Source organism: Mya arenaria, chromosome 1, assembly GCF_026914265.1.
Source record: "Mya arenaria isolate MELC-2E11 chromosome 1, ASM2691426v1".
Classification (NCBI taxonomy): domain Eukaryota; kingdom Metazoa; phylum Mollusca; class Bivalvia; order Myida; family Myidae; genus Mya; species Mya arenaria.
Genome location: NC_069122.1, coordinates 28980075 through 29052163, shown reverse-complemented (window position 1 = coordinate 29052163; position 72089 = coordinate 28980075). Strand labels below are relative to the sequence as shown.

The following is a 72089-nucleotide window of genomic DNA, read 5'->3' as shown; positions in this document are numbered from 1 at the left end:
CTTGTATCTGTAACTGTTGAAGGTGAAATCATCGCCTTTTCATCACCATTTCTACTTTCCTCAAGCCGTATGCTTGTTTCCACTTGTTTATTACCATTCGCATCACTATTTGCACCAGTCTTCTTTATAACATCAGTGTCGGGTTTAGACATCTTTTTTGCGTCAACATCAGTTGGTCTCACATCCAGAATCTTCGTCTGTGTATTTGGTTTCGAGTCTGAACTTTTCTTGAACAAAGGCCGCTTTTCAAGAGGCCGTTTCAAGTCACTAGGTTTCTTAGAAGGTGATTTTGAATCTAATGTAGATGAAGTTGACTTACTATTTATCGATTCAAAGGGCACTTTGTCGCCAATTTTGGAAACACTTATCTCCTTTTTACTATCACTTGAACTTTTATCTACACTATTGGAATCCTTTATAGACTGCTTTGAAAGGGACGCTCTTTGAACATTAGTCTTAAGTTTTTCGGTTAAAAAACTCAAAGCGTTTAAGGCGCTAGCTGAAGTTTTTGATATACTGCTAGTTACCTTTGAAGAATCAGTTTTAGTCGTAGATACTTTGGATAATTTAGTGTTGGATTTAGACATGTCAACTTTTTGCACTAATTCAGAATCCTTGTTTGAACTACTTTTATGCTTCAATGTATCCGGTGTAATCGCAGGTTCAACGTTTTTGCTAGGAGCTTTATTATCAGTGGTAGGCCTTTCACTCTTCCCTACTTTGGAATGTTGGTTCGATTTATTCTGAGATTCCAAGCGCGGTTTCTTTGGTCTTGGGTCACATTGTGATGCTGTGTCAGTCTTCATTGGTTTTTCGTGTTCGCTCTTTTGAACTGTAGGCTGATTTGACGCAGCAGGTGAAACTTTTGTAACAGGGCTATTTGAAGCACGTGAACATGGATTTAACGTTGAAGAATTTGAGCCAAAAGAATCGGACGAAACATTTTTCGTGTTATTGGAATCAGTTCGGAATGATAAGGATGAATTTGAAGTGGAAGTCGAATCATTAGCACCGCTAGAGTTATTATTAGAACACAAGTCTATAGCACGCTCAACTGTTCTCTTAATTTGAGTCTCTGTTGAACTATTGTCGTCATCATTTTCGTACAATTGCGCAGCTTCCGTTTTCCGTTTTAAACCCCGACTCTCCTGGAAACTTGAAATGTCATTAGCAACCGTTGCTATGAGTTCGAGGGGTGAAAGGTCATGCGCTAAGTTTCTGTCCATAGTGTTGTTACCTAGCAACGCCGCTTTGGAAAATAGCGAAGACGGTCGTGTGTCGTCTGCTTTGCAGACTTTGTCGTCTGCGTCGTTTGTTGTTAGCTCGTCTTTCACTTCTGTAATGATGATTTCCGGTACAGGGTCTGGCAGGCGGTAGATTGTGTAGTACAGCTTTATAACACCCTCCTGTAATGGGCATGTACAATTTTTGATAAGAAGTAAGAAGTTATATTTTGCAACCGGTTAGCGCACTCGCTTCTCACCAGTGCGTCCCGGGTTCGACTTCCGGCCTAAGCGCACATGGGTTTGGTTTTTGGTCATTAAAGGAACTAGTAAATGTTTTGTAAAATGCACTTTGTTGATTACGAAATAAAGTGTGGCAAATCATAAGGAGTGTTTAAACAAAGATATTGACGTAAGGAAGCCTTCGACAATTGTTGACATATGTTTAAATATTGTCTTTGAAGTCCATGATGTTGAAATACGTTAATAACACCATTCAACACAAGGCTGTTGTAGCGTAAATGGTATATTGACGTTATCATGTCAATTACTACCAATACATGTTCAATAAAAGTTTAAATATGTATCAGCTTATGATATGAATCCCTGTGGGCGAGTGGATTAAGTGTCGGTTTACTATTTTGCTCCCAACTACCATCAGTTTGTTATATCTTTTTTTTGCAATTTCGGTATGACAGAGTATACTTATCATAATGGAAGTGTTTTCAGGTGCAGTACCGGAAATAATATAAAAGTGCCAAAACATGAGCAAGCCCCTTAAATTTATAGAAAGTGGTTTAGAAGACCAAAAAGCTGGAATCCCTCAGCAAAAGTTGATATTTGCCACCGTCGTTGAAGACCACAATTTTTATGAACGTTCGTAATGGCTATGAGCGATTCGTTGTTGCGTGGTGGGTTGATTGGTATTATCACGTGATGTTTACAATGTAATGTTAAAAGGTCAAAATATCCATCACTCTTGGTTAAGGTAGACCAACTTATTATTTCAACAGATAAGTGTGCATTGTTGACTTAAATAAATTTACGAGAGTAATCGAACATGTTTGGTCTAACGGAAAGCATACACTTTTGTTTCTAAGTACAACTCGTTTTTGCATTAACTCAAGAGGACGAATTTCCTGCTTACAATTTCGAACAATGGAAAAATGTACTACACGATCATACATTATGTCACTGGGTAACATTTATACCAAGTTTCATCCACATATTTCGAATGGTGTTGAGTAATGGCTTATGCTCAATATGCAATCGCCGAAGACGACCATGAGGCCATGCCATCACAAGATTGGTTTGTTTATTTGCGTTTTATGAAGGGCTGCTCGCGGGGTTACTCGCGGGGCTGCTCGTTAGGCTGCTCGTAGGCCGCTCGCAAACATTGGTTACACTATGGCTTGACACAAACGAGCGATTCCGTAATAATTAAGATTTTATTTCAGAGCACCTGACTGACTTAGAATGCAACCTCATTAACTCAAATGCAAGCCAATGGACTAACTGATACCATATTTTAACATATTTCGGTATGACGCGGTCGGGGATTACCCCAGGACCACACACACCCAAAGCCAACGCTCAACGACTGTGCTATAGGGGAGATGTAATTCTACTTTAACGAGCTTTTAAATGGATGTCTTACCCTTTTCCAAGAGTAGATGTAGGCGAGGTCCATTAAGGAATAGTGATCTTGTACCAGCCCACCAACGTGAACGAGATCCACCTTAAACAAATAACATAAACCGTACATTTCAATATCATGATTTCTGTCATGAAGTCCGTACATGACACCATAATAACATCGATAGTACATTGGATTTTGATGAAAAAATATATTTGTCAATTAATTTTCACATTTTTGGCATCATCATTTTTAGTTTGGAATTATTCGATTTTTTTCTGATGTTTAAAAAAAATCATATGAGTTTGAAAATCCGTTGTCAGTGGTTCATGGCTTCACTGACTGATAAGTTATTAGGTCCGTTATGGAATCGTTTTACTTGCCAAGGAATTGTGACTCGTCCCGTGTGCAAACTAAGACACTAAATTAATTCAAGTAATACAACGAAGCTTTTTAAACACTGAAAGTAGATCGCGGAGTAATTTTAATTTAGCAGGTAAGCCTAAGGAGTTTACCCTTATGAATATAAATTATTTATGCAATTATATAATTTACTTGGAATCAATTTGAATTTAGTATTAAAACCTGTATGTTAAAACACTTCACTTAATTAATTTAGTACTTGTAATTTTACGAACTACTTTTACTAATGCACCCGCATTTATTATCCAATGCTCGTTTTTTTCGCGGCGATGGCCGAGGTGCTCTGATTGACAAAGTCTGCTACCAAAATAGAGAGCAGCCGAGACCTCTTGGACAAGAGGCGAGAACCTGTACCTGGACCACAACAATCTTCGCCTTAGTCACACTGTAATACAATCACCGGACATTACATTTACTTGGACATATTTTTTTTCAGAGATTGTCAAATCCTTACCTGAAAGTTGCTATCGAGGGCAAACTTTAACCGAAGGAACTTCCGTAGCAGGGCGATGGTGGTGCCCGCTGGACAGAGCAGGTATCGTCTCTCCGGTACCTGTAATACAAATGGACATAATTTATTATTACATATTCGTTAACCTAGACGCATTTGTCTCAGGTGTAATGTGCAAATCAAACGAGTTAGTATATCAGCTTTAATTCAAAATAACGAACTTAATGAAAATGTGACAGAACGAATTCACCCTTTAAATTTTGTAACACTAATTGTGTCAAACAGGCCAACGGAGTGAGTCAAAATGACCAACAATGCTACACCTACTGTGTCGAACAAACCAACGATGCTACACGTACTGTGTCGAACTAACCAACAATGCTACACGTACTGTGTCGAACATACCAACAATGCTACACGTACTGTGTCGAACAAACCAACGATGCTACACGTACTGTGTCGAACAAACCAACAATGCTACACGTACTGTGTCGAACATACCAACAATTCTACACGTAATGTGTCGAACATACCAACGATGCTACACGTACTGTGTCGAACAAACCAACGATGCTACACCTATTGTGTCGAACAGACCAACGGTGCTACCCGTACTGTGTCGACCAAATCAACGATGCTACACCTACTGTGTCGAACAGACCAACGATGCTACCAATACTGTGTCGAACAAACCAACAATTTTACACGTACTGTGTCGAACAGACCAACAATGCTACACCTACTGTGTCGAACAAACCAACGATGCTACACCTACTGTGTCGAACAGACCAACGATGCTACCCGTACTGTGTCGAACAGTCCAACGATGCTACACGTACTGTGTCGAACAAACCAACGATGTTACACGTACTGTGTCGAACATACCAACAATGCTTCACGTACTGTGTCGAACAAACCAACGATGCTACACCTACTGTGTCGAACATACCAACGATGCTACCAGTACTGTGTCGAACATACCAACGATGCTACACCTACTGTGTCGAACAGACCAACGATGCTACCCGTACTGTGTCGAACATACCAACGATGCTACACGTACTGTCGAACAAACCAACGATGCTACACGTACTGTGTCGAACATACCAACGATGCTACACGTACTGTGTCGAACATACCAACGATGCTACACGTACTGTGTCGAACAAACCAACGATGCTACACGTACTGTGTCGAACAGACCAACAATGCTACACGTAATGTGTCGAACAAACCAACGATGCTACACGTACTGTGTCGAACATACCAACAATGCTACACGTACTGTGTCGAACATACCAACAATGCTACACGTACTGTGTCGAACAAACCAACAGTGATACACCTACTCTGTCGAACATACCAACAATGTTAACGATGCTACACGTACTGTGTCGAACAGACCAACAATGCTACACGTACTGTGTCAAACAAACCAACGATAATACACGTACTGTGTCGAACAGACCAACAATGCTACACGTACTGTGTCAAACAAACCAACGATGCTACACGTACTGTGTCTAACAAACCAACAATACTACACGTACTATGTCGAACATACCAACAATGCTACACGTACTGTGTCGAACATACCAACGATGCTACACGTACTGTGTCGAACAAACCAACAGTGATACACCTACTGTGTCGAACATACCAACATTGTTACACGTACTGTGTCGAACAGACCAACAATGCTACACGTACTGTGTCGAACAGACCAACAATGCTTCCGAACTGTGTCAAACAAACCAACGATGCTACACCTACTGTGTCGAACAGACCAACAATGCTACAGGTACTGTGCCGAACAGACCAACAATGCTACACGTACTGTGTCGAACAAACCAACGATGCTACACGTACTGTGTCGAAAGACCAAAAATGCTACACGTACTGTGTCGAACAGACCAACAATGCTACACGTGCTATGTCGAACAGACCAACAATGCTACACGTACTGTGTCGAACAGAGCAACAATGCTACACATACCGTGCCGAAAAGACCAACAATGCTACACGTACTGTGTCGAACAGACCAACGATGCTACACGTACTGTGTCGAACAGACCAACAATGCTACACGTACTGTGTCAAACCAATGATGCTACACGTACTGTGTCGAACAGACCAACAATGCTACACGTACTGTGTCGAACAGACCAACGATGCTACACGTAATGTGTCAAACAAACCAACGATGCTACACGTACTGTGTCGAACAAACCAACGATGCTACACGTACTGTGTCAAACAGACAACGGTGATACACATTCTGGGTCGAACAGACCAACGGTGATACACGTACTGTGTCGAACAGACCAACGGTGACACACGTACTGTGTCGAACAGACCAACGGTGATACACGTACTGTGTCGAACAGACAAAAGGTAATACACGTACTGTGTCGAACAGACCAACGGTGATACACGTACTGTGTCAACAGACATACGGTGCCACACTAACTAAGACGAACAGTCAAACGGTGCTACACGTACTGTGTCGAATTGACCAACTGTGCCACACTTACTGTGCCGCATTGACCAACAGTGCCACACTTACTGTGTCGAATTGACCAACTGTGCCACACTTATTATGTCGCATTGACCAACTGTGCCACACTAACTATGTCGCATTGACCAACTCTGCCACATATACTGTGTCGCATTGACCATATGTGCCACACTTTCTGTGTCGCATTAACCAACTGTGCCACACGTAGTGTGTCGCATTGACCAATTGTGCATACTTACTGTGTCGCATTGACCAACTGTGCCACACTTACTGTTGCGAATTGACCAACTGTGCCACACTTACTGCGTCACATTGACCAACTGTGCCACACTAACTGTGGTGCATTGACCAAATGTGCCACACTTACTGTGTCGAATTGACCAAATGTGCCACACTAACTGTGTCGAATTGAAAACCTGTGTCGAATTGACCAATGGTGCTACACTTACTGTTTCGAACTGACCAACGCCACTACACCTACTATGTCGAACAGACCAACGGGTTACACTTACTGTGTCGAATTGACCAGTGGTGCTACACTTACTGTGCCGAACTGACATAAAAGGTGCAAGACTTACTTTGTCGAACCGATCAAACAAGATACAGCGTATTTCCTTGTCGAATTGATTCATATTTTAACACTACAAGTGCGGCCTCTGCTTCGACGCCTTTGCCTGTGCGGAACAATGTAGAACTACACATATATTTTATGTATATTTGAGCGAAACTAACCGAGCTGCACTGATCGTTACTCCGTGATCTTCGCCGTGACGGTCGACACACACGGCCCCTGAAAATAATTATTAAACTTATTAGAGCAATGCAATGATTTAAAACCATCAATATACATACATTATGAGAACACCAAACTCAAATTGGAATCAGTATCAGAAATAGTTTCCGTATTTTGCCTTTGTTAGGCATTTAAAGCGAGAATCACTTCCTGTAGGTTTTTGGTTTTAGTTCTAATAATGGATTTGGGTTTAGCCATTTTAAGGAAGACCATCTTCCAGTAGGCATTTGGGTTAAGCCATTTTAAGGAAGACCATCTTCCAGTAGGCATTTGGGTTAAGCCATTTTAAGGAAGACCATCTTCCAGTAGGCATTTGGGTTAAGCCATTTTAAGGAAGACCATCTTCCAGTAGGCATTTGGGTTAAGCCATTTTAAGGAAGACCATCTTCCAGTAGGCATTTGGGTTAAGCCATTTTAAGGGAGAAAATCTTCATGCAGTCATTTGGGTTAAGCCATTTTAAGGGAGAAAATCTTCATGCAGTCATTTGGGTTAAGCCATTTTAAGGGAGAAAATCTTCATGCAGTCATTTGGGTTAAGCCATTTTAAGGGAGAAAATCTTCATGCAGTCATTTGGGTTTAGCCATTTTAAGAGAGAAAATATTCCTGAAGTCATTTGGGTTAAGCAAATTTCAGGGAGAGAATCGTCATATAGTCATTTGGGTTAAGCCATTTTAAGGGAGAAAATCTTCATGCAGTCATTTGGGCTTAGACATTTTAAGGGAGAAAATTTTCCTGTAGGCTAAGGGTTTATCCATTTTTAGGGCGAAAATCTTCCTGAAGGCGTTTGGGCTCAGACATTTTAAGGGAGAAAATCTTCCTGTAGGCATTTGGGTTTAGCCATTTTAAGGGCGAAAATCTCCCTGTAGACGTTTTAGGGTTATCCTTTTAAGGAAGAACATATTTCTGTAGGCATTTGGCTTTAGACATTTGAAGAGAAAATATCTTCCTGTAGACATTTGGGCTAGGACATATTAAGGGGAAATATCTTCCTGTAGACCTTTGGGCTTAGACATATTAAGGGAAATATCTTCCTGTAGACATTTGGGCTAGGACATATTAAGGGGAAATATCTTCCTGTAGACCTTTGGGCTAGGACATATTAAGGGGAAATATCTTCCTGTAGACCTTTGGGCTTAGACATATTAAGGGAAATATCTTCCTGTAGACCTTTGGGCTTAGACATATTAAGGGAAATATCTTCCTGTAGACCTTTGGGCTTAGACATATTAAGGGAAATATCTTCCTGTAGACATTTGGGCTAGGACATATTAAGGGGAAATATCTTCCTGTAGAATTTTGGGCAAGGACATATTAAGGGAAATATCTTCCTGTAGAATTTTGGGCTAGGACATATTAAGGGGAAATATCTTCCTGTAGACCTTTGGGCTTAGACATATTAAGGGAAATATCTTCCTGTAGACCTTTGGGCTTAGACATATTAAGGGAAATATCTTCCTGTAGACCTTTGGGCTTAGACATATTAAGGGAAATATCTTCCTGTAGACATTTTGGCTAGGACATATTAAGGGGAAATATCTTCCTGTAGACCTTTGGGCTTAGACATATTAAGGGAAAATATCTTCCTGTAGACATTTGGGCTATGACAATATTAAGGGGAAATATCTTCCTGTAGACCTTTGGGCTTAGACATATTAAGGGAAAATATCTTCCTGTAGACATTTGGGCTATGACAATATTAAGGGAAAATATCTTCCTGTAGACATTTTGGCTAGGACATATTAAGGGGAAATATCTTCCTGTAGACCTTTGGGCTTAGACATATTAAGGGAAAATATCTTCCTGTAGACATTTGGGCTATGACAATATTAAGGGGAAATATCTTCCTGTAGACATTTGGGCTTAGACATATTAAGGGAAATATCTTCCTGTAGACATTTGGGCTATGACAATATTAAGGGGAAATATCTTCCTGTAAACCTTTGGGCTTAGACATTCTAAGGGAAAAATATCTTCCTGTAGACATTTGGGCTTAGACATTTTAAGGGAGAAAATCTTCCTGTAGGAATTTGGGTTCAGACATTTTAAGGGAGAAAATCTCCTTGTAGACATTTGGGCTTGGACATTTTAAGGGAGAAAATATTCATGAAGGCATTTGGGCTTAGCCATTTTAAGGGACAAAATATTCATGCAGACATTTGGGCTTAGCCATTTTAAGGGACAAAATATTCATGCAGACATTTGGGCTTAGACATTTTAAGGGAAATATCTTCCTGTAGACATTTGGGCTTAGACATATTAAGGGGAAATATCTTCCTGTAGACATTTGGGCTTAGACATTTTAAGGGAGAAAATCTTCCTGTAGGAATTTGGGTTCAGACATTTTAAGGGAGAAAATCCTGTAGGCGTTTGTGTTTAGCCATTTTAAGGGAGAAAATCTCCTTGTAGACATTTGGGCTTAGCCATTTTAAGGGACAAAATATTCATGAAGGCATTAGGGTTCAGCCATTTTAAGGGAGAAAATATTCATGAAGGCATTAGGGTTCAGCCATTTTAATGGAGAAAATCTTTCTAGAAGCACTAACTTGGGTTGAAACATTCTAAGCAAGAAAATCCTCATGAATTCATTTGTGTTCAGACATTTAAATTGAGTTAAGACAGCTTACTGTGGACAGAACTCCAGTGCTACGCTGAAACTCTCGTCGGCGGTGTAGATGTGGCGGCATCCTTGTTGCTCCTGACGGGTCTTCGCGCTGCCTGCAAACATTCATTAGTATAAACATTATATATAAATTAGAATGTCTCCAATGCAGTTTTCAACCCACAATATACTATCATGTAAACATGTCGATGGCCTCACTGCCGAGTCTGCATTTTTTCCGGTTCCGGAATTTTTACGTCATTAAAATCATAAAGGCAAGCAGCATCTAATTTCAAAATGCGGAATAAATAGTCTTTGGATTTTGAAGCTAGGGAGGCCATCGACGAGTTTTCTGCCCCCCCCCCCCCCCCACCCGTTTCTTCCCAATGGGGGGTCAAAGGCTCTGACGCACCCTGAAGCAGATGCAAATTTGGCTTTTAAGAAACTCTTATGAACGTTCTCCTGGCTCCAAATTTGCAGCAAACTTGAGTGTCAATAAATAAAGTAAAATTCGTAATCTATCAGTACACACTTTTAAATCAGCTTTTGAAAAATCTTTTATTTGGTGTCCCTGGACCGATCCGGTCCGCCTGATATCTGAGAACAATAACAATTCTACTCCGAGCTGATATATACAGAGCCAGAAAAAACAAATTGTTTTGTTGATGCTAGAGGACTTAATAATATAATATACGTACGGACTGTTGGATAGCCTTTGTAGAATTCACGACGTCTGCGCATTTCACCTGCGAATGGAAATAAAGAAAGTTTGAGTCTTGCACAAACATCACTAATACTATAATACATTTCTGATTGTTTTTGTTTTTTAAAAGTTTATTAAGAAACAACAACATTACATCAGTGGTATCTTTTGGTGGCTTTTTACCCTCGAACTACTTTCTTTGAAAAAAAAAACGACCGTGCACCGAATTTTACACGATGTTTTCTTAGGTGAGATATGTCCTCAGGTGTCGTTTGGTGCGTGGTATTCTACGTTCTGTATTACTCGCCCTCCTTATAAAAACAAAAACAATGCCATTTACTCGCCCACGCCCTTCCCCACATCCCTACTTACTTTGAAATAGGCCTGGCACGAGTTTATACACTATGTCCTGTAGGGTGTGGTCTAGCCGGATATTCTGTAGGGGTTTGGTTTTGTGCACGAGAACTTCGCAGATTGGGCAATACTTGCTCGACTCCAGGTACCGCACGATACACGTCTTGCAAACTGCAAGAATAATTGATATAATTATATTTTTCCAGTTGTATTACTCGTTCATAGTTTTATAAATAAATGGCCATTAAAGTCGCACAATAATGTTCATGCAATATGTATTTGTTTTAAATTCAAATGCAATATCATGTTTAACTCGCTTGACTTAAATGAAAGAAAAACCACCACAAACAATATTATTTAGGTACAGAAAAAGACATCTTTATAAATGTTTTTATTAATTAGTGGCTACGTGGCCACAAATTTCCCCAGATAAAAAAGCGTCAGAATATCGATATTTTATATATTTATCTGTACTAAAATCATATGCTTTTTTGTTGAAAAAAATGATAATATCAAAATAGTTTAACGTAATGCATTAAAATGTTTTTTGCATCATGCATCAACCTATACTGTGCGCCTTTAAACGTACACTCTCACCAGTGATTTTTGGTGCAATTTACTGCCTTCCCAAGGCTGTTTCCCATTGAGAAAAATATGTCCATTTTCCTCCAAAATCATTTTTTCCCCCAAATTTGATAAATGCAGACTACTTTAAAGCATACAAAAAGCAATGAATTTCTTGAAAAATAAGCTAACTCTTGACAAGACTACCTCTTTCACACCATAATATACGCAAAAAATAGTGAAAACATGTATATTTGCCATTATATTAGTTATTGTGGCCTGATTTTGTATTTTTCCCAAAGTCGACTCTTTTTCCCTCAGGCAGTGAAAATAATTCCGAAAAAATCACTGCTCACAGATCGCAGGTTTTCATATTTAGGTTTAAAAAGATATTTATGCCAATGTATGCGCTAGTAACGATTTTTAGCTATAAGATATGAATTACGTTGAAACTGTGTCCCAGTCCTGTGCACGCTGACGTTTGAATTGGAGCGGGTTAAATTTTCAAAAACAGTGAAAAATATCACAATGTTATTTCACTGTTTGAAACAGTGAAATGTCATTTTTTTTAACTGATAAATATCTATAAACCACCGGAAAGCATATAATAATTATATAAATTACATTTCTAAATGTTTATCATCGCACAAGAAACGGGACGACAAGTTCTTATTCTTCCTTTATTGGCAGTTAATATATGAACATCCCCTTTCTATTACCCATTTCCGCCTCTCATAAGAAATGCACAAGAGTATGACAAATAGTTACGAAAAACAGTGTGAAAAAAAAAAAATCAAGAAGGAAATGCGTATTGAATTGGAGAATTATGAGGAAGCCATTAAGAAGATAACGATGTTTACAAAAGTCTATGTGTTTAAAAGTTCCGCAATTAAGTTTCAATTATGTAAAGTTTTGCTTAAGAAATTGAGAGCGATCCACTTCAAAATTTACTGTCTGTGGAATTTATTCGATAATTTCTTGTGTTTTTTTTTCATTTCTATAATTAGAATACTGTTTTCAGGGTATCAATAATGACAATATTTATTAAAGTCAAGAAAGTAAAATTCAGAAAACTTCTACTGTATTTTATGACCGAAAATAATTTGTGGTATTAAAATGATGCAATAAAGCTGCACTCTCACAGATTTACCGATTTTTGTCAACTTTTTAATTTTTGTCTTAGAAAGAGTCTAAGTTTTTTTTAACTTCATTATGAAAGTCTGCAATCTGATATTTTGTCAGCAGTCTTATATCACTGGTTTCCATGCGTTTTCGCAAAATTTGGCTCGTTCCAAGACAAAAACTAAAAAACGATCAATCTGTGAGAGTGAAGCTTTAAAATCGTAATAGTTTGCATATGTATTAGTTATAAAATATATTGATTAAAAAAAAAATGAAAATTGTTAAACCGGCTTACATGAATGCACACATTCTACAATCGTGGTGGCGTCGATCAAGTATCCCCCGCATAGCGCGCAAATCAAGTGCGGGGAGATTTCGGCGATGTTCGGCTTTTTCGGTACGCATTCCGTCATCTTGAACCTTGAAATATAAACATTACAAACATTACATTAACTAAAAAATATGTCAATTCACTTATTTATAATGAAGATCGCTTTTGCGCAACAAATGTCCTTTTGGTCTGTTTTTTTTCTCAACCAAATGGTCCAAAGTTCGATACCTGCAAGGATTGAATATATTCGACGTGTCGCTTAAAGAAGTCGATCTTTACCAGAAAATGGGGTTAAAGCTTACAGATTTTGTTCACAAAAACACACAACAGACTTGACCCGATCATATATTGATTAATCCTAAAACATAATGATATAGAAAATTGTATGATGTTAATTACTCTCTAATATATGACAATATATAAATATGTATTTTATGCTGTTCTCAATAAAATAGCAGTGTTTTCTTATCAAATTAAATTACCTATGCGATTAAAAAAACGTATTTTAACATAGGTCAACATAAAGTTACCCTAAGGTATTTATAAACATTTCATTTGAAAAGTATCACAAACATAATATGATATGAAATGTTAGGAAACAAATCACTTTTATCTGTTTAAACGCCCTGTCGGTCTGTAATTCAGGAATATTGTCGCAGAAAACAACAACAACATAATAATAAAATTCACATTAGCAATAAAATCTTGTTAACATTATTTAAAAAAACAACATAGTGACGTTCTCAAAAACAGTTGTTAGTAAAACAACATTCCACTTGAAAACTATTGAATTATCCACAGCACTACATAAACGTTCTATCAACAAGATACAACATTTATTTAAAGTATTTCTAAAAGAAATGATATACAAGCAAGCTTAAAACAGGAAAATAATGTGACTGTCAGTTGCAATACATGAAGCCATACTTAGTGAAAGTAGTGTTATCAATAATTGTATAAGGCCATCCTTAAAAAATGTGTGTTTGAGGTTAATTCGACCGACTCACGGCCCTACTAATGTTTTTGGCCTTCTATGGTGCCCCCCCCCCCCCCTCTCTTGACAATTTTCTACAGATGGGCGTTAGAAGCCAAAACGTGAATACTACAGGGGAAAGAACAACCTAGACTCCTACCAACTCACAAAATTGTGGGTAGGGTAGAAACAAAATAAGTGTGACCTAAGGCCAAAAATATGGCTTGGTAAGGGTTACATCCTTTTCAAAAACAGGTAGGGTAGGTAGGCTTTAATGTTTTATTTCTTTTTATGAGGCATTATGTACGAACGTTATTGCCAGTATTGGAGAATGGTCTTATAGAAATCGTCTGTATAAAGCTTTAAATGTTTTGAACTACATATTAAAACACAAACTTAATTATAATCATTTTATTTAAAATATAAGGGGCGGCGAGGATTTCGTATGTAGCGTCGGGTAATCTAAACCAAAAGTATTTTTCTTGGCCTAACTAAACAACAGGAATATTCATATCTTCACATCGATACTCGAGTTTACCCTCCATGTTTTATGCATTGCATTTTTTGCACAACAATTACAAAACCCAGTCAAGGGAAGCAGTATCGACAGTGACATTTATTATTTATAAAAAATAACATATCATGTAGAGTTGCATGTTATAAATGGAATGTTCGATAAAAAACGTTCAGGTAACATGAAAATATGAGACATATTCTAGTTTGACGGCTAATATGGCTTAAAGTGACACTCGTATTTAAAATCAATACATATACATGTATAACAAACATACATTTTGAGTGATAAACGTTAAACTACTACTGAAAAATGCGTGCATGGAAAGTATTAATCATTAATAACAAGATAGCAACCGTGTATTTAAATTAATAGTTGAAAACGCACAAAAATGACTGGTGAGTCATAAAAGATTTACAGTGATCTACAATCGTCTCATTTAATAAGTAGAACTACCGTGTTTTCTGGACCTTTCCTTCAAAGTAAACACAGTGTCCTTCATAAGAATCATCGATATCGATATATATTTATCATTTTCGGTACATTAAAACAATTGTATTAATTGTAGTACATCGCATATTGGTGGTTATAGTGCATCTTTAATAGTCTTTAATAGTCATACCCACAAATCACCGTTATTTTGACTATATGCGACAGAAATATTCGAGTTGCACGGCAAATAAAAGAAATGATAGCCTACTCGTTTATTTTAATATATTTTTGTTGCATATTGTACTAACATAAGTTGTACTATTTAGTCATTTATCAAGCTAGATAGAGTTTTGAAAACTTATTATCTTTATCCAATTAGGTATTATAAAGGTCTTCCGCATTGATAATACGCATCAAACATATCATTAATAAGGGTGTGCAGCCTCACCCTTCCCTACAACCCCACCCCCCTCCCGTGCATACCGAAAACTCATACAATTCCTATCCCCGAATCTGGTGAACAAATATTTTCGAACGAATTAAGAGTTTACGTAACGCATACCATTTCCACTGGTTTCTGCGTACAGCGTACTGCGTACTGTGTACCGACCTCTTGCGTACCGAATACTTCTAAATGGCTAATTGGAAAACGCGTATCAAAATAATGTGATGGCACAGTCTCATATATGTCCGCCTCAAGTTAAGGGTATATGTGGACAGGAGCGGGCAGGAGGTCAGTATACTTGTTGTCTTGTAACAAATAAAAAAAATATTTTTGTATAAATGTAGGTTAGGCCCAAACAAATTGTTTCCACTACATCTAAAAAACAACAGAGAATAGGGAAGGTAGGCATAACTTTTTTCTATTTCTTTTTTTGAGAACCGGGCCTCAATATGAAGAATCAAATCAAATCTGGATTTTAATTCAAACAGACCTATAGCAGGGTATATCACAATTGTAGAATATTTTAGATAAAAAAGATGAAATTGCAACACAAAACCTTGAGCACACCTAGCATTAAACGGTATAAAACATGCTTAGAAATAGATACAGAATCGGAGGTAGGGAGGGGACATTTGGATCAAATTTTGGGGAACGCTTGAACTAGACGTAATGACCCCACCCCACCCCCACCCACCCACCTGAAGGTAGTTCTTTATAATGTAGACAAAGGAAAGGATCTGACAAGTTCAGATAAACTCGGGTCTAAACTTTTTTTACAAACGAGAATTAAATATAAAATATTAATGTTAGGACTGCTTTTACAACTGTGTAGATCTTTTTCGTAATCCAAGTATGCGAACTGTCTAAACTCTAGAATCCATCAATCGAACTTATAGGGCCGATTGTTCAGAATGGTGTTAAAGTTAACAGCGTTGTTAACCTCATTATTGTTAACTTTAAAATCTGTATGGCTCTGGAAGTTAAATGGATACACCTGTGATTTGCACTTATTTTCAACAAGATATGAGAAAACTGTTCAAGCTGTTCATATGTAATGCAAACATATAAGCACACCATAAAATACTTCAACTTTTCAAGTTGACAATGATGACGTTAACAATGTTGTTAACTTTAGCGACGTTCTGAACAATCGGCCCATAGATACACAAATAATTAAATCATTATAATAATAAACCATTTCTTCCTGAAAAATGTGTATCATAATGGGTGGTGTGATCATGTGTACTACAATATTCTCTATGCTAGAGAGAAAGTTACATTAAAATTAAATTTTACAGTACTGAAACTCTGACTAGAGGCCGGCGTTCGTAATGACATCGACCCCCTACAACCTGCCAGTAAAAAACCCCAGCTTCATCATTACATGCACTTTGGTACATTTGCTCGTATATTGTTTGTATGCTATAGGCATAATTGCCTGAATGCATTCAAAGTTGTTGTTGTTGTTTTTAAGAGTTCACGCTACTTATTCAATGGAAAAAACTGAATGGATTAACTGTTCCATGGTTGGGTAAAAAGATTGGGAAGTGTAAACTTTTACGTCCCCTAACCACGTGTGTAGATGTTAATATCAAGTACTTGTATTTTGGAACAAGCGCAAGTACCCCTACCGACACCACGTGTCTACTGAATACTCCTATAATCCTCCGGCGTACCGGTACGGTCATTTGATTCAGATTCTGCGTACCGCGTACCACCCATATGCGTACCAGTGAGATACTTAACTAAGGAAAAAGATTTAAGATAGGAAATGACTTAAGATGTTTTATGCATACCGGCCTTATATAAAACATACGACTCAAGATTGAATTTCTTTTCTAAATCAAGTGAAATATAAAATATAAATGAGCAGCAGCATGACTAACGTTGTAATTTCTCTTAAATAAATATGGATAATCTAATATTAGAACGGATATGACATAGTCTTACTTTGAAATAAAAATATGGATGATATAATATTAGATCGGATATGACACAGCCTTACTTTGAAATATAAATATGGATGAACTAATATTAGATCGGATATGACACAGCCTCATTTTGAAATATAAAAATGCATGAACTACTATTAATATATCGGATATGCACAATTATATTTTACAACACGTAAAGACATTTAAATATGGTTTGAATGCCGAAATAAAGATGAAAATGTTAAGCAAATAATGAATTACAACTTTGCTAGCTGTAGGACGTGGCAACACCATCCATGGCCATTTTAATAAAAGAAGTGTGTATCACAATACAAAATAAACTTAACGTATTTATATAGTTGCATAATTATATATAACTACGACTTTATAAATAGATGATTAAACACTTCGTTAAGTACGTCTTAAAAGCCACATTGCCATAAGATACATGCATACTTTAGTGTAAGTTTGAGTGTCTTTACAAGGTTTAGGCTCTGCTGTATTTTTATACGGCTAGGCGAAGTGGGAAATAAAGTATAAATCACACAAATCAAGTTGTTTACTCTGCTCAATTGTGCATTCCTAAACAGCAACAGGCAATCTGTATAATGTAAATAATCAAGATAAACCGAGATATTGTATTACAGGCCTCCTTCAAACAGCGAATCAATAGTGAGCATTTTCCACAAACTATATCCATTCCTTCACCTTAAATAAAATGGCGATGCATCCGATATATTTATGTTATTACGGCTTTCGTTCTATGGTAGCTGGTGTTAAGTTTGCATTATCCTGATCAGAGTTTTTGGTGTTGATACCTGTAGTGAAGACTGTTTATTTGAACAACTTAAACTGCATGGAAAGATATACGTAAACTGGAACGTTTCAAACATCGTCTGTACGGCCATCTTGTCATGCAGGATGTTAAGGTAAAACAATTGAATCAAATCACAAATAAACATGGATCGCTGAAAATATTGTGCCACAAAGGTTTAATATAATGTAAAATAACTTAAACTAACCTGTAAACAAAAGGTCACCACAGGTAATGCGTCCAATAAAGCTCTCAAAGTTGTGTATTGAGCCAATACACAATCCAATACACATCAAAACAAGCCAGTGGTCACGTGACGAGCGATAATTTATGCACCGATTCACTTCGTTAGCGTAGGAATATGTCAAGTTTAAAAGCGCGCACTTTCTGCCTTATGGTGAGTTTTATACAAAGCCCTTTGTTACATATTGTACCGGGGGATTTTTATGTACTTAACTTTTATATTAAGCTTATATATTTCTTAGTCTATCGATGTTTAAAGCGCTCTACAGGGAACTTTTTGCTGAAGTAAAATAGCGCTAGAGGAAAATCTATCACGCACGCATTATGCGAATGTAAAATAATTATAATTTATATTACGTGGCTAGGCATAAGTTCATACTTAAGTTGTTATCTTTAAGTATTCTACAAACTTTAAGTGATAAAAGTGCTATTGCTGTTTTTAGTTTTATTTAGATGCTTGCGCCATCGCCTATAATGTGATGCTTAAAGACGCTGTCACGATTTCGTATATCAGAATAAATTACTAGGAAATGATTATAAATACATTGAAATCAAAAGTGTTAAAAACAACAATTTTACCACAATAATCATTGCTCTTTTCCAACAACAGAAAAATACCCATTAACAATTGCAACCACAAACGAGTGAACAAATAATAATGATTTTAAAACAAACCACAACAGAAAAAATGGCGATTTGATAAACAACAACAACAACAACAGCAGCAGCAACAAAACATTTAAGATGCGAATCTATTTAAAACACGTGTTTACTCATAATGAAGAAGGTTTTTTAGCACTGATTTATATATGCAATTCCTTTTTCTTGGTGGTATTCGATTGATATTTTGTTTTCGTTTTGAATAATTTTCTATGTAGTTTTAATCATTTCAATCAACTTAAACTTATCTATTGTTCAAACTGCACAATATTTTATTCCTATTTTTTAAAGAATTCAATGCATTCTCCTGCAAACACGTGATTTAAATTACCCCTAAAACTAAGCCAGTATATCGTACACATACATGGTATTGATACATAAAGTTATTTGTTAAAGATAAGCGTTTAAATAGATTATTCAATTAATATTAAAGTGACACTCTTATTCAAAATCAATACAAAAACATATATAACGAACATAAATTTTAAGTGATAAACCTAAAACTACTTACTAAACAATTTACTGTTGGAAAATATTAATTACTGATAACAAGATTATGATCATGTTTTTACCTGCTGAAAACGCAAAAATATTAAATGATTGGTGAATGCTAAAAGATTTACTCTGATCTACTTTCATTTCACATGGTAGAAATACCGTGTTTTCTGCACCTTTCTTTAAAATCAAACTCTGTTTCCCTCATAAGAACCATTGTTTTGACATTTATTCATTCTTTTTGGTATTTTAAAACAATTGCATTAACTATGGAAATACTATTTGGGAGTAAGAGTGCATCATTAAGGTACTAGTAAATGATTATTATATATATATATTTACATTGTATAACAATTTATATAATAAAATGAGGAACGTTCATGAGTTAAAATTACTTCATAACAATCCTACAATCCTTAAAAGCCGTCAATATGGTAAAAAACAAAACATCCACCGCCCCAAAGATGCATTTGCTATAGAGCATTATAAGAGAGATTAAATTAAAAGTTTCGAAACACATCGGTGGCTTTAGAAATTAAATACGCATAAAAACCGTATCTCTAATTTTAGTTTTAAGGACAATTTAAATAAAAAAAACTAAGTATTTCTTTAACGATTATCTGTATTCGCGTAAAATTGATATGTAATGACACCAAACTGCCATTTAAATTAAAACAGGCAAACTAAAACTGCGCATTATCTTAAGATATGAGAGCCAGTTGTTTTCCATTTAAGCTGCACTCTCACAGATTGACTGTTATGACAACATTTCTTTTTTTTTGTCTTAATGAGCATTTGTTTGGTGAATGTCTGGAAAGAAGTGATAAAAGACTGCTAACAAAAAAAATAACACCGCATTTTTTTATATTTACGTTCAAAAAATGTTATATGTTTTATGCCGATACACTTTTTTAAAGCGTTAAACGCTTTTAGCCATACATATCAACGTTCTAACGTAAATATTTAAAACTAATCTTTTGTTAGCAGTTATGTATCATTGGTTTACCGATATTAACTCAAAGATTGGTTCTTTCGAAGACAAAAATATTTTATTTGTCAAAACGGTAAATCTGTGAGAATGCAGCTTTAAGTTTGTAAATGATATTTACTTTCGAATAGATAATGGATTAAATTAATTTGAATGGCATTAACGTTTCACATATTAATATTCCTTTTTATAAATATTGGCCAAATAAACATGATACACGTGACATTTTTATAAAGACGATATATCGGTTAAGATAAGGCCAGACTAGAATGTGTCACACCAGTTACATTTAATTGAAAGTAAAGTTATTTATAACATGTTGTATGATTGAAAAATGACACGTGTGTTTTTGTGTACATGTAACGTTTACGATCATGTGCTTTACTGCATTTTTTTTTATCAGATTTAAGAAGAAAACCCCATATCGCGCATGAAGGCTTTGTCAAATAGACTTTCATTTATCAATAGGTAACATTAAAGTGACACTCTTATTCAAAACGAATACGTACATATGTATAACTACCATACATTTTTAATCATTAACTTTTAACTCAGTACTTACTAAATAATGCATTTATGGAAAATATTAAATACTGATAACAAGATTGTCACCACGCATTTAATAATGAAAACGCAAACAATATTAAATGTTTGGTGAGTGCTAAAAGATTTACTGTGTTGTACTATCGTCTCATTAGGTAGACATACCGTATTTTCTGCACCTTTTTCAAATTAATCTCGGAATCCTTCATAATAAACATTGTTTTCGACATTTATTCATCCTTCTTGGTACATGTATATTTAAACAATTGTATTATTTGTGGTAAAATTATTTGGGAGTAAGAGTGCGTCTCTAAAACCATTATGACTTCGGAAGCAGGAACATTTTCATTTCGATTATTCTATCTTCGAATGGCAAAGAGCTCGAGTGTCACAAGCGTTGCAATGCTTATGAATCAATCTGTGAATGCTGTCCGTTTTGAAGGCCAATGTGAAAATATATCCCTGTGGGGAATGAACCCACGACCTGTCTTGGGTGGGAGATGAATACCAATATCACCCTTAACCAGATTGGGCTCATACTCAAGATCGCTGGAGTGAGAGGCAGACACTAATTTTACACTGAGGTTGGGATCGAACCCACGAGCTCATGATTGAAAGGCAGACTTGAAAAGCACTTTTACAATACGAGTGGTTGGTAACGAAAATGCGTATATAAAAAAATCTGTTTTGTAACGTCCAAATATGTACAAGTGTCAACATTGATCATCTAGTATTCGATAAGTTCTTTACATCTTCTGTTACAAGATAAAATATGTCATATGAAAGAAACTTATAGATTTTTAACTTTGTCAGATTGTTATCAAATGTGGTAAGTTTTGTCCGAATATTCTGGTAAAATTCACTTTACACACTGATAAAATCTATTTAAAGAGTAGCCCGCTTGGATGAGCTACAACAACAGCTTACATGCATTTTGACATGTACTTTGAGAGGCGATTGACCAATTAAAAGTCTCAATCTCTTCCGAAATGTTAAGATCATTATCGCCATACCTATAAAACATATCGAGTAAACCAAACTTTGACTGTTGATTGCTTTGTTCTTAATTAGAAAGTCTGGGGAGAAACTAATTTAAAGAGAGGGATAATTTTCTACTCGATAATTAAGAAATGTCAAATTATAAAAGTTGATTTATGAAATATTAAAAATCATATTTTGTGAAAGCTTCGCCATCAAAAGTTCCCTTCTACCAATTTCTGTTCAGAATATCACGTATCAATATGCCGCTAAGGTAGGATTTTATCAAATATTTTATACATTTGTATTTTCATTATTTATGTGTAGTAAATTGAATATGCGTTTTCACCAGAGAAACATCGATGCACGAGGTTTTGTTAAGTTGTATCTAAATAGCCAAAGTTCTTATTTTCAATAATTTTGGTTTATTTACGATTTTTTGTTGTCGTCACTAAATGAAGCAATGCATTTTGAAAACAATGAAAAATGAATCTTTTAAATTCAAATCTAATCTAAGATCAATTACGTCAGTGCAGTAGCATCAGTTCCAAATGATTTAAAACTTTCAGATTGAGATTGTTCGATGACGTCATTTCCGGATTCGGTGACGACTGCAAAGTTGGCCCTGCTGAACTTGAGGCTGTGCTAACGCCTGGAGGAAAGGGAAACAACGCTTTCAGCATGGCAGACGACCATGGACAAGACACACCTTTATCGGTATGTGAAAATGTAGCTTTATAATTTGAATACGTAATATTCTTGTTTATTCTCTTTGTAAAACTGAGGTCGTCGAACGACGCATGTGTATTTTACAGAATGTAAGATATCTTCTTTATTTTGTTTTTATGTTTCGTACAAACAAGATATCCGTATTTTCAAAAGATAAGCATACATTAAAGCCCAAAAATCATACGCTAATTTTACATTGGTTGTTCTTCATTGCAGATTGAAATTTCCGTAAAACCGATGATACGACGTAGTGGTGCGTTTGACGTCAGACGCGGCCTCTTCTCCGGAAAGCGCTCGGCTGACGTAGACCTAACAGCATCACCAATACATGCAGTCAAAAAGGCCAAAGACGTTACTGGCATAACTCCCAAATCCAACGAACGTTTAACAAACGGGATCATCAGCGCGGTCGAAACGCTTGATATCGGAAATGACATGATCGCTGATGGGTCAAGTAAATACTCACTTCCAACAATTTCCGGAAAACACAGTGACCTTACGGCCATTTCCCCGGAAGTGATGGCTGACGTCATTCGTGGTTGCTTCAGTGACGTCATTGGTGACGTGACCATAGTGGATTGCCGTTACCCGTACGAGTTCGAGGGCGGGCACATCAGAGGCGCTGTAAACTTGTATACGAAAGATGAGGTCAACAGCTTGCTTCAGAAACCAGTAGCTGACGGCAAGCGTCACGTGCTGATCTTCCACTGTGAATTCTCATCAGAAAGAGGGCCTAAGATGTAAGTAGTCGCACAAACTAACGTGACACAACGTCAAATGCTCCTTCCTCATACACGATATATCGTGTGTGTACATTGTATATTAAATAAGAAAAGAAAGCAATGCATCAACATTTTCACTGTAAATGATATTCTGATCCTGGGTCACAAATGTTTATCGCGTATTCATGTATTTAATACGCATTTTTGTACTTCAACAGGTACCGGTTCCTGCGCGCGCAAGATCGGATGTTAAACAGCGACAGGTACCCACGTCTCAACTTCCCGGAAGTGTACCTACTCCATGGCGGATACAAGGCCTTCTTCAACAAGTATCAGGTATGTTTAAACATAATTCTACAGATCCATTACGTTTTAGTGAACATTGTGCTGGTGAGTTGATAATTTTAAATAAGTTAATGAATATTTCTCTGTTTGGTGTATTTTACAAGAAGAACAATATGCATTTATTGTGTGAACTGTGATTATCTGTTCGCCATTCAGTCTTAAATAAGCATGGTCTGCATCGGTTGTGACTCGAATTTTATTGTATATGAGGCATACACTATTTTTTTGTAAAAGCGTCGAGAATATTTTTATACACATGTATGTTTACATGTTAAACAATAAATTTTGTATACGTTAGTATTTATTTCCTTCTATTGCAGGACCTATGTGATCCGATCAGTTACACACCCATGTTGCATGAGAATCACGCGGCCGACCTACGTCACTTCCGGGTGAAATCTAAATCCTGGACGGGGGAGGACGGCAATCAGAAGACAAGTAGACGGCACCGCAGTCGTCTTTGCCGCCATCTTAGTCTCTGACCGCTTCATGCACTTAAAGTCACTTGATGAAGCAGTATATTTTCAATGATGTCATTACTCACGGTGACGTCATCACCGAAAATGGAACTAGCGTGGCGCGTTTCAAATTGATTACGGAGAAAAATCACGAGGGCGACGATTTTTCACTAACATACCAGAGCGCTTTATTTGCGCCAGTTAACGGTTATACAGTTTTGTGTTATATTGAATTTTTTTTAATTGTTTAAAACTGTTTCACAAAAATGCAAAACGAAGTAACCGAACGTTTGTTGGAGGAATAGGCCAGGGGAAAGTGCAATATTATTTGAACCTGAGAAGATTACGTCATTACACTGACCGGCAGTTTTATATCGAAACCATACACTTACATGTACATGTGTTCAAATCCTGTTGTTGATAAAATTGTATATACATTACATTATAATATGAATTACTAATACTAAGTGCTACTAATTTATATGAATAAAGAAACTGTAATATAAACTCTCGTTGTTAATTAACTATTTTCAATTCGTTATCAATGAACACTACAATACTCGACTGTATTATAAGGTATCTGCTTTATCATGAGTGACCGTGAGACGTTGTTTATTGAAACGGGCAGAAAGCACAGTAACATACAACGGTTACTCACGATGTATCCGAATTTATAACATGGAATGTACGGCCAAAGGGAAGCAAGTCGAACACGGTGTATCCGACTGTAGAACTAGTTAACTACGAATGTACGACCAAAGGGAAGCAATTCGTACACGATGTGCAAAACAGTTTCCTGCATTACCGGAACCAAATTTTTGAGAGGTCAATTTGGGGGTTGACTTTAAACTCCTTACTTATATCTTGATACAACTTATCCCTTAAACTTGGCCAATACTATATACTATGCTAAAATGTCTCAGTTGAAATCAGTAGTCGCTCTGGCATCTCATATAGACGAAAAAGAATCGATTCAAGGATTGAGCGCTTGTGAGATTGGTTTGTGGTCACCAAGCCGGACAAGTTGGTTTCCTCCGGGTCCTCCGGTTTCCACCACAACACAAGACAACAATCTCGCATAACATCATGCCAACGAGAGTAATGAAAAACATGTTGTTATTATTTGCTTCACAATCGTTAAAGAAATACATCGTTTTAAAATGTAACCATTTTGAGTGAGTTATAATCCTAATTTATAGGAAAAAAATACCCCCCACGTTTCTATTATTCTATTTAAGATGGTTTTTAAAGACACCCACCGTTGGGTTAAGGTATGAAATAAAATAAAAATATATGTATTTAACTGTATTTCTCTAATTCTGGATTATAATTTCCCTGACAACTTAAATTAATACTTATAATTTAGTAAAGCGGTTTTCTTTGAACTCATTTATCCCGTTTAATAAACGAAAGGACATCCATCTAATATCTTAATGGAAATAGGCAAAGTATAACACTCCGCAATATCTGGGAATGTAAGAGCCGGAAAAATATTTCCTTTAATTTGTAAATTATCTTTACTATTAAGTGTTATGTTTAATTGCAAATACTCTTGTCGTCAGATAAAGTCATTGCATTAATTTGAATGAAATTTTAGGTTTCACATATTAATATTCCTTAAAATATTGGCCAAATAAACATGATATACGTGACAGTTTTATAAAGACGATATATCGGTTAAGATAAGGCCAAAACAGTAGGCGTCACATCAGTTAAACCTAGTCGCAAGTAGTTTAGATCTTGTTCGATTGAAAAATGACACGTGTGTTTTTGTGTACATGTAAACTTTACAATCGTGAACGTTTGATCGTTGAGCAAATAAATGCAGAAACCTCAGGTGCTTTACTTGAAGCATTTATCAGATTTTAGAGAAAAAATAATATAGCTCTAACTCTTTTTCGAACCCATGACAATAATATAACTCTCGCCCTGGTTCGAACCCACGACATTAGTGTAATTCTGACTCTGGTTCGAACCCACGACATTAGTATAATTCTGACCCTGGTTCGAACCCACGACATTAGTATAATTCTGACTCTGGTTCGAACCCACGACATTAGTATAATTCTGACTCTGGTTCGAACCCACGACATTAGTATAATTCTGACTCTGGTTCGAACCCACGACATTAGTGTAATTCTGACTCTGGTTCGAACCCACGACATTAGTATAATTCTGACTCTGGTTCGAACCCACGACATTAGTGTAATTCTGACTCTGGTTCGAACCCACGACATAAGTGTAATTCTGACTCTGGTTCGAACCCACGACATTAGTGTAATTCTGACTCTGGTTCGAACCCACGACATTAGTATAATTCTGACTCTGGTTCGAACCCACGACATTAGTATAATTCTGACTCAGGTTCGAACCCACGACATTAGTGTAATTCTGACCCTGGTTCGAACCCACGACATTAGTATAATTCTGACTCTGGTTCGAACCCACGACATTAGTATAATTCTGACTCTGGTTCGAACCCACGACATTAGTGTAATTCTGACCCTGGTTCGAACCCACGACATTAGTATAATTCTGACTCTGGTTCGAACCCACGACATTAGTATAATTCTGACTCTGGTTCGAACCCACGACATTAGTATAATTCTGACTCTGGTTCGAACCCACGACATTAGTGTAATTCTGACTCTGGTTCGAACCCACGACATTAGTATAATTCTGACTCTGGTTCGAACCCACGACATAAGTGTAATTCTGACTCTGGTTCGAACCCACGACATTAGTATAATTCTGACTCTGGTTCGAACCCACGACATTAGTATAATTCTGACTCTGGTTCGAACCCACGACATTAGTATAATTCTGACTCTGGTTCGAACCCACGACATTAGTATAATTCTGACTCTGGTTCGAACCCACGACATTAGTATAATTCTGACTCTGGTTCGAACCCACGACAATAATATAAGTCTCACCCTGGTTTAAACCCACGACAATAGTAAAACCACACCCTGTTTCGAACTCACGACAATAGTAAAACCACACCATGTTTCGAACCCACGACAATACTGCAGCTCTCACCCTGTTTCGAACCCACGACAATAGTATAACCTCACCCTGTTTCGAACCCACGACAAAATCATAACTCTCACACTACGTTCGAACCCACAACAATATTATTACTCTCACTCTGTTTCGAACCCACGGCAGAGGTATAACTCTCACCCTGTTTCGAATCCACGGCAATAGTATAACTCTCACCCTTAGTTTGAACCAATGACAATATTTTAACTCTCACCCTGGTTCGAACCAACGACAATATTATAGCTCTCACCCTGGTTCGAACCAACGACAAAATTATAACTCTCACTCGGCCCTATTTCGATCCCATGGCAATGTTATAACTCTCACCCTGGTTTTAACCCACGACAATATTATAAATCTCACCCTGGTTCAAACCAATATAAGACTCGACCATATCGGGCTCAAACAAATGATCGCTTTGGTGAGAGGAAGACACCAATTTTACTCTCAACAAGGTTGGGATCGAGCCCACGAGCTCCTGGTTCAAAGGCAGACATCATTAGCACTTTAACAATACGAGTGTTTGGTAACGAAAATGCATAAAAGCATCCCAAAAAATATGTTATGTAACGTGACATCCAAATATGTACAAGTGTCAATATTGTTCATCTAGAATTCGATAAGTTCTTTACATCTTCTGTTACAAGATAAGATATGCCATATGAAAGAAAACTTATAGATTTTTAACTTTGTCAGATTGTTATCAAATATGGTAAGTTTTGTCCGAATATTCTGATAAAATTCACTTTACACACTGATGAAATCTATTTAAAAAGTAGCCCGCTTGGATGAGCTACAACAACAGCTTACATGTACATTGACATGTACTTTGAGAGACGATTGACCAATTAAAAGTCTCAAACTCTTCCGATATGTTAAGATCATTATCACCATACTTATAAAACATATTGAGTAAACCAAACTTTGACTGTTGATTGCTCTGTTCTTAATTAGAAAGTCTGGGGAGAAACTAATTTAAAGAGAGGGATAATTTTCTACTCGATAATTAAGAAATGTCAAATTATATAAGTTGATTTATGAAATATTAAAAATCATATTTTGTGAAAGCTTCGCCATCAAAAGTTCCCTTCTACCAATTTCTGTTCAGAATATCACGTATCAATATGCCGCTAAGGTAGGATTTTATCAAATATTTTATACATTTGTATTTTCATTATTTATGTGTTGTAAATTGAATATGCGTTTTCACCAGAGAAACATCGATACACGAAGTTTTGTTAAGTTGTATCTAAATAGCCAAAGTTCTTATTTTCAATAATTTTGGTTTATTTACAATTTTTTGTTGTCGTCACTAAATGAAGCAATGCATTTTGAAAACAATGAAAAATGAATCTTTTAAATTCAAATCTAATCTAAGATCAATTAAGTCAGTGCAGTAGTATCAGTTCCAAATGATTTAAAACTTTCAGATTGAGATTGTTCGATGACGTCATTTCCGGATTCGGTGACGACTGCAAAGTTGGCCCTGCTGAACTTGAGGCTGTGCTAACACCTGCAGGAAAGGGGAACAACGCTTTCAGCATGGCAGACGACCATGGACAAGACACACCTTTATCGGTATGTGAAAATGTAGCTTTATAATTTGAATACATAATATTCTTGTTTATTCTCTTTGTAAAACTGAGGTCGTCGAACGACGCATGTGTATTTTACAGAATGTAAGATATCTTCTTTATTTTGTTTTTATGTTTCGTACAAACAAGATATCCGTATTTTCAAAAGATAAGCATTACATTAAAGCCCAAAAATCATACGCTAATTTTACATTGGTTGTTCTTTATTGCAGATTGAAATTTCCGTAAAATCGATGATACGACGTAGTGGTGCGTTTGACGTCAGACGCGGCCTCTTCTCCGGAAAGCGATCGGTTGACGTAGACCTAACAGCATCACCAATACATGCAGTCAAAAAGGCCAAAGACGTTACTGGCATAACTCCCAAATCCAACGAACGTTTAACAAACGGGATCATCAGCGCGGTCGAAACGCTTGAAATCGGAAATGACATGATCGCTGATGGGTCAAGTAAATACTCACTTCCAACAATTTCTGGAAAACACAGTGACCTTACGGCCATTTCCCCGGAAGTGATGGCTGACGTCATTCGTGGTTGCTTCAGTGACGTCATTGGTGACGTGACCATAGTGGATTGCCGTTACCCGTACGAGTTCGAGGGCGGGCACATCAGAGGCGCTGTAAACTTGTATACGAAAGATGAGGTCAACAGCTTGCTTCAGAAACCAGTAGCTGACGGCAAGCGTCACGTGCTGATCTTCCACTGTGAATTCTCATCAGAAAGAGGGCCTAAGATGTAAGTAGTCGCACAAACTAACGTGACACAACGTCAAATTCTCCTTCCTCATACACGATATATCGTGTGTGTACATTGTATATTAAATAAGAAAAGAAAGCAATACATCAACACTTTCACTGTAAATGATATTCTGATCCTTGGTCACAAATGTTTATCGCGTATTCATGTATTTAATACGCATTTTTGTACTTCAACAGGTACCGGTTCCTGCGCGCGCAAGATCGGATGTTAAACAGCGACAGGTACCCACGTCTCAACTTCCCGGAAGTGTACCTACTCCATGGCGGATACAAGGCCTTCTTCAACAAGTATCAGGTATGTTTAAACATAATTCTACAGATCCATTACGTTTTAGTGAACACTGTGCTGGTGAGTTGATAATTTTAAATAAGTTAATGAATATTTCTCTTTTTGGTGTATTTTACAAGAAGAACAATATGCATTCATTGTGTGAACTGTGTTTATCTATTCGCCATTCAGTCCTAAATAAGCATGGTATGCATCGGTTGTGACTCGAATTTTATTGTATATGAGGCATACACTATTTTTTTGTAAAAGCGTCGAGAATATTTTTATACACATGTATGTTTACATGTTTAAGAATAAATTTTGTATACGTTAGTATTTATTTCCTTCTATTGCAGGACCTATGTGATCCGATCAGTTACACACCCATGTTGCATGAGAATCACGCGGCCGACCTACGTCACTTCCGGGTGAAATCTAAATCCTGGACGGGGGAGGACGGCAATCAGAAAACAAGTAGACGGCACCGCAGTCGTCTTTGCCGCCATCTTAGTCTCTGACCACTTCGTGCACTTAAAGTCACTTGATGAAGCAGTATACTTTCAATGATGTCATTACTCACGGTGACGTCATCACCGAAAATGGAACTAGCGTGGCGCGTTTCAAATTGATTACGGAAAAAAATCACGAGGGCGACGATTTTTCACTAACATACCAGAGCGCTTTATTTGCGCCAGTTAAAGATTATACAGTTTTGTGTTATATTGAAATTGTTTTTAATTGTTTAAAACTGTTTCACAAAAATGCAAAACGAAGTAACGAACGTTTGTTGGAGGAATAGGCCAGGGGAAAGTGCAATATTATTTGAACCTGAGAAGATTACGTCATTAAACTGACCGGCAGTTTTATGTCGAAACCATACACTTACATGTACATGTGTTGAAATCCTGTTGTTGATAAAATTGTATATTTATTACATTATAATATGAATTACTTATACTAAGTGCTACTAATTTATATGAATAAAGAAACTGTAATATAAACTATCGTTGTTAATGAACTATTTTCAATTCGTTATCAATGAACACTAAACTACTCGACTGTATTATAAGGTATCTGCTTTATCATGAGTGACCATGAGACGTTGTCGATGGAAACGGGCAGAAAGCACAGTAACATACAACGGTTACTCACGATGTATCCGACTCTATACCATGGAATGTACGGCCAAAGGGAAGCAAGTCGAACACGGTGTATCCGACTGTAGAACTAGTTAACTACGAGTGTACGACCAAAGGGAAGCAATTCGTGCACGATGTGCAAAACAGTTGCCTGCATTACCGGAACCAGATTTCTGAGAGGTCAATTTTGGGGTTGACTTTAAACTCTTTAATTATATCTTGATACAATGGCATCTCGCATAGACGAAAAAGAATCGATTCAAGAATTGAGCGCTTGTGCGATTGGTTTGTGGTCACCAAGCCGGACAAGTTGGTTTCCTCCGGGTCCTCCGGTTTCCACCACAACACAAGACAACAATCTCGCATAACAGCATGCCAACGAGAGTAATGAAAAACATGTTGTTATTATTTGCTTCACAATCGTTAAAGAAAAACATCGTTTTAAAATGTAGCCATTTTGAGTGAGTTATAATCCTAATTCATAGGAAACAAAAATACCCCCCCCCCCCACACACACACGTTTCTATTATTCTATTTAAGACGGTTTTTAAAGACACCCATCGTTGGCTTAAGGGATGAAATAAAAAATGTATTTAACTGTATTTCTCTAATTCTGGATTATAATTTCCTTGACAACTTAAATTAATAGTTATATTTTAGTAAAGCGGTTTTCTTTGAACTCATTGAACCCGTTCAATAAACGAAAGGACATCCATCTAATATCTTAATGGAAATAGGCAAAGTATAACACTCCGCAATATCTGAGAATGTAAGAGCCGGAATAATATTTTCTTTAATTTGTAATTTATCTTTACTATTAATTGTTATCTTTAATTGCAAATACTCTTGTCGTCAGATAAAGTCATTGCATTAATTTGAATGAAATTTTAGGTTTCACATATTAATATTCCTTAAAATATTGGCCAAATAAACATGATCTACGTGACAGTTTTATAAAGACGATATATCGGTTAAGATAAGGCCAAAACAGTAGGCGTCACATCAGTTAAACCTAGTCGCAAGTAGTTTAGATCTTGTTCGATTGAAAACTGACAGGTGTGTTTTTGTGTACATGTAAACTTTACAATCGTGAACGTTTGATCGTTGAGCAAATAAATGCAACACCTCAGGTGCTTTACTTAAAGCATTTTATCAGATTTTGGAGAAAAAATAATATAGCTCTAACTCTTTTTCGAACCCATGACAATAATATAACTCTCGCTCTGGTTCGAACCCACGACATTAGTATAATTCTGACTCTGGTTCGAACCCACGACATTAGTATAATTCTGACCCTGGTTCGAACCCACGACATTAGTATAATTCTGACTCTGGTTCGAACCCACGACATTAGTATAATTCTGACTCTGGTTCGAACCCACGACATTAGTATAATTCTGACCCTGGTTCGAACCCACGACATTAGTATAATTCTGACTCTGGTTCGAACCCACGACATTAGTGTAATTCTGACTCTGGTTCGAACCCACGACATTAGTGTAATTCTGACTCTGGTTCGAACCCACGACATTAGTGTAATTCTGACTCTGGTTCGAACCCACGACATAAGTGTAATTCTGACTCTGGTTCGAACCCACGACATTAGTGTAATTCTGACTCTGGTTCGAACCCACGACATTAGTATAATTCTGACTCTGGTTCGAACCCACGACATTAGTATAATTCTGACTCAGGTTCGAACCCACGACATTAGTGTAATTCTGACCCTGGTTCGAACCCACGACATTAGTATAATTCTGACTCTGGTTCGAACCCACGACATTAGTATAATTCTGACTCTGGTTCGAACCCACGACATTAGTGTAATTCTGACCCTGGTTCGAACCCACGACATTAGTATAATTCTGACTCTGGTTCGAACCCACGACATTAGTATAATTCTGACTCTGGTTCGAACCCACGACATTAGTATAATTCTGACTCTGGTTCGAACCCACGACATTAGTGTAATTCTGACTCTGGTTCGAACCCACGACATTAGTGTAATTCTGACTCTGGTTCGAACCCACGACATTAGTAAAATTCTGACTCTGGTTCGAACCCACGACATAAGTGTAATTCTGACTCTGGTTCGAACCCACGACATTAGTATAATTCTGACTCTGGTTCGAACCCACGACATTAGTATAATTCTGACTCTGGTTCGAACCCACGACATTAGTATAATTCTGACTCTGGTTCGAACCCACGACATTAGTATAATTCTGACTCTGGTTCGAACCCACGACATTAGTGTAATTCTGACTCTGGTTCGAACCCACGACAATAATATAAGTCTCACCCTGGTTTAAACCCACGACAATAGTAAAACCACACCCTGTTTCGAACTCACGACAATAGTAAAACCACACCATGTTTCGAACCCACGACAATACTGCAGCTCTCACCCTGTTTCGAACCCACGACAATAGTATAACCTCACCCTGTTTCGAACCCACGACAAAATCATAACTCTCACACTACGTTCGAACCCACAACAATATTATTACTCTCACTCTGTTTCGAACCCACGGCAGAGGTATAACTCTCACCCTGTTTCGAATCCACGGCAATAGTATAACTCTCACCCTTAGTTTGAACCAATGACAATATTTTAACTCTCACCCTGGTTCGAACCAACGACAATATTATAGCTCTCACCCTGGTTCGAACCAACGACAAAATTATAACTCTCACTCGGCCCTATTTCGATCCCATGGCAATGTTATAACTCTCACCCTGGTTTTAACCCACGACAATATTATAAATCTCACCCTGGTTCAAACCAATATAAGACTCGACCATATCGGGCTCAAACAAATGATCGCTTTGGTGAGAGGAAGACACCAATTTTACTCTCAACAAGGTTGGGATCGAGCCCACGAGCTCCTGGTTCAAAGGCAGACATCATTAGCACTTTAACAATACGAGTGTTTGGTAACGAAAATGCATAAAAGCATCCCAAAAAATATGTTATGTAACGTGACATCCAAATATGTACAAGTGTCAATATTGTTCATCTAGAATTCGATAAGTTCTTTACATCTTCTGTTACAAGATAAGATATGCCATATGAAAGAAAACTTATAGATTTTTAACTTTGTCAGATTGTTATCAAATATGGTAAGTTTTGTCCGAATATTCTGATAAAATTCACTTTACACACTGATGAAATCTATTTAAAAAGTAGCCCGCTTGGATGAGCTACAACAACAGCTTACATGTACATTGACATGTACTTTGAGAGACGATTGACCAATTAAAAGTCTCAAACTCTTCCGATATGTTAAGATCATTATCACCATACTTATAAAACATATTGAGTAAACCAAACTTTGACTGTTGATTGCTCTGTTCTTAATTAGAAAGTCTGGGGAGAAACTAATTTAAAGAGAGGGATAATTTTCTACTCGATAATTAAGAAATGTCAAATTATATAAGTTGATTTATGAAATATTAAAAATCATATTTTGTGAAAGCTTCGCCATCAAAAGTTCCCTTCTACCAATTTCTGTTCAGAATATCACGTATCAATATGCCGCTAAGGTAGGATTTTATCAAATATTTTATACATTTGTATTTTCATTATTTATGTGTTGTAAATTGAATATGCGTTTTCACCAGAGAAACATCGATACACGAAGTTTTGTTAAGTTGTATCTAAATAGCCAAAGTTCTTATTTTCCATAATTTTGGTTTATTTACAATTTTTTGTTGTCGTCACTAAATGAAGCAATGCATATTGAAAACAATGAAAAATGAATCTTTTAAATTCAAATCTAATCTAAGATCAATTAAGTCAGTGCAGTAGTATCAGTTCCAAATGATTTAAAACTTTCAGATTGAGATTGTTCGATGACGTCATTTCCGGATTCGGTGACGACTGCAAAGTTGGCCCTGCTGAACTTGAGGCTGTGCTAACACCTGCAGGAAAGGGGAACAACGCTTTCAGCATGGCAGACGACCATGGACAAGACACACCTTTATCGGTATGTGAAAATGTAGCTTTATAATTTGAATACATAATATTCTTGTTTATTCTCTTTGTAAAACTGAGGTCGTCGAACGACGCATGTGTATTTTACAGAATGTAAGATATCTTCTTTATTTTGTTTTTATGTTTCGTACAAACAAGATATCCGTATTTTCAAAAGATAAGCATTACATTAAAGCCCAAAAATCATACGCTAATTTTACATTGGTTGTTCTTTATTGCAGATTGAAATTTCCGTAAAACCGATGATACGACGTAGTGGTGCGTTTGACGTCAGACGCGGCCTCTTCTCCGGAAAGCGATCGGTTGACGTAGACCTAACAGCATCACCAATACATGCAGTCAAAAAGGCCAAAGACGTTACTGGCATAACTCCCAAATCCAACGAACGTTTAACAAACGGGATCATCAGCGCGGTCGAAACGCTTGAAATCGGAAATGACATGATCGCTGATGGGTCAAGTAAATACTCACTTCCAACAATTTCTGGAAAACACAGTGACCTTACGGCCATTTCCCCGGAAGTGATGGCTGACGTCATTCGTGGTTGCTTCAGTGACGTCATTGGTGACGTGACCATAGTGGATTGCCGTTACCCGTACGAGTTCGAGGGCGGGCACATCAGAGGCGCTGTAAACTTGTATACGAAAGATGAGGTCAACAGCTTGCTTCAGAAACCAGTAGCTGACGGCAAGCGTCACGTGCTGATCTTCCACTGTGAATTCTCATCAGAAAGAGGGCCTAAGATGTAAGTAGTCGCACAAACTAACGTGACACAACGTCAAATTCTCCTTCCTCATACACGATATATCGTGTGTGTACATTGTATATTAAATAAGAAAAGAAAGCAATACATCAACACTTTCACTGTAAATGATATTCTGATCCTTGGTCACAAATGTTTATCGCGTATTCATGTATTTAATACGCATTTTTGTACTTCAACAGGTACCGGTTCCTGCGCGCGCAAGATCGGATGTTAAACAGCGACAGGTACCCACGTCTCAACTTCCCGGAAGTGTACCTACTCCATGGCGGATACAAGGCCTTCTTCAACAAGTATCAGGTATGTTTAAACATAATTCTACAGATCCATTACGTTTTAGTGAACACTGTGCTGGTGAGTTGATAATTTTAAATAAGTTAATGAATATTTCTCTTTTTGGTGTATTTTACAAGAAGAACAATATGCATTCATTGTGTGAACTGTGTTTATCTATTCGCCATTCAGTCCTAAATAAGCATGGTATGCATCGGTTGTGACTCGAATTTTATTGTATATGAGGCATACACTATTTTTTTGTAAAAGCGTCGAGAATATTTTTATACACATGTATGTTTACATGTTTAAGAATAAATTTTGTATACGTTAGTATTTATTTCCTTCTATTGCAGGACCTATGTGATCCGATCAGTTACACACCCATGTTGCATGAGAATCACGCGGCCGACCTACGTCACTTCCGGGTGAAATCTAAATCCTGGACGGGGGAGGACGGCAATCAGAAAACAAGTAGACGGCACCGCAGTCGTCTTTGCCGCCATCTTAGTCTCTGACCACTTCGTGCACTTAAAGTCACTTGATGAAGCAGTATACTTTCAATGATGTCATTACTCACGGTGACGTCATCACCGAAAATGGAACTAGCGTGGCGCGTTTCAAATTGATTACGGAAAAAAATCACGAGGGCGACGATTTTTCACTAACATACCAGAGCGCTTTATTTGCGCCAGTTAAAGATTATACAGTTTTGTGTTATATTGAAATTGTTTTTAATTGTTTAAAACTGTTTCACAAAAATGCAAAACGAAGTAACGAACGTTTGTTGGAGGAATAGGCCAGGGGAAAGTGCAATATTATTTGAACCTGAGAAGATTACGTCATTAAACTGACCGGCAGTTTTATGTCGAAACCATACACTTACATGTACATGTGTTGAAATCCTGTTGTTGATAAAATTGTATATTTATTACATTATAATATGAATTACTTATACTAAGTGCTACTAATTTATATGAATAAAGAAACTGTAATATAAACTATCGTTGTTAATGAACTATTTTCAATTCGTTATCAATGAACACTAAACTACTCGACTGTATTATAAGGTATCTGCTTTATCATGAGTGACCATGAGACGTTGTCGATGGAAACGGGCAGAAAGCACAGTAACATACAACGGTTACTCACGATGTATCCGACTCTATACCATGGAATGTACGGCCAAAGGGAAGCAAGTCGAACACGGTGTATCCGACTGTAGAACTAGTTAACTACGAGTGTACGACCAAAGGGAAGCAATTCGTGCACGATGTGCAAAACAGTTGCCTGCATTACCGGAACCAGATTTCTGAGAGGTCAATTTTGGGGTTGACTTTAAACTCTTTAATTATATCTTGATACAATGGCATCTCGCATAGACGAAAAAGAATCGATTCAAGAATTGAGCGCTTGTGCGATTGGTTTGTGGTCACCAAGCCGGACAAGTTGGTTTCCTCCGGGTCCTCCGGTTTCCACCACAACACAAGACAACAATCTCGCATAACAGCATGCCAACGAGAGTAATGAAAAACATGTTGTTATTATTTGCTTCACAATCGTTAAAGAAAAACATCGTTTTAAAATGTAGCCATTTTGAGTGAGTTATAATCCTAATTCATAGGAAACAAAAATACCCCCCCCCCCCCCACACACACACGTTTCTATTATTCTATTTAAGACGGTTTTTAAAGACACCCATCGTTGGCTTAAGGGATGAAATAAAAAATGTATTTAACTGTATTTCTCTAATTCTGGATTATAATTTCCTTGACAACTTAAATTAATAGTTATATTTTAGTAAAGCGGTTTTCTTTGAACTCATTGAACCCGTTCAATAAACGAAAGGACATCCATCTAATATCTTAATGGAAATAGGCAAAGTATAACACTCCGCAATATCTGAGAATGTAAGAGCCGGAATAATATTTTCTTTAATTTGTAATTTATCTTTACTATTAATTGTTATCTTTAATTGCAAATACTCTTGTCGTCAGATAAAGTCATTGCATTAATTTGAATGAAATTTTAGGTTTCACATATTAATATTCCTTAAAATATTGGCCAAATAAACATGATCTACGTGACAGTTTTATAAAGACGATATATCGGTTAAGATAAGGCCAAAACAGTAGGCGTCACATCAGTTAAACCTAGTCGCAAGTAGTTTAGATCTTGTTCGATTGAAAACTGACAGGTGTGTTTTTGTGTACATGTAAACTTTACAATCGTGAACGTTTGATCGTTGAGCAAATAAATGCAACACCTCAGGTGCTTTACTTAAAGCATTTTATCAGATTTTGGAGAAAAAATAATATAGCTCTAATTCTTTTTCGAACCCATGACAATAATATAACTCTCGCTCTGGTTCGAACCCACGACATTAGTATAATTCTGACTCTGGTTCGAACCCACGACATTAGTATAATTCTGACCCTGGTTCGAACCCACGACATTAGTATAATTCTGACTCTGGTTCGAACCCACGACATTAGTATAATTCTGACTCTGGTTCGAACCCACGACATTAGTATAATTCTGACCCTGGTTCGAACCCACGACATTAGTATAATTCTGACTCTGGTTCGAACCCACGACATTAGTGTAATTCTGACTCTGGTTCGAACCCACGACATTAGTGTAATTCTGACTCTGGTTCGAACCCACGACATTAGTGTAATTCTGACTCTGGTTCGAACCCACGACATAAGTGTAATTCTGACTCTGGTTCGAACCCACGACATTAGTGTAATTCTGACTCTGGTTCGAACCCACGACATTAGTATAATTCTGACTCTGGTTCGAACCCACGACATTAGTATAATTCTGACTCAGGTTCGAACCCACGACATTAGTGTAATTCTGACCCTGGTTCGAACCCACGACATTAGTATAATTCTGACTCTGGTTCGAACCCACGACATTAGTATAATTCTGACTCTGGTTCGAACCCACGACATTAGTGTAATTCTGACCCTGGTTCGAACCCACGACATTAGTATAATTCTGACTCTGGTTCGAACCCACGACATTAGTATAATTCTGACTCTGGTTCGAACCCACGACATTAGTATAATTCTGACTCTGGTTCGAACCCACGACATTAGTGTAATTCTGACTCTGGTTCGAACCCACGACATTAGTGTAATTCTGACTCTGGTTCGAACCCACGACATTAGTAAAATTCTGACTCTGGTTCGAACCCACGACATAAGTGTAATTCTGACTCTGGTTCGAACCCACGACATTAGTATAATTCTGACTCTGGTTCGAACCCACGACATTAGTATAATTCTGACTCTGGTTCGAACCCACGACATTAGTATAATTCTGACTCTGGTTCGAACCCACGACATTAGTATAATTCTGACTCTGGTTCGAACCCACGACATTAGTGTAATTCTGACTCTGGTTCGAACCCACGACAATAATATAAGTCTCACCCTGGTTTAAACCCACGACAATAGTAAAACCACACCCTGTTTCGAACTCACGACAATAGTAAAACCACACCATGTTTCGAACCCACGACAATACTGCAGCTCTCACCCTGTTTCGAACCCACGACAATAGTATAACCTCACCCTGTTTCGAACCCACGACAAAATCATAACTCTCACACTACGTTCGAACCCACAACAATATTATTACTCTCACTCTGTTTCGAACCCACGGCAGAGGTATAACTCTCACCCTGTTTCGAATCCACGGCAATAGTATAACTCTCACCCTTAGTTTGAACCAATGACAATATTTTAACTCTCACCCTGGTTCGAACCAACGACAATATTATAGCTCTCACCCTGGTTCGAACCAACGACAAAATTATAACTCTCACTCGGCCCTATTTCGATCCCATGGCAATGTTATAACTCTCACCCTGGTTTTAACCCACGACAATATTATAAATCTCACCCTGGTTCAAACCAATATAAGACTCGACCATATCGGGCTCAAACAAATGATCGCTTTGGTGAGAGGAAGACACCAATTTTACTCTCAACAAGGTTGGGATCGAGCCCACGAGCTCCTGGTTCAAAGGCAGACATCATTAGCACTTTAACAATACGAGTGTTTGGTAACGAAAATGCATAAAAGCATCCCAAAAAATATGTTATGTAACGTGACATCCAAATATGTACAAGTGTCAATATTGTTCATCTAGAATTCGATAAGTTCTTTACATCTTCTGTTACAAGATAAGATATGCCATATGAAAGAAAACTTATAGATTGTTAACTTTGTCAGATTGTTATCAAATATGGTAAGTTTTGTCCGAATATTCTGATAAAATTCACTTTACACACTGATGAAATCTATTTAAAAAGTAGCCCGCTTGGATGAGCTACAACAACAGCTTACATGTACATTGACATGTACTTTGAGAGACGATTGACCAATTAAAAGTCTCAAACTCTTCCGATATGTTAAGATCATTATCACCATACTTATAAAACATATTGAGTAAACCAAACTTTGACTGTTGATTGCTCTGTTCTTAATTAGAAAGTCTGGGGAGAAACTAATTTAAAGAGAGGGATAATTTTCTACTCGATAATTAAGAAATGTCAAATTATATAAGTTGATTTATGAAATATTAAAAATCATATTTTGTGAAAGCTTCGCCATCAAAAGTTCCCTTCTACCAATTTCTGTTCAGAATATCACGTATCAATATGCCGCTAAGGTAGGATTTTATCAAATATTTTATACATTTGTATTTTCATTATTTATGTGTTGTAAATTGAATATGCGTTTTCACCAGAGAAACATCGATACACGAAGTTTTGTTAAGTTGTATCTAAATAGCCAAAGTTCTTATTTTCCATAATTTTGGTTTATTTACAATTTTTTGTTGTCGTCACTAAATGAAGCAATGCATATTGAAAACAATGAAAAATGAATCTTTTAAATTCAAATCTAATCTAAGATCAATTAAGTCAGTGCAGTAGTATCAGTTCCAAATGATTTAAAACTTTCAGATTGAGATTGTTCGATGACGTCATTTCCGGATTCGGTGACGACTGCAAAGTTGGCCCTGCTGAACTTGAGGCTGTGCTAACACCTGCAGGAAAGGGGAACAACGCTTTCAGCATGGCAGACGACCATGGACAAGACACACCTTTATCGGTATGTGAAAATGTAGCTTTATAATTTGAATACATAATATTCTTGTTTATTCTCTTTGTAAAACTGAGGTCGTCGAACGACGCATGTGTATTTTACAGAATGTAAGATATCTTCTTTATTTTGTTTTTATGTTTCGTACAAACAAGATATCCGTATTTTCAAAAGATAAGCATTACATTAAAGCCCAAAAATCATACGCTAATTTTACATTGGTTGTTCTTTATTGCAGATTGAAATTTCCGTAAAACCGATGATACGACGTAGTGGTGCGTTTGACGTCAGACGCGGCCTCTTCTCCGGAAAGCGATCGGTTGACGTAGACCTAACAGCATCACCAATACATGCAGTCAAAAAGGCCAAAGACGTTACTGGCATAACTCCCAAATCCAACGAACGTTTAACAAACGGGATCATCAGCGCGGTCGAAACGCTTGAAATCGGAAATGACATGATCGCTGATGGGTCAAGTAAATACTCACTTCCAACAATTTCTGGAAAACACAGTGACCTTACGGCCATTTCCCCGGAAGTGATGGCTGACGTCATTCGTGGTTGCTTCAGTGACGTCATTGGTGACGTGACCATAGTGGATTGCCGTTACCCGTACGAGTTCGAGGGCGGGCACATCAGAGGCGCTGTAAACTTGTATACGAAAGATGAGGTCAACAGCTTGCTTCAGAAACCAGTAGCTGACGGCAAGCGTCACGTGCTGATCTTCCACTGTGAATTCTCATCAGAAAGAGGGCCTAAGATGTAAGTAGTCGCACAAACTAACGTGACACAACGTCAAATTCTCCTTCCTCATACACGATATATCGTGTGTGTACATTGTATATTAAATAAGAAAAGAAAGCAATACATCAACACTTTCACTGTAAATGATATTCTGATCCTTGGTCACAAATGTTTATCGCGTATTCATGTATTTAATACGCATTTTTGTACTTCAACAGGTACCGGTTCCTGCGCGCGCAAGATCGGATGTTAAACAGCGACAGGTACCCACGTCTCAACTTCCCGGAAGTGTACCTACTCCATGGCGGATACAAGGCCTTCTTCAACAAGTATCAGGTATGTTTAAACATAATTCTACAGATCCATTACGTTTTAGTGAACACTGTGCTGGTGAGTTGATAATTTTAAATAAGTTAATGAATATTTCTCTTTTTGGTGTATTTTACAAGAAGAACAATATGCATTCATTGTGTGAACTGTGTTTATCTATTCGCCATTCAGTCCTAAATAAGCATGGTATGCATCGGTTGTGACTCGAATTTTATTGTATATGAGGCATACACTATTTTTTTGTAAAAGCGTCGAGAATATTTTTATACACATGTATGTTTACATGTTTAAGAATAAATTTTGTATACGTTAGTATTTATTTCCTTCTATTGCAGGACCTATGTGATCCGATCAGTTACACACCCATGTTGCATGAGAATCACGCGGCCGACCTACGTCACTTCCGGGTGAAATCTAAATCCTGGACGGGGGAGGACGGCAATCAGAAAACAAGTAGACGGCACCGCAGTCGTCTTTGCCGCCATCTTAGTCTCTGACCGCTTCGTGCACTTAAAGTCACTTGATGAAGCAGTATACTTTCAATGATGTCATTACTCACGGTGACGTCATCACCGAAAATGGAACTAGCGTGGCGCGTTTCAAATTGATTACGGAAAAAAATCACGAGGGCGACGATTTTTCACTAACATACCAGAGCGCTTTATTTGCGCCAGTTAAAGATTATACAGTTTTGTGTTATATTGAAATTGTTTTTAATTGTTTAAAACTGTTTCACAAAAATGCAAAACGAAGTAACGAACGTTTGTTGGAGGAATAGGCCAGGGGAAAGTGCAATATTATTTGAACCTGAGAAGATTACGTCATTAAACTGACCGGCAGTTTTATGTCGAAACCATACACTTACATGTACATGTGTTGAAATCCTGTTGTTGATAAAATTGTATATTTATTACATTATAATATGAATTACTTATACTAAGTGCTACTAATTTATATGAATAAAGAAACTGTAATATAAACTATCGTTGTTAATGAACTATTTTCAATTCGTTATCAATGAACACTAAACTACTCGACTGTATTATAAGGTATCTGCTTTATCATGAGTGACCATGAGACGTTGTCGATGGAAACGGGCAGAAAGCACAGTAACATACAACGGTTACTCACGATGTATCCGACTCTATACCATGGAATGTACGGCCAAAGGGAAGCAAGTCGAACACGGTGTATCCGACTGTAGAACTAGTTAACTACGAGTGTACGACCAAAGGGAAGCAATTCGTGCACGATGTGCAAAACAGTTGCCTGCATTACCGGAACCAGATTTCTGAGAGGTCAATTTTGGGGTTGACTTTAAACTCTTTAATTATATCTTGATACAATGGCATCTCGCATAGACGAAAAAGAATCGATTCAAGAATTGAGCGCTTGTGCGATTGGTTTGTGGTCACCAAGCCGGACAAGTTGGTTTCCTCCGGGTCCTCCGGTTTCCACCACAACACAAGACAACAATCTCGCATAACAGCATGCCAACGAGAGTAATGAAAAACATGTTGTTATTATTTGCTTCACAATCGTTAAAGAAATACATCGTTTTAAAATGTAGCCATTTTGAGTGAGTTATAATCCTAATTCATAGGAAACAAAAATACCCCCCCCCCCCCCCACACACACACACACGTTTCTATTATTCTATTTAAGACGGTTTTTAAAGACACCCATCGTTGGCTTAAGGGATGAAATAAAAAAAATGTATTTAACTGTATTTCTCTAATTCTGGATTATAATTTCCTTGACAACTTAAATTAATAGTTATATTTTAGTAAAGCGGTTTTCTTTGAACTCATTGAACCCGTTCAATAAACGAAAGGACATCCATCTAATATCTTAATGGAAATAGGCAAAGTATAACACTCCGCAATATCTGAGAATGTAAGAGCCGGAATAATATTTTCTTTAATTTGTAATTTATCTTTACTATTAATTGTTATCTTTAATTGCAAATACTCTTGTCGTCAGATAAAGTCATTGCATTAATTTGAATGAAATTTTAGGTTTCACATATTAATATTCCTTAAAATATTGGCCAAATAAACATGATCTACGTGACAGTTTTATAAAGACGATATATCGGTTAAGATAAGGCCAAAACAGTAGGCGTCACATCAGTTAAACCTAGTCGCAAGTAGTTTAGATCTTGTTCGATTGAAAAATGACACGTGTGTTTTTGTGTACATGTAAACTTTACAATCGTGAACGTTTGATCGTTGAGCAAATAAATGCAACACCTCAGGTGCTTTACTTAAAGCATTTTATCAGATTTTGGAGAAAAAATAATATAGCTCTAACTCTTTTTCGAACCCATGACAATAATATAACTCTCGCTCTGGTTCGAACCCACGACATTAGTATAATTCTGACCCTGGTTCGAACCCACGACATTAGTATAATTCTGACTCTGGTTCGAACCCACGACATTAGTATAATTCTGACTCTGGTTCGAACCCACGACATTAGTATAATTCTGACTCTGGTTCGAACCCACGACATTAGTATAATTCTGACTCTGGTTCGAACCCACGACATTAGTATAATTCTGACTCAGGTTCGAACCCACGACATTAGTATAATTCTGACTCTGGTTCGAACCCACGACATTAGTATAATTCTGACTCTGGTTCGAACCCACGACATTAGTATAATTCTGACTCTGGTTCGAACCCACGACATTAGTATAATTCTGACCCTGGTTCGAACCCACGACATTAGTATAATTCTGACTCTGGTTCGAACCCACGGCAATAGTATAACTCTCACACTGGTTTAAACCTACGACAATAGTAATACTCTCACCCTGGTTTGAACCCACGACAAAATTATAACTTTCGACCTAGGTTCAAACCCACGACAATAGTAAAACCACACCCTGTTTCAAACCCACGACAATAGTAAAACCACACCCTGTTTCGAACCAACGACAATACTGCAACTCTCACCCTGTTTCGAACCCACGACAATAGTATAACCTCACCCTGTTTCGAACCCACGACAAAATCATAACTCTCACACTACGTTCGAACCCACAACAATATTATTACTCTCACTCTGTTTCGAACCCACGGCAGAAGTATAACTCTCACCCTGTTTCGAACCCACGACAATAGTATAACTCTCACCCTGTTTCGAACCCACGGCAATAGTAAAACTCTCACCATGTTTCGAACCCACGACAATAGTAAAACTCTCACCCTGTTTCGAACCCACGACAATAGTATAACTCTCACCCTGTTTCGAACCCACGGCAATAGTAAAACTGTCACCCTGTTTCGAACCCACGGCAATAGTATAACTCTCACCCTGTTTCGAACCCACGACAATAGTAAAACACTCACCATGTTTCGAACCCACGGTAGAAGTATAGCTCTCATCCTGTTTCGAACCCACGACAATAGTAAAACTCCCATCCTATTTCGAACCCACGGCAATAGTAAAACTCTCACCCTGTTTCGAACCCACGACAATAGTAAAACTCTCACCCTGTTTCGAACCCACGACAATAGTAAAACTCACACCCTGTTTCGAATCCACGACAAAACTATAACTCTCACCCTTAGTTTGAACCAATGACAATATTTTAACTCTCACCCTGGTTCGTACCAACGACAACGTTATAGCTCTCACCCTGGTTCGAACCAACGACAAAATTATAACTCTCACTCGGCCCTATTTCGACCCCATGGCAATGTTTTAACTCTCACCCTGGTTTTAACCCACGACAATATTATAAATCTCACACTGGTTCAAACCAATATAAGACTCGACCATATCGGGCTCAAACAAATGATCGCTTTGGTGAGAGGAAGACACCAATTTTACTCTCAACAAGGTTCGGATCGAACCCACGAGCTCCTGGTTCAAAGGCAGACATGATTAGCACTTTAACAATACGAGTGTTTGGTAACGAAAATGCATAAAAGCATCCCCAAAAATATGTTATGTAACGTGACATCCAAATATGTACAAGTGTCAATATTGTTCATCTAGAATTCGATAAGTTCTTTACATCTTCTGTTACAAGATAAGATATGTCATATGAAAGAAAATTATAGATTTTTAAATTTGTCAGATTGTTATCAAATATGGTAAGTTTTGTCCGAATATTCTGATAAAATTCACTTTACACACTGATGAAATCTATTTAAAAAGTAGCCCGCTTGGATGAGCTACAGCAACAGCTTACATGTAATTGGACATGTACTTTGAGAGGTGATTGACCAATTAAAAGTCTCAAACTCATCCGATATGTAAAGATCATTATCGCCATACCTATAAAACATATCGAGTAAACCAAACTTTGACTGTTGATTGCTCTGTTCTTAATTAGAAAGTCTGGGGAGAAACTAATTTAAAGAGAGGGATAATTTTCTACTCGATAATTAAGAAATGTCAAATTATATAAGTTGATTTATGAAATATTAAAAATCATATTTTGTGAAAGCTTCGCCATCAAAAGTTCCCTTCTACCAATTTCTGTTCAGAATATCACGTATCAATATGCCGCTAAGGTAGGATTTTATCAAATATTTTATACATTTGTATTTTCATTATTTATGTGTAGTAAATTGAATATGCGTTTTCACCAGAGAAACATCGATACACGAAGTTTTGTTAAGTTGTATCTAAATAGCCAAAGTTCTTATTTTCAATAATTTTGGTTTATTTACGATTTTTTGTTGTCGTCACTAAATGAAGCAATGCATTTTGAAAACAATGAAAAATGAACCTTTTAAATTTAAATCTAATCTAAGATCAATTACGTCAGTGCATTAGCATCAGTTCCAAATGATTTAAAACTTTCAGATTGAGATTGTTCGATGACGTCATTTCCGGATTCGGTGACGACAGCAAAGTTGGCCCTGCTGAACTTGAGGCTGTGCTAACGCCTGGAGGAAAGGGGAACAACGCTTTCAGCATGGCAGACGACCATGGACAAGACACACCTTTATCGGTATGTGAAAATGTAGCTTTATAATTTGAATACGTAATATTCTTGTTTATTCTCTTTATAAAACTGAGGTCGTCGAACGACGCATGTGTATTGTACAGAATGTAAGATATCTTCTTTATTTTGTTTTTATGTTTCGTACAAACAAAATATCCGTATTTTCAAAAGATAAGCATTACATTAAAGCCCAAAAATCATACGCTAATTTTACATTGGTTGTTCTTCATTGCAGATTGAAATTTCCGTAAAACCGATGATACGACGTAGTGGTGCGTTTGACGTCAGACGCGGCCTCTTCTCCGGAAAGCGCTCGGCTGACGTAGACCTAACAGCATCACCAATACATGCAGTCAAAAAGGCCAAAGACGTTACTGGCATAACTCCCGAATCCAACGAACGTTTAACAAACGGGATCATCAGCGCGGTCGAAACGCTTGATATCGGAAATGACATGATCGCTGATGGGTCAAGTAAATACTAACTTCCAACAATTTCCGGAAAACACAGTGACCTTACGGCCATTTCCCCGGAAGTGATGGCTGACGTCATTCGTGGTTGCTTCAGTGACGTCATTGGTGACGTCACCATAGTGGATTGCCGTTACCCGTACGAGTTCGAGGGCGGGCACATCAGAGGCGCTGTAAACTTGTATACGAAAGATGAGGTCAACAGCTTGCTTCAGAAACCAGTAGCTGACGGCAAGCGTCACGTGCTGATCTTCCACTGTGAATTCTCATCAGAAAGAGGGCCTAAGATGTAAGTAGTCGCACAAACTAACGTGACACAACGTCAAATGCTCCTTCCTCATACACGATATATCGTGTGTGTACATTGTATATTAAATAAGAAAAGAAAGCAATGCATCAACATTTTTACTGTAAATGATATTCTGATCCTGGGTCACAAATGTTTATCGCGTATTCATGTATTTAACACGCATTTTTGTACTTCAACAGGTACCGGTTCCTGCGCGCGCAAGATCGGATGTTAAACAGCGACAGGTACCCACGTCTCAACTTCCCAGAAGTGTACCTACTCCATGGCGGATACAAGGCCTTCTTCAACAAGAATCAGGTATGTTTAAACATAATTCTACAGATCCATTACGTTTTAGTGAACACTGTGCTGGTGAGTTGATAATTTTAAATAAGTTAATGAATATTTCTCTGTTTGGTGTATTTTACAAGAAGAACAATATGCATTTATTGTGTGAACTGTGATTATCTATTCGCCATTCAGTCCTAAATAAGCATGGTCTGCATCGGTTGTGACTCGAATTTTATTGTATATGATGCATACACTATTTTTTGTAAAAGCGTCGAGAATATTTTTATACACATGTATGTTTACATGTTTAAGAATAAATTTTGTATACGTTAGTATTTATTCCTTCTATTGCAGGACCTATGTGATCCGATCAGTTACACACCCATGTTGCATGAGAATCACGCGGCCGACCTACGTCACTTCCGGGTGAAATCTAAATCCTGGACGGGGGAGGACGGCAATCAGAAAACAAGTAGACGGCACCGCAGTCGTCTTTGCCGCCATCTTAGTCTCTGACCGCTTCGTGCACTTAAAGTCACTTGATGAAGCAGTATACTTTCAATGATGTCATTACTCACGGTGACGTCATCACCGAAAATGGAATTAGCGTGGCGCGTTTCAAATTGATTACGGAGAAAAATCACGAGGGCGACGATTTTTCACTAACATACCAGAGCGCTTTATTTGCGCCAGTTAACGGTTATACAGTTTTGTGTTATATTGAAATTGTTTTTAATTGTTTAAAACTGTTTCACAAAAATGCAAAACGAAGTAACCGAACGTTTGTTGGAGGAATAGGCCAGGGGAAAGTGCAATATTATTTGAACCTGAGAAGATTACGTCATTACACTAACCGGCAGTTTTATGTCGAAACCATACACTTACATGTACATGTGTTTAAATCCTGTTGTTGATAAAATTGTATATTTATTACATTATAATATAAATTACTAATACTAAGTGCTACTAATTTATATGAATAAAGAAACTGTAATATAAACTATCGTTGTTAATTAACTATTTTCAATTCGTTATCAATGAACACTAAACTACTCGACTGTATTATAAGGTATCTGCTTTATCATGAGTGACCGTGAGACGTTGTCGATGGAAACGGACAGAGAGCATAGTAACATACAACGGTTACTCACGATGTATCCGACTCTATACCATGGAATGTACGGCCAATTGGAGGCAAGTCGAACACGATGTATCCGACTGTAGAACTAGTTAACTACGAGTGTACGACCAAAGGGAAGCAATTCGTGCACGATGTGCAAAACAGTTGCCTGCATTACCGGAACCAGATTTCTGAGAGGTCAATTTTGGGGTTGACTTAAATCTCTTTAATTATATCTTGATACAACGTATCTCTAAAACTTGGCCAATACTATATACTATGCTAAAATATCTCAGTTGAAATCAGTAGTCGCTCTGGCATCTCGCATAGACGAAAAAGAATCGATTCAAGGATTGAGCTCTTGTGCGATTGGTTTGTGGTCACCAAGCCGGACAAGTTGGTTTCCTCCGGGTCCTCCGGTTTCCACCACAACACAAGACAACAATCTCGCATAACATCATGCCAACGAGAGTAATGAAAAACATGTTGTTATTATTTGCTTCACAATCGTTAAAGAAATACATCGTTTTAAAATGTAGCCATTTTGAGTGAGTTATAATCCTCATTCATAGGAAACAAAAATACCCCCCCCCCCAACACACACATTTCTATTATTCTATTTAAGACGGTTTTTAAAGACACCCATCGTTGGCTTAAGGGATGAAATAGAAAAATGTATTTAACTGTATTTCTCTAATTCTGGATTATAATTTCCTTGACAACTTAAATTAATAGTTATATTTTAGTATAGCGGTTTTCTTTGAACTCATTGAACCCGTTCAATAAACGAAAGGACATCCATCTAATATCTTACTGCAAATAGGCAAAGTATAACACTCCGCAATATCTGAGAATGTAAGAGTCGGAATAATATTTCCTTTAATTTGTAATTTATCTTTACTATTAATTGTTATTTTAATTGCAAATACTCTTGTCGTCAGATAAAGTCATTGCATTAATTTGAATGAAATTTTAGGTTTCACATATTAATTTTCCTTAAAATATTGGTCAAATAAACATGATCTACGTGACAGTTTTATAAAGACGATATATCGGTTAAGGCCAAAACAGTAGGCGTCACATCAGTTAAACCTAGTCGCAAGTAGTTTAGATCTTGTTCGATTGAAAACTGACAGGTGTGTTTTTGTGTACATGTAAACTTTACAATCGTGAACGTTTGATCATTGAGCAAATAAATGCAACACCTCAGGTGCTTTACTTAAAGCATTTTATCAGATTTTAGAGAAAAAATAATATAGCTCTAACTCTTTTTCGAACCCATGACAATAATATAACTCTCGCCCTGGTTCGAACCCACGACATTAGTATAACTCTCACCCTGGTTTAAACCTACGACAATAGTAATATTCTCACACTGGTTTGAACCCACGACAAAATTATAACTTTCACCCTAGGTTCAAACCCACGACAATAGTAAAACCACACCCTGTTTCGAACTCACGACAATAGTAAAACCACACCATGTTTCGAACCCACGACAATAGTAAAACCACACCATGTTTCGAACCCACGACAATACTGCAGCTCTCACCCTGTTTCGAACCCACGACAATAGTATAACCTCACCCTGTTTCGAACCCACGACAAAATCATAACTCTCACACTACGTTCGAACCCACAACAATATTATAACTCTCACCATGTTTCGAACCCACGGCAGAATTATAACTCATACCATGTTTCGAACCTACGGCAGAAGTATAACTCTCACCCTGTTTCGAACCCACGGCAATAGTATAACTCACACCATGTTTCGAACCCACGGCAGAAGTATAACTCTCACCCTGTTTCGAACCCACGGCAATAGTATAACTCACACCCAGTTTTGAACCCACGGCAGAAGTATAACTCTCACCCTGTTTCGAACCCACGGCAATAGTATAACTCACACCCAGTTTGAACCCACGACAAAACTATAACTCTCGCCCTTAGTTTGAACCAATGACAATATTTTAACTCTCACCCTGGTTCGAACCAACGACAACATTATACCAGTAGCTCTCACCCTGGTTCGAACCAACGACAACATTCACTCGGCCCTATTTCGACCCCATGGCAATGCTATAACTCTCACCCTGGTTTTAACCCACGACAATATTATAAATCTCACCCTGGTTCAAACCATTATAAGACTCGACCATATCGGGCTCAAACAAATGATCGCTTTGGTGAGAGGAAGACACCAATTTTACTCTCAACAAGGTTGGGATCGAACCCACGAGCTCCTGGTTCAAAGGCAGACATGATTAGCACTTTAACAATACGAGTGTTTGGTAACGAAAATGCATAAAAGCATCCCCAAAAATATGTTATGTAACGTGACATCCAGATATGTACAAGTGTCAATATTGTTCATCTAGAATTCGATAAGTTCTTTACATCTTCTGTTACAAGATAAGATGTCATATGAAAGAAAACATATATATTTTTAACTTTGTTAGATTGTTATCACATATGGTAAGTTTTGTCAAATGTTCTGATAAAATTCACTTTACACACTGATGAAATCTATTTAAAGAGTAGCCCGCTTGGATGAGCTACAGCAACAGCTTACATGCATTTTGACATGTACTTTGAGAGGTGATTGACCAATTAAAAGTCTCAAACTCTTCCGATATGTTAAGATCATTACCACCACACTTATAAAACATATTGAGTAAACCAAACTTTGACCGTTGATTGCTCTTTTCTTAATTAGTAAGTCTCGTGAGAAAATAATTTAAAAAGAGGGATACTTTTCTACTGGATAATTAAGAAATGTTAAATTAATTAAAATTATTTTTCTAAGTGAATATTGTATATAAGCTGATTTCTGAAATATTGAAAATCATATTTTGTGAAAGCTTTACCATCAACAGTTTCCTACTGCAGCATTTGTTCAGAAAACCAAACCTCAATATGTCGCTCAGGTAAGATTTTATCATATATTCTATATCAAATTATTTACATTATTTATGTTTATGAAACTGAATATGAGTTTTTAACAGAAGAACATCGGAACACGAGGTTTAATTAGAATGAATCTCAATTGCCGAAGTTCTTATTTTTCTCAAATTTTGGTTTGTATACGATTTCCTGTTGTCGTCCTTCAATTGAAGCAATGAATTTAAATATATATATATATATATATATATATATATATATATATATATATATATATATATATATATATATATATATATATATATATATATATATATGAAAAGTGAATCATTAAGGTGGTGTTTTAAATTCAAATCTAGTCTAAGTTCAATTAAGTAAGTGATTTTTTTAACACTGTTTATACAAGGCACAGTTCCAAATATTGTAACAATAATTCAGATTGAGATTGTTCGATGACGTCATTTCCGGATTCGATGACGACTGCAAAGTTACCCCTGCAGAACTTGAGGCAGTGCTTACCCCTGGAGGAAAGGGGAATAAAGCTTTCTGCATGGCCGACGACCATGGACAAGACACGCCTTTGTCGGTACGTGAATATTTAATTTAATAAAATCGACGTTTTATTCCGTCGCATTTTTTATACTCCTTGTAGAACAGATGACGTCGATTTCGCAAATAAATAGTTATCTATCTTTGTGTTTCATACACATATTATAAGCTTTCCGCCTTTTCAAAAGAAAGACATTTCATTAGTATGCAAACATCATCAGCTATTTCAACATAACTGACACCACTGTTCCTCATTCAAGATTGCTTTCCTCAAAAAAAATGATACTACGTCGTATTTACAAAATATTAGATATCTATCTTTTTTCATGTTTCGAAAAAACAAGCTATCATTTTCAAAATAAAGCAATTAATTAAAAAACATAAGCCATCCGCTATGTTTACACAACTGACGCCATTGTTCTTCATTGTACATTGGAATTTCCGCAAAACCGATGGTGAGACGTCGCGATGCATTTGACGTCAGACGCGGTCTTTTTTCCGGAAAGCGCTCTGCTGATGTAAACCTAACGGAATCACCAATACATGCAGTGAAAAAGTCCAAAGACGTTACTGGCATTGCGCCCAAATCCCATGAACGTTATACAAACGGGATTATCAGCACGGTCGAAACGCTTGAAAGCGGAAACGGCATGATCGCTGATGGGTCAAGTAAATACACACTTCCGAAAATGCCCGGAAAGCATAGTGACCTTACGGCCATATCGCCGGAAATACTGGCTGACGTCATTCACGGATGCTTCAATGATGTCATTGGTGACGTCACTATTATCGATTGCCGTTACCCTTACGAGTTCGAGGGCGGGCACATCAGAGGGGCTGTAAACTGTTACACGAAAGATGACGTCAACAGCTTGCTTCAGAAACCAGTAGCTGACGACAAGCGTCACGTGCTGATCTTCCACTGTGAATTTTCATCAGAAAGGGGGCCAAAAATGTAAGTAGTCGCTCTGGACGTCGCGCATGCTAACGTGGCACGTCAAATGACCCTATCTCATACCTAATATATCGTTTGTGTACATAGTATATTTTAATAAGAAAAGGAAAACAATGCATCAACACCTTCACTGTAAATGATATTCTGATTCTTGGTCTAAATTTTTTGTTTTTCTCGTATGCAAGTATTTAATGTATGTTTTTTGTCCTTGGACAGGTACCGGTTCCTGCGCGCGCAAGACCGGATGTTGAACAGCGACAGTTATCCGCGACTGAACTTCCCGGAAGTGTACCTTCTCCATGGCGGATACAAGGCCTTCTTCAACAAGTATCAGGTATGGTTCAACATAATTCTAAGTACGGATATATTACCTTTTTGTGACCATTGTTCTGTAGGAGTTTATATTTATCAATAAATAAGGAAAAGTTCTCTTTTAATATTTAAATACGTCAAAGTATCAATGCATGTATTTTGGAGGAAGAACAATAGTCATTCAATTGTGTGAACTAAGTTAGTATAATCGCCATTCAGTCCTAATTAAATATGATTTGCATTGGTTGTGACTCGGGTTGTATTTCAATGAGTGAGGGATACACCATTCCTCGATAATATCTATAAACATGTACGTTAACATGTTTACGAATACATATCGTACACATAAGTTTCTATTTAATTAAATTCCAGGGCCTATGTGATCCGATCAGCTACAAACCCATGTTGCATGAGAACCACGTGGCCGACCTACGTCACTTCCGGGTGAAATCTAAATCCTGGACGGGGGAGGACGGTAATCAGAAGACAAGTAGACGCCACCGCAGTCGTCTTGGCCGCTATCTTAGTCTCTGACCGCTTCGTGATCTCAAAGTCATTTGATGGAGCAGTTTACTTGATGTCATTACTCACAGTGACGTCATCGGTGAATATGACCGCGTTCTAAATTGATCACGGAGAAAAATCACGAGGAAGACGATGTGACGAACATTTGTTGGAGAAATAGGCCAGGGGAAAGTGCAATATTATTTGAACCTGAGAAGATTATGACACTGACCGTTTTGTTATATTCTAGACCATACACTTACATGTACATGTGTTGAAATCCTGTTGTTGATAAAATTGTAAATATATTACATTTCGATATATATGACTAATCATAAGTGCTACTAATTAATATGATTAAAGCAACTGCCATGTTAGTTCTCGTTTATTCAATATCAATACGCCATTTATTGGTGAACATTTAACTGTATTATTTACTGTGATAATGCTAAACGTGCGAGCGAAAGTGAACCTCAACATTTTATAGACAAATAACAGGCAATGTACAACTGCAGGAAGGCAAGTCAAACACGATGTGCACAACTGTTGCCTGCTACCAACCCGTCATCGATGAACACTTTACTACTGCATCATGAAGTATACGCTATATCATTAGTAATCATGAGTATGGGTTGTCTATGGAAGCTCGTGGCGATCGTAGCAAGGCTCAATATGTTATAGAGAACGGCTACTTATTATCCGTCCGAGTTTGTAAAATTGAATGAATGGCCAAAGGGAAGCAAGTCGAGCACGATATGCACAACTGGTGCCTGCAACCAACTGACGGAACCACAGTTGTGTCTGATCAATCTGGGGTTTGTCTGCAAAGTCATATCATGATTAAATTTATCCCTAAAACTAAGCTTATACTACTTGCATGATAAAATACTTTAACTGAAAAATTGCTTCTTATGTAATTGAGGCAAAGTTAAAAGTGAGCAAAAATACATGGAAATATTGCAATTACTATTATCTTGGACCAATGACCCTAATACCAGCTATTATAGCCTTTTAAGAGGGTTCCTAATGAAACACATCGTTGGTTTTTAGAACTGAATAGGTATTAAACTGTCTTATTCTTCTTTAAGATTATTTTTTTTGGCAAATTAAATTGATTAAAAGAATATTGTATAGCCGTTATCTTTAAACCCGTTAAATAAAAGTTACTGGTGTCCAACTGAAATGTTAATTAAACTTGCACATCAAGTATCATTCTCGATAATCTTAGGATGTAAGAGCCAGAATAACCTTTTATTTTTTAATCCGTTAATTATCTGTCCTCGCTATTGTAGCATTTTAGTCTTCTGGTATTTGTCTTTAGTCTTAAATTAAAAAAAAAACTATTTTAAAATTATGGTTGCATTTAAACTACTTATAATAATTACTGGCCAAATAAACATGTTATATATGACATTTATAAAAAAGACGATATCTCTGAAGATAAGACCTACATACAATGCCGCAAATCAGTTAAATTCGGTTGAAAATATTTAAGATGTTATTTGGTTAAAAGTTGACAGTTGTGTACATGTAATGTTTTCGAACGTGATCATTTGATCGTTTATAAAATAAAAAAAACACAACAACAACAAACTTAGGTGCTTCACTTCAAGAGTTCTGTATGATTTTAAAAAAACACACCATATCTCGTATAAAGGCTAAGTAATATTTCAACAGAAATTTTGAATTTTAATTTCTTTTATCAATAGGTATCATGAAAAACGCTATTTCTCCGGAAGCAGGAACGTTTTTATTTCAATTTGTCCATCTCACTTTTGTTATGACGTTATTCGAATGGTATAGAGCTCGTATGTTACAAACGTTGGTAGCTTAAGAATCAGCCTGTAAATGGCGTCCGTTTTGAGAGGACATGGAAAACTATTTCCCTGTGGTGCTTAACCCCACGACCTGTCTTTAGTGAGAGGTGAACACCAATATCACTCTCGACCAGTGGGGCTCGTACTCATGACCGCTTAGAAGAAGCGTACACCAATTTTACTCTCACCGAGGTGAAGATCGAACCCATGAGCTCCTGTGTGAAAAGCGGATATCAATAACACTTTAACCCTGGTGGGGGCTCGAAATCACAAACTCATTGATGGGAGGCGGACACCAATAGCAACCTGACCTTGGTGGGGCTCGAACCCACGAACTCATTAATGAGAGGCGGACACCAATAGCACTCTGACCTTGGTTGGGCTCGAACCCACGAACTCATTAATGAGAGGCGGACACCAATAGCACCCTGACCTTGGTTGGGCTCGAACCCACGAACTTATTATTGAGAGGCGGACACCAATAGCACCCTGACCTTGGTGGGGCTCGAACCCACGAACTTATTATTGAGAGGCGGACACCAATAGCACCCTGACCTTGGTTGGGCTCGAACCCACGAACTTATTATTGAGAGGCGGACACCAATAGCACCCTGACCTTGGTTGGGCTCGAACTCACGAACTCATTATTGAGAGGCGGACACCAATAGCACCCTGACCTTGGTGGGGCTCGAACCCACGAACTCATTATTGAGAGGCGGACACCAATAGCACCCTGACCTTGGTTGGGCTCGAACCCACGAACTCATTATTGAGAGGCGGACACCAATAGCACCCTGACCTTGGTGGGGCTCGAACCCACGAACTTATTATTGAGAGGCGGACACCAATAGCACCCTGACCTTGGTTGGGCTCGAACCCACGAACTTATTATTGAGAGGCGGACACCAATAGCACCCTGACCTTGGTTGGGCTCGAACCCACGAACTTATTATTGAGAGGCGGACACCAATAGCACCCTGACCTTGGTGGGGCTCGAACCCACGAACTCATTATTGAGAGGCGGACACCAATAGCACCCTGACCTTGGTTGGGCTCGAACCCACGAACTTATTATTGGGAGGCGGACACCAATAGCACCCTGACCTTGGTTGGGCTCGAACCCACGAACTTATTAATGGGAGGCGGACACCAATAGCACCCTGACCTTGGTTGGGCTCGAACCCACGAACTCATTATTGAGAGGCGGACACCAATAGCACCCTGACCTTGGTGGGGCTCGAACCCACGAACTCATTATTGAGAGGCGGACACCAATAGCACCCTGACCTTGGTTGGGCTCGAACCCACGAACTTATTATTGAGAGGCGGACACCAATAGCACCCTGACCTTGGTTGGGCTCGAACCCACGAACTTATTAATGGGAGGCGGACACCAATAGCACCCTGACCTTGGTGGGGCTCGAACCCACGAACTTATTATTGAGAGGCGGACACCAATAGCACCCTGACCTTGGTTGGGCTCGAACCCACGAACTTATTATTGAGAGGCGGACACCAATAGCACCCTGACCTTGGTTGGGCTCGAACCCACGAACTTATTAATGGGAGGCGGACACCAATAGCACCCTGACCTTGGTGGGGCTCGAACCCACGAACTTATTATTGAGAGGCGGACACCAATAGCAACCTGACCTTGGTGGGGCTCGAACCCACGAACTTATTATTGAGAGGCGGACACCAATAGCACCCTGACCTTGGTGGGGCTCGAACCCACGAACTTATTATTGAGAGGCGGACACCAATAGCACCCTGACCTTGGTTGGGCTCGAACCCACGAACTTATTATTGAGAGGCGGACACCAATAGCACCCTGACCTTGGTGGGGCTCGAACCCACGAACTTATTATTGAGAGGCGGACACCAATAGCACCCTGACCTTGGTTGGGCTCGAACCCACGAACTTATTAATGGGAGGCGGACACCAATAGCACTCTGACCTTGGTGGGGCTCGAACCCACGAACTTATTATTGAGAGGCGGACACCAATAGCACCCTGACCTTGGTGGGGCTCGAACCCACGAACTTATTATTGAGAGGCGGACACCAATAGCACCCTGACCTTGGTTGGGCTCGAACCCACGAACTCATTATTGAGAGGCGGACACCAATAGCACCCTGACCTTGGTTGGGCTCGAACCCACGAACTCATTAATGGGAGGCGGACACCAATATTACTCTCACCTTGGTGGGGTCAATCCCACAAACTTGTTGTTGAGTAGCGGACACAGATATCACTCTCAGCCAGGTATGATTGAACCAACAAACGCGCGAGTGAAAGGCGGACAACGATATACTAGTGGGTTCAAACCAGAGACCATTTGGGCAAGAAGTTCAAAGTATCATCACTCTTACCCTGATTGGGTTCGAACCCAAGTTCTCCTGTGCGAGAGGCGAACGCCATTTTCACTATCATAGAACCCACGACAAGCGAAAAATATTTATTTACAACGCGTGACCGCTTATACAAATATTTTAGACTTATGCGTGTCACTCACACCCCGATTCGCTCGAACGCACGAACTAGTGACTTAGAGTCGGACACCAGTTTGATTCTCACCCTTGTGTGTTCGAACTCACGAACTAGTGAGTGGGAGGTCGACACAGGTACTCGATGTGTTGTGTTCGAACTCACGACAATATTATAACTCTAACCCTAGGGTCGAACACACAATAAGTGACAAATATCATTTCACAAAGCCTGATCTTCTTTAAAAAAAATTAGACTGATTAGGTAATTAAAGACGGCTTTGATTGTTTTTTTTTCAGAAATATTTCTGGAAAAGAACAAGTGTTCGTAAATGAAAAAGTTTACAAAGTATTTAATACCAATTCTGTTTTGTAATTTGACAGTCAAAGTATCTACAAGTGTCAATATTGTTCTTTAGAGTTTGATAAGATATTTCCATCTTAAATGATACAAGATATGTCATATAAAAGAAAAAATCAATATTTTTAACTTTGTCTGATTTTTATCAAATCTGGTTAGTTTTGTCGGAATATTCTGATTAAATTCATTTACGCGTAGATGTAATCTATTTAAAATGTAACCCACTTTAATGAATAACAACAACAGCTTACATGCATTTTGACATGTGCATTGAGAGGCGATTGACCAATTAAAAGTCTCAAACTCTTCCGATATGTTAAGATCATTATCACCGTATTTATAAAACATATTGAGTAAACCAAACATTGACTGTTGATTGCTCTTTTCTTAATTAGTAAGTCGCGTGAGAAAATAATTCAAAAAGAGGGATATTTTCTACTCGATAATTAAGAAACGCGATACTAGTTAAAATTATTCTTCAGGTTGAAAATGGCATATAAATTGTTTTGTGAAATATTGAAAATCATAATTTGTGAAAGCTTTACCATCAACAGATTCCTACTACGACTTCTGTTCAGAATACCACATATCAATATGTCGCTCAGGTAGGATTTAATCTTATATTTTATACATTTTTAATTTCACTGATTATATATAAAAATAAATAAGAGTTTAAAGAAGAGAAAAATCGACACACGAGGTTTGCTTAAGTTGTTTCTAAATACGGAAAGTAGTTATTTTCTCAAATGTTTGTTTGTATACGATTTCTGGTTGACGTCACTTGAATTGAAGCAATGCATTTTGGAAAAAAAAACATATAATAAAAATATCTTTATCAAGACGTTTTAAATCAAAATCTTATGTAAGATCAATTTATCCAGTGATGTATTTAATCATGTTCATACTTAAACAGTTTTTAATGTTTATTAATTCAGACTGAGATTGTTCGATGACGTCATTTCCGGATTCGGTGACGACTGCAAAGTTACCACTGAAGAACTTGAGGCAATGCTAACGCCTGGAGGAAAGGGGAACAACGATTTCTGCATGACAAATGTTCATGGACAAGACACGCCTTTGTCGGTACGTGAATATTTATTTAATTTGATGTTTACATCCGCAGTGTTCTTTTTTATACTCTTTGAACAACTGAGGTCGTCGAACGACGCATGTGTATTTAACAGAATATAAGATATCTACTTTATTTTGTTTTTATTTTTCTAACAAACAATTTATTATTTTCAAAAAAAAGCAATTCATTAAAAAACATGAATCATACGCTGTTTTTTTGACATAACTGACGCCATTGTTCTTCATTGTAGATTGAAATTTCCGCAAAACCTAGGATACGACGTGGCGATGCAATTGACGTCAGACGCGGCCTCTTTTCCGGAAAGCGCTCTGCTGATGTAGACCTTACAGTGTCACCAATACATGCAGCCAAAAAGGCCAAAGACGTTTTTGGCGTTACGCCGAAATCCCACGAACGTTTGACAAACGGGATCATTAAAGCGGTCGAAACGCTTGAAATCGGAAACGACATGATCGCTGATGGGTCAAGTAAATACACACTTCCGACAGTGCCCGGAAAGCACAGTGACCTTACGGCCATTTCGCCGGAAATAATGGCTGACGTCATTCGTGGATACTTCAATGACGTCATTGGTGACGTCACCATTGTCGATTGCCGTTACCCGTACGAGTTTGAGGGCGGGCACATCAGAGGGGCTGTAAACATGTACACGAAAGATCAGGTCAATAGATTGCTTCAGAAACCACTAGCTGACGACAAGCGTCACGTGCTGATCTTCCACTGTGAATTCTCATCAGAGAGAGGGCCGAAAATGTAAGTAGTCGCTCTGGACGTCGCGCATGCTAACGTGGCACGTCAAATGACTCTACCTCATACCTGATATATCGTTTGTGTACATGGTATATTTTAATAAGAAAACGAAAGCTATGCGACAATACCTTCACTGTTAATGATATTCTGATTATTGGTCAAAATTATTTGTTTTTCTCGTATGCAAGTATTTAATGTATTTGTTTTGTCCTTGGACAGGTACCGGTTCCTGCGTGCGCAAGACCGGATGTTAAACAGCGACAGTTATCCGCGACTGAACTTCCCGGAAGTGTACCTTCTCCATGGCGGATACAAGGCCTTCTTCAACAAGTATCAGGTATGGTTCAACATAATTCTAAGTACGGATCCATTACCTTGTGTGACCATTGTGCTGTAGGAGTTTATATTTATAAATAAATAAGGAAAACTTGTCTTTTAATATTTAAATACACCAAAGTATCAATGCATGTAGTTTGGAGGAAGAACAATAGTAATTCAATTGTGTTAACTAAGTTAGTATAATCGCCATTCAGTCCTAATTAAATATGATATGCACTGGTTGTGACTCGGGTTGTATTGCAATGAGTGAGCGATACACCATTCGTCGAGAATATATCTATATACATGTATGTCAACAAGTTAACGAACACATATCATATACATAAGTTTCTCTTTCATTAAATTCCAGGGCCTATGTGATCCGATCAGCTACAAACCCATGTTGCATGAGAACCACTCGGCCGACCTACGTCACTTCCGGGTGAAATCTAAATCCTGGACGGGGGAGGACGGCAATCAGAAGACAAGTAGACGCCACCGCAGTCGTCTTGGCCGCCATCTTAGTCTCTGACCGCTTCGTGATCTTAAAGTCATTTGATGGAGCAGTTTACTTCCAATGATGTCATTACTCACAGTGATGTCATCGCTGAAAATGGCCGCGTTTCAAATTGATTACGGAGAAAAATCACGAGGAAGACGATTACCTATCATACCAGAGCGCTTAATGTGCACCAGTTTACGGTTTTACAGTTGTGTGTTACATTATTGAAATTGTTTATAATTGTTTAAAACTGTTTCACAAAAATGCAAAACGAAGTGACGAACATTTGTTGGAGAAATAGGCCAGGGGAAAGTGCAATATTATTTAAACCTGAGGAGAATATGTTATGACACTGACCGTTTTTTTTATTCCAGACCATACACTTACATGTACATTATTGAAATCCTGTTGTTTATAAAATTGTAAATACATTACATTGCGATATATATGGCTACTAATTTATATGATTAAAGAAACTGCCATGTTAGTTCTCGTTTATTCATTTTCAATACGCCATTTATTAATGAACATTTTACTGTATTATTTACTGTGATAATGCTTAACGTGCGAGCGAAAGTGAACCTCAACTTTTTATAGACAAATAACAGGCATTGTACAACTGCAGGGAGGCAAGTTAAACATGATGTGCACAAGTGTTGCCTGCTACCAATCCGTCAACGAAGAACACTGTAGCATGAAGTATATTCTATACCATTAGTAATCATGAGTATGGGTTGTCTATGGAAGCTAGTGGCGAGTGTAGCAATGCTCAATATGTTATAGAGAACGGCTACGTATGATCTATCCGAGTTTGTAACATTGAATGACATTCGGAACTCCTCGGCCATTTTTTTCAAAAACAACCTCGGATGTATTTGGACGGTTTACATACTCAAAAGTGGTACGTTTAAGTCCGCTGCAAGTAGATCGCGTAGTAATTTTATTTAGCAGTTAAACTTTGTGACATTACTCTTGGGATTCTTAAATATGTTTGCAATAAAACAATTCAATGGCAATCAATTTAAACTTAGATCAATAAATACAACTCTAAAACACTACATTTAATTAATGATATAATTCAAAATTTTACGAATTACTTCAACTGATGTACCTGCATACATCCGAGGTTGTTTTCGATAAAATGGCCGAGGAGCTCCGAATGATTGAATGAATGGCCAAAGGGAAGCAAGTCGAGCACGATATGCACAACTGTTGCTTGCAACCAACTGACGGAACCACAGTTATGTCAGATCAATTTTCGGTTTGCCCGCAAAGTCATATTTTGATTGAAGTTATTCTCAAAACTAAGCTTAAACTACCTGCATGATATTTATACTAAAATACTTTAGTTGAAGAAATGATTCTAATGTAATCAAGTTAAAGTTAAAAGCAAGCAATTATACACGGAAATTTTGCAGTTCGTATAATGAAACGCATCGTTGGTTTTGAAAATTGAATACGTATTGAACTGTCTTAATTCTTCTTTTAGATTAAAGTTTCTTTGAAAAGTTAAATTAATAAGAAACATTGTTTTATAGAGGTTATCTTTAAACCGGTCAAATGAAAGTTACGGGCGTCAAACTGAAGCATTATTTGAAATTGGAAATCAAAGTAACAATCATCATAAACTTATAATGTTATAGCAAGAACAACCTTTTATTTTTTAATTCGTAAATTATCTGTACTCGCTTTTGTAGCATTTAGTCGTCTTGTATTTGTCATTAGCCTTATATTGAAACAACTACTTCAAAATTATGGATGCACTTAAAACTATTTGTTATACTTATTGGCCAAATACACATGTTATATGTGACATCTTTAAAACTGATGACATCTCTGAAGATAAGTTTTCCTTACAATACGGCACATCAGTTAAAATCGGTTGGAAATAGCTAAGATCGTATTTGATTAAAAGTTGACAGTTGTGTTTCGTGTACATGTAATGTTTTCGAACGTGATCGTTTAGAAAATAAAAACAACAACAAACTAAGGTGCTTCGCTTAAAGAGTTTTGTAAAATTAAAAAAAACCCACACCATATCTCCTATAAAGGCTAAGTAATATTTCAACAGAAATTTAGAATTTTAATTTCTTTTATCAATAGATATCATGAAAATCGCCATTACTCCAGAAGCAGGAACGCGTTTATTTCATTTTTTCCATCTCACTGTTGTTATGACGTGATTCAAATAAATTAAGCTCGAGTTTTACAAACGTTGTACGGCTTATAAATCAGCCTGTAAATAGCGTCTGTTTTGAGAGGACACGGAAAACTATTTTCCGGATGGGCTAACCCCACGACCTGTCTTTAGTAAGAGGTGAACATCAATACCACTCTCGATCAGATGGGGCTCGTATTTAATACCGCTTAGGTGAGAAGCGAACACCAATTTTACTCTCACCGATGTGGAGAACGAACCCATGAGCTCCTGGGTGAAAGGCGGATATCAATAACTCTTTAACCCTGGTGGGGGCTCGAAACCACAAACTCATTGATGGCAGGCGGACACCAATAGCACTCCGACCTTGGTGGGGCTCGAACCCACGAACTCATTAATGAGAGGCGGGCACCAATATAACTCTCATCTTGGTGGGGTAAATTCCACAAACTTGTTGTTGAGTAGCGGACACAGATATCACTCTCAACCAGGTGTGATTGAACCAGTGAAAGGCGGACAACGATATACTAGTGGGTTCAAACCAGAGACCATTTGGGCAAGTTCAAAGTATCATCACTCTTACCCTGATTGGGTTCGAACCCAAGTTCTCATGTGTGATAGCCGAACGCCATTTTCACTATCATAGCACCCACGACAAGTGCAAAATTACTTATTTACAACGCGTGACCGCTTATACAAATATTTTAGACTTAGGCGTATCACTCACATTCCGATTTGCTCGAACGCACGAACTAGTGACACTAGTATGATTCTCACTCTGGTGGGTTTCATCCCACGAACTTGTGAGGTAGGGGTGGACTCTAGTATCATTCTCAGCGTGGTGGGGCTCGTTCCAAAGACCGTTTGGTAGGAAGGCGAACACTATTATCATTCTCACATGAGTGGATTCGAATCAATGAGCTCATGAGTGGGAGGTTGACACCAATATGATTCTCATTCAGGTGGGTTCGAACCTAAGAACTCGTTAGTGGCAGGCTGACACCAGCATCATTCTCACCCTGGTGGGTTTTGTACCCAAGACCATATGGTTTAGTGGCGGACACCAGTATCATTCTCGAACCGGTGGGTTAGAATCCACAATAAGTGATGCATATTTAGTATACATCTTTTTTAATCAAACAAATTAGACTGTTAGGTTATTAAAGACGGGTTTGATTGGTGCTTAATTTCAAGTTCTTGCTGGGAAAAGACAAGTGTTCTTAAAGTGATACTTTTATTCAAAACAGTACATACATATGAAAAACAAGCATCAAGTTTGACTGATAAACCTTTAACTACTTACTAAATAATGCATTTATGGAAACTATTAATTACTGATAACAAGATTGTAACCGTGTATTCAATAGCAGAAAGCGCAAAAATATGAAATGATTGGTGAATGTTAAAAGATTTACTGTGGTCTACTATACTCTCATAAGGTAGAAATACTGTGTTTTATGCTCATTTCATTTAAATTAAATTAAATTTGGTATCCTTCATAAGAACTACTGTTTTCAACATGTATTAATCCTCTTTGGTATATTTTAACATTTTTATTAATTGTGGTAAAACATATTTGGGAGTAGAGAGCATCTTTAATTGAAAATTTATACAAAGTTTTCAATACCAATTATGTTTTTTTTTTAACTTGAAAGTATGTCGAAGTGTCAATATTGTTCTTTAGAATTCGATAAGATATTTCTATCTTAAATGCTACAAGGTAAGATATGTCATATTAAACAAAACTTCAATATGTTTAACTTTGTCAGATTTTTATCAAATCTGGTTAGTTTTGTCTGAATATTCTGATTAAATTCATTTACGCGTAGATGTAATCTATTTAAAAAATAGCCCGCTTTAATGATAACAACAACAGCATACATGTATTTTGACATGCACTTTGAAAGGCGATTGGCCAATTAAAAGTCTCAAACTCTTCCGATATGTTAAGATCATTATCACCATATTTATAAAACAGATTGAGTAAACCAAACTTTGTCTGTTGATTGCTCATTCCTTAATTAGAAGGTCCCGTGAGAAAATCATTAAAAGAGAGGGATAATTTTCTACTCGATAATTGAGAAACGCGGAATAACTTAAAATTATTCTTCCGTGTGGATATGATATATAAATTGTTTTCAAAAATATTGAAAATCATATTTTGTGAAAGCTTCACCATCAACAGTTTCCTACTGCAACATTTGTTCAGAATACCAAACCTTAATATGCCGCTCAGGTAGGATTCTTTCAAGTAGTTTGAACATTGTAATTTTTCATTAGAAATGTTTATAACACTGACTTTACGTTCTGTATTGTTTTTTAAGCAGGGAAAATGTTAAACTTGAATACTTGCTAATGAAAGTCGCTATTTTTCAAGTTCTGAGTTATACACGATTTGTTGTTGTTGCTGTTGGTGTTGTTGTTGTAATGAAACGTTTTAGTTTAAAATATTAAAAGATCAAAATATATCAGCAATGTTAGTTTTATCTAAAAATAGAGCAAAAAGTATATTTAAAGCTAGACTAGTTACATACACTTGTTAAAAGTATTTAGCAGTTATATAGCTATAATGAGAGGATGTATTTAACAGGATAAACACCAGGTTAAATATCGCACGATCAGTTTTCAATGTTCTAAACAATTCAGATTGAGACTGTTCGATGACGTCAGTTCCGGATTCGGTCACGACTGCGAGACTTCCCCTGCTGAACTCGAGGCCGTATTAACGCCAAGAGGACCAGGGAACAATGCTTTCTGCTGGGGAGACAATCATGGACAAGACACGCCTTTATCGGTACGTCAATAAGGATATTATGATTTAAATCCCCGGCACATTCTCTTTGGGAAATTCAGAGGTGTGTCTAGCAGGATATAATTTTTTATAGATTTATATTGTTTAAAGTATCTAAGGCAACCGCATTTTCAAAAGAAAGCATTTTAGAGAAAAACATAAATAAGGTGTTACTTCAATCGATTTTAACAAAACTGACGTCAATTTTCCTTTGTAGATTGAAATTCCCGCAAAACCGTTCATGCGACACCGCGATGCATTTGACGTCAGACGCAGCCTCTTTTACGGAAAGCGCTCTGCTGACGAAGACCTTATGGAAGAAACACCGAAACATTCAGTCAAAAGGGCCAAAGACGCTTCGGGCATAACGCAAAAATCCAATGAACGTTTAAATATCGGGATCATCAATGCGGTCGAAACGCTTGAAATCGGAAATGACATGATCGCTGATGGGTCAGGTGAATACACACTTCCGACAATTCCCGGAAAGCACAAAGACCTTATGGCCATCTCGCCGGACGTGATGGCTGATGTAGTTCATGGATGCTTCAATGACGTTATTGGTGACGTCACCATTGTTGATTGCCGGTACCCGTACGAGTTCGAGGGCGGGCACATCAGAGGGGCTGTAAACATGTACACGAAAGATGAGGTCAACAGCTTGCTTCAGAAACCTGTAGCTGACGGCAAGCGTCACGTGCTGATCTTCCACTGTGAATTCTCATCAGAAAGAGGGCCTAAAATGTAAGAAGTCGCGAAAGCTCAGGTGGCACAAAATGCTCTCGCTCTCATCTCATATATGATGTTTCGTTTTCTTAAATATGATTGGTAAACTTTGTAACAAAATATTCACTGTAAAAACTATTCTGATTCTGGGCCAGTTTTGGTTGTTTTGAAACAATTCAATTTAAAATCTATAAAGGGCTCCATATTTGTAAGAAAAACACGTGAGGTAACATGCAACATTAAAATGTAAGTTTCTTTTACTAAAAAGCTGTGTCATATTTGAGACTTTTGTAACGAAATTTAATTAATGAAGAAATACGCCATTGCAAGTTTTGCTATAATAAGTTTTCCTTCGGCAGGTACCGGTTCCTACGCGCGCAAGACCGAATGTTGAACAGCGACATATACCCGCGTCTCAACTTCCCGGAAGTGTACCTACTCCATGGCGGATACAAGGCCTTCTTCAACAAGTATCGGGTATGTTTCAAAATAATTTAAAGAACGGATATATTGAGCAATTGTGAACATTGGGCGTTTTCTTCACATACGAATATTTCACATATCAATATTTCGCTAGTACTATTTAGATAATACCTTACAGTACTAATGGGTATATTAAACGCAAAACAATATGTATACATGCACTCGTGTGTATAATGTCAGTGTATTCGCTCTTCAGTCATTAGCATACATGGTATGCACTAGTTTTGATACGGACTTTATTGCGTATGAGGCATACCTTTTTGATTAAATGTGCGGAGAATATATCTATATTCATGTAGTTATGCACGGCCACGTTTATCTATCATATACATATATTCTTCAATTCCAGGACCTGTGTGATCCAATCAGCTACAAACCCATGTTGCATGAGAACCATGCGGCCGACCTTCGTCACTTCCGAGTGAAGTCTAAATCCTGGACGGGGGAGGACGGCAAACAGACGACAAGTAGACGACACCGCAGTCGTCTAGGCCGCCATCTTAGTTTCTGAACGCTTGTTGATGTCAAAGTCACGGCCTTTTAGAAATATGAATAAGCAGTATACCCGCAGTTATGTCAGTTTTCTCGGTGACGTCATGAACGTAAATGGATGATTATGCCGACTTTCAGTTTGATTGTGGAGAAAAATCGAAAACTTTTTCACAAACGGGACTAATTGACTGTTTTGTTTACTTTTTTAAAATGTTTTATTTATTCTAATCATAGTTCAAGACGAACTAACGTTAGGCCAGGGGAAAGTGCAATATTATTTTAACCTGAAATTACGTAATGACACTGACCGGTAGTTTTATGCCAGACAATACACTTATTTGTACATGTGTTGAAATCCAATTGTTGATAAAATTGTATATACATCACATTATGATATAAGTAACAAATGTTAAGTGCTACTAATTTATATTAATATTTATATGAATAAAAACTGCCATGTAAATTCTCGTTTATACATTATTTTAAACACGTCATCTATGAAGACTTTTATATTCTACTGTGTTATTATTATATGCGTGATCATGAGTAGGGGTTGTCTTAAAATGTTGATGGCGAGCGTAGCGAAGCTCAACATTTTATAGACAAATAGCATGCAATGTCCAACTGAAGGTACGATGTATAAAACTGTTGCCTGCTACCAAGATAATTACGGAAACAACATTCTGTCTAGAAGACATTTAAAATCGATTTAGGGATTGTCTGCAACCTCACAACAATGGAACTGACCAAAATTTCATTTTAATTGAATAGGCAAACAAAGTAACAATCCAGAATCTCTTCGATACGGAGATCATCTTTCCCAACCCCAACCCTTTTGAGGACCTCAAACTGACATTTTCATTAAACTAGGCAATTAAAGTAATAATCAGCATTATCTTAGGATGTCAGAGCCAGAAAAAAGATCCTTAAATTTTAGAATTTTCTGTACGCCTAACTGTAGCCCTTAAGCCGTCTTGTATATTGTTGTCAGCCTTAATTTAAATATGAAATTACTTGCGTATTTGATGATATTATTGGAATATGAATGCAGGAGGCTGGTTTAAGTATGTGGAGTCCGAAGGACACCAAGTGCATTTTTACCAGCCCAACTGCGTTCATATCCACGTCAATAACATCAATCTCGCTATCCAATACTAATATTTACACCAAATTGTTTATTAGTTATTTCCAGAATGAAATGCATAAATACATTTAAGAAACCTGCTTGTAATTCGTTCTCACTCATGCTGTATATTGAACGACCCGACCGGTTTACACACTTTATTGCTACGGACAAAATTAACCGTAAATGAAATCACTTTTTTACGTAAAGTGAAATGCAAAATGACAGCAATACGTTTAACAAATTATTAATTAAAAGTTTTTAACATGTTGTTTAAAATAAGTCGTTCCCTGCTGACACAATACAAACAATAGCACACAATTGTTCATTGAAGGAGTGGAAGTTAAGGTGTAAATATTTCGCCATATAAAGTTGCATATGATAATATTCCGTTTAAATAGTGGCCAAATAAACATGATATACATGATATTTTTAAAAAGACAATATTATCGGTTAAAATAAGGCCCAAATACTATGTGTCAAATCAATTAAACTCAGTTGAACGTAGTTAAGGTTTAGTTTGATTAATAGAAGACACAAGTGTTTTCGTCTACATGTAAAGTTTACGATCGTTTTTTAGATTTCAGAAATAAAGAAAGTTCATTTATTAAAGAAACAGGTGCCATAGTTAATGACTTATGAAGCAGGAGTAATTCCTTCTGACTTTTGTTATGAAACTATTTCCATGGCATACAGCTCGAGTGTTGATGAATTACGCTCAAATCCTGTTACTGTGACTTGCGGCCATTTTCAGAGGACTTGAGGGAATGTCTCTGGTGGGGTTTAAATCCACGACCCATTTGGTGAGAGATAAACACCATTTTCATACAAGTGCTCTATGTGAGAGCCTTACACAAATATCACTCTCAGTCTGGTAAAGATTAAACCAACGGATTATCGGGAAAGAGGTGGACACCATGATCACTCTAAATCAAGTGGATTTTTGTGGTGTATTTCTTTGTTTGCCTATTCAAATTTAGATTAAATTATTTTCGGCGACCTCAGTTGGGGAGGAAGGCAGGAAATCCCCAAATTGACTTCAAATTTCTTATAGACAAAAGACAAAATGTTGGTTTCGTTATTGCAAGAAGCAGGCAACAGTTATGCACATCGTCTTATACATTGCATGTTAGTTGTCTATAAAATGTTGAGCTTCGCTTTACGCTGGCAAGCCATTTTTAAAGACAACGGCTACTCATGATCACTCATGATATAGCATATATCTAATAACATAGAAAATATTAAAATGTTAATCAATGACGTATTTAAGATAATGAATAAGCGAAATTTTACATGGCAGTTTCTTTATTCATATAAATTAGTAGCACTTAATATTAGTTATTTATATCATAATGTAATGTATTTACAATTAAATCAACAATTGAATTTCAACACATGTACATAAAAGTGTATTGTCTGGCATAAAACTACCGGTCATTGACGTAACGCAATCTTCTCGGGATAAAATAATATTGCACTTTCCCCTGGCCTATTTCACTAACAAACGAACATTACTTCGTTTTGCATTATAATGAGAATCTACAATTTAAAACAGTTTAAAAAAAGGATCGCAAACAAGTTCACAGATGTAAATCAAGCGCTCCGGTACTTTAAGAAATACATCGCGCCGCATTTTTGACTTTTCTACTCAGTCAAACTAAAACGAGGCCTGATCGTTCCTTTTTAGATCAGGACGTTACTGGGAGAAATAACATCACTTGATTTTTTTCTGTTTTGTCACATTTCTAAAATGCCTTAAGTAAAAGTTCAACAAGCGATTCAGAAACTAAGATGGCGGCCTAGACGACTGCGGTGGCGTCTACTTGTCTTCTGATTGCCGTCATCTCCTGTCCAGGATTTAGACTTCACCCGGAAGTGACGTAGATCGGCCGAGTGGTTCTCATGCAACATGGGTTTGTAGCTGATCGGATCACATAAGTCCTGGAATAGAAGGAAATAAAAACATATGTATATGATATGTATTAGTAAACATGCAGAAAAGTACATGTATATATAAATATTCTCGACGCCTTTAAATAAAATAGAGTATGCCTCATACGCAATAAAATACGAGTCGCAACCAATGTATTTCATATTTATTTCGGACTGATTGGCGATTACACTAACTCAGTTCAAACAATTGAATGACTATTGTTCTTCCTCTAAACTACATGCATTGAAACTTTCATGTATTTAAATATTAAAAGAGAATTTTTCTTAATTTATTTATAAATATAAACTCTAACAGCACAATGTTCACAAAAAGGTAATTGATCCGTACTTAGAATTAACGCTGAACCATACCTGATACTTGTTGAAGAAGGCCTTGTATCCGCCTTGGAGAAGGTACACTTCCGGGAAGTTGAGTCGAGGGTAACTGTCGTTGTTCAACATCCGGTCTTGCGCGCGCAGGAACCGGTACCTGTCCAAGTAAAAATATATATTAAATACATGCACATCTGAAAAACAAACAAGACCAAGAATCAGAATATTTTTTACGGTGAAGGTGTTGATGCATAGTTTTTTCTTTCTAAGTAGAATATACAACGTACACACGATATATCGTGGATGAGAAAGGGGTATTTGACGCTGCGTCAATTTGG

General features: G+C 37.4%; 9 protein-coding genes and 1 pseudogene across 9 annotated transcripts in view; 8 read left to right on the top strand and 2 right to left on the bottom strand.

Annotated features, from left to right (window-relative positions):
• The window catches only part of LOC128236303 (serine/threonine-protein kinase fray2-like), a 21062-nt gene extending 2888 nt beyond the window's left edge, over nt 1-18174 (bottom strand). The window contains exons 1-9 of the mRNA XM_052951197.1: nt 18039-18174; nt 12683-12807; nt 10720-10872; nt 10343-10390; nt 9670-9760; nt 6984-7041; nt 3737-3835; nt 2881-2961; nt 1-1406 (exon numbers count right to left, since the gene is read on the bottom strand). The exon at nt 1-1406 is cut by the window's left edge and continues 2888 nt beyond it. Coding sequence (XP_052807157.1) covers nt 1-1406; nt 2881-2961; nt 3737-3835; nt 6984-7041; nt 9670-9760; nt 10343-10390; nt 10720-10872; nt 12683-12800 — 2054 coding nt within the window. The 5' untranslated portion in view covers nt 12801-12807; nt 18039-18174. The remainder of the gene's footprint in view (nt 1407-2880; nt 2962-3736; nt 3836-6983; nt 7042-9669; nt 9761-10342; nt 10391-10719; nt 10873-12682; nt 12808-18038) is intronic.
• LOC128236305 (M-phase inducer phosphatase 1-like) lies at nt 17753-24453 on the top strand. Its single transcript, XM_052951211.1, has 5 exons — nt 17753-17945; nt 22307-22454; nt 22683-23206; nt 23407-23524; nt 23854-24453. Exons 1-5 carry the CDS (start codon nt 17938-17940, stop codon nt 24013-24015), a joined length of 960 nt encoding a protein of 319 aa, XP_052807171.1. The 5' UTR covers nt 17753-17937; the 3' UTR covers nt 24016-24453.
• A 4125-nt stretch (nt 24454-28578) lies between these two features.
• Nucleotides 28579-30176, top strand: LOC128226190 (M-phase inducer phosphatase 1-like). The gene is made up of 4 exons (XM_052936085.1): nt 28579-28614; nt 28844-29367; nt 29568-29685; nt 30015-30176. Exons 1-4 carry the CDS (start codon nt 28579-28581, stop codon nt 30174-30176), a joined length of 840 nt encoding a protein of 279 aa, XP_052792045.1.
• A 4574-nt stretch (nt 30177-34750) lies between these two features.
• Nucleotides 34751-36348, top strand: LOC128226180 (M-phase inducer phosphatase 1-like). The gene is made up of 4 exons (XM_052936075.1): nt 34751-34786; nt 35016-35539; nt 35740-35857; nt 36187-36348. The coding sequence occupies exons 1-4, from the start codon at nt 34751-34753 to the stop codon at nt 36346-36348; spliced, it is 840 nt and encodes a 279-aa protein (XP_052792035.1).
• A 4576-nt stretch (nt 36349-40924) lies between these two features.
• On the top strand, nt 40925-42609 carry LOC128226169 (M-phase inducer phosphatase 1-like). The gene is made up of 4 exons (XM_052936066.1): nt 40925-40960; nt 41190-41713; nt 41914-42031; nt 42361-42609. Exons 1-4 carry the CDS (start codon nt 40925-40927, stop codon nt 42520-42522), a joined length of 840 nt encoding a protein of 279 aa, XP_052792026.1. The 3' UTR covers nt 42523-42609.
• Nucleotides 42610-46892: 4283 nt separating this feature from the next.
• LOC128226158 (M-phase inducer phosphatase 1-like) lies at nt 46893-48557 on the top strand (annotated as a pseudogene).
• Nucleotides 48558-53066: 4509 nt separating this feature from the next.
• Nucleotides 53067-54415, top strand: LOC128226150 (M-phase inducer phosphatase 1-like). Its single transcript, XM_052936049.1, has 3 exons — nt 53067-53569; nt 53786-53903; nt 54254-54415. The coding sequence occupies exons 1-3, from the start codon at nt 53067-53069 to the stop codon at nt 54413-54415; spliced, it is 783 nt and encodes a 260-aa protein (XP_052792009.1).
• A 5229-nt stretch (nt 54416-59644) lies between these two features.
• On the top strand, nt 59645-61743 carry LOC128226139 (M-phase inducer phosphatase 1-like). The gene is made up of 5 exons (XM_052936039.1): nt 59645-59655; nt 59986-60133; nt 60373-60896; nt 61113-61230; nt 61582-61743. The coding sequence occupies exons 1-5, from the start codon at nt 59645-59647 to the stop codon at nt 61741-61743; spliced, it is 963 nt and encodes a 320-aa protein (XP_052791999.1).
• A 4353-nt stretch (nt 61744-66096) lies between these two features.
• On the top strand, nt 66097-68382 carry LOC128226131 (M-phase inducer phosphatase 1-like). The gene is made up of 5 exons (XM_052936026.1): nt 66097-66107; nt 66518-66665; nt 66880-67406; nt 67748-67865; nt 68221-68382. The coding sequence occupies exons 1-5, from the start codon at nt 66097-66099 to the stop codon at nt 68380-68382; spliced, it is 966 nt and encodes a 321-aa protein (XP_052791986.1).
• Nucleotides 68383-71265: 2883 nt separating this feature from the next.
• Nucleotides 71266-72089, bottom strand: part of LOC128226122 (M-phase inducer phosphatase 1-like) — a 2217-nt gene continuing 1393 nt past the window's right edge. The window contains exons 4-5 of the mRNA XM_052936016.1: nt 71791-71908; nt 71266-71427 (exon numbers count right to left, since the gene is read on the bottom strand). Coding sequence (XP_052791976.1) covers nt 71266-71427; nt 71791-71908 — 280 coding nt within the window. The remainder of the gene's footprint in view (nt 71428-71790; nt 71909-72089) is intronic.

What these genes read in the sequence shown, in the direction of transcription:
- LOC128226139 (XM_052936039.1), top strand. An exon ending in GACAAGACACGCCTTTGTCG is followed by an intron (nt 60,134 to 60,372) that starts GTACGTGAATAT and finishes TCTTCATTGTAG; the next exon opens with ATTGAAATTTCCGCAAAACC. An exon ending in TCAGAGAGAGGGCCGAAAAT is followed by an intron (nt 60,897 to 61,112) that starts GTAAGTAGTCGC and finishes GTCCTTGGACAG; the next exon opens with GTACCGGTTCCTGCGTGCGC.
- LOC128236305 (XM_052951211.1), top strand. An exon ending in TCAGAAAGAGGGCCTAAGAT is followed by an intron (nt 23,207 to 23,406) that starts GTAAGTAGTCGC and finishes GTACTTCAACAG; the next exon opens with GTACCGGTTCCTGCGCGCGC. An exon ending in CCTTCTTCAACAAGTATCAG is followed by an intron (nt 23,525 to 23,853) that starts GTATGTTTAAAC and finishes CTTCTATTGCAG; the next exon opens with GACCTATGTGATCCGATCAG.
- LOC128226169 (XM_052936066.1), top strand. Translation starts at nt 40,925, where the DNA reads ATGGCAGACGACCATGGACAAGACACACCTTTATCG. An exon ending in TCAGAAAGAGGGCCTAAGAT is followed by an intron (nt 41,714 to 41,913) that starts GTAAGTAGTCGC and finishes GTACTTCAACAG; the next exon opens with GTACCGGTTCCTGCGCGCGC. An exon ending in CCTTCTTCAACAAGTATCAG is followed by an intron (nt 42,032 to 42,360) that starts GTATGTTTAAAC and finishes CTTCTATTGCAG; the next exon opens with GACCTATGTGATCCGATCAG.
- LOC128226150 (XM_052936049.1), top strand. Translation starts at nt 53,067, where the DNA reads ATGGTGAGACGTCGCGATGCATTTGACGTCAGACGCGGTCTTTTTTCC. An exon ending in TCAGAAAGGGGGCCAAAAAT is followed by an intron (nt 53,570 to 53,785) that starts GTAAGTAGTCGC and finishes GTCCTTGGACAG; the next exon opens with GTACCGGTTCCTGCGCGCGC. An exon ending in CCTTCTTCAACAAGTATCAG is followed by an intron (nt 53,904 to 54,253) that starts GTATGGTTCAAC and finishes ATTAAATTCCAG; the next exon opens with GGCCTATGTGATCCGATCAG.
- LOC128226180 (XM_052936075.1), top strand. Translation starts at nt 34,751, where the DNA reads ATGGCAGACGACCATGGACAAGACACACCTTTATCG. An exon ending in GACAAGACACACCTTTATCG is followed by an intron (nt 34,787 to 35,015) that starts GTATGTGAAAAT and finishes TCTTTATTGCAG; the next exon opens with ATTGAAATTTCCGTAAAACC. An exon ending in TCAGAAAGAGGGCCTAAGAT is followed by an intron (nt 35,540 to 35,739) that starts GTAAGTAGTCGC and finishes GTACTTCAACAG; the next exon opens with GTACCGGTTCCTGCGCGCGC.
- LOC128226190 (XM_052936085.1), top strand. Translation starts at nt 28,579, where the DNA reads ATGGCAGACGACCATGGACAAGACACACCTTTATCG. An exon ending in TCAGAAAGAGGGCCTAAGAT is followed by an intron (nt 29,368 to 29,567) that starts GTAAGTAGTCGC and finishes GTACTTCAACAG; the next exon opens with GTACCGGTTCCTGCGCGCGC. An exon ending in CCTTCTTCAACAAGTATCAG is followed by an intron (nt 29,686 to 30,014) that starts GTATGTTTAAAC and finishes CTTCTATTGCAG; the next exon opens with GACCTATGTGATCCGATCAG.
- LOC128226131 (XM_052936026.1), top strand. An exon ending in TCAGAAAGAGGGCCTAAAAT is followed by an intron (nt 67,407 to 67,747) that starts GTAAGAAGTCGC and finishes TTCCTTCGGCAG; the next exon opens with GTACCGGTTCCTACGCGCGC. An exon ending in CCTTCTTCAACAAGTATCGG is followed by an intron (nt 67,866 to 68,220) that starts GTATGTTTCAAA and finishes CTTCAATTCCAG; the next exon opens with GACCTGTGTGATCCAATCAG.